The 72089-nt window shown below is 46.3% G+C and overlaps 1 protein-coding gene across 1 annotated transcript; it reads left to right on the top strand.

Moving 5' to 3' along the window:
- The first annotated feature begins 28161 nt into the window (after positions 1–28161).
- LOC122388694 lies at positions 28162–47911 on the top strand. Its single transcript, XM_043379993.1, has 8 exons — positions 28162–28185; positions 39421–39549; positions 39882–40025; positions 40776–40863; positions 41615–41806; positions 43372–43494; positions 44750–44852; positions 47087–47911. The coding sequence occupies exons 3-8, from the start codon at positions 39937–39939 to the stop codon at positions 47431–47433; spliced, it is 942 nt and encodes a 313-aa protein (XP_043235928.1). The 5' UTR covers positions 28162–28185; positions 39421–39549; positions 39882–39936; the 3' UTR covers positions 47434–47911.
- The last annotated feature ends 24178 nt before the right edge of the window (positions 47912–72089 follow it).

Below are 72089 nucleotides of genomic sequence, written 5' to 3'. Positions count from 1 at the left end.
GAGTCGGAGTTAGTAAGATTTTGGTGACTCTGGGTTCAACTCCGATTCTACTGTCCTGGCCTCAGACCCATTCTAATCTTGCTCCACCCCATCATTCAGATCGCAAATTCTAAGATCGATGGAGATCCTATATCGATAAAAACACGCATCGATCTAATGCGAAAAGGCTCCAGACCGGTCACACGTGGAAGAGATTATACCATGGAGCAGTATGTTTTTCCCTGGCGGCGTTTCAAGCTAACAGGCCGGTTACCTTAGTGTTCGTGCAAGTATCTCTATGTAGGAGACGAGAATTGTTGACTTCACGTGTGAAACGTCAGAAATTAGTGAAAAGCCTGTGTGAATACCACCGTCACTTATTTTCCTTCTCAGTAGCAGTAACCTTGGCAGTAACAGCGGGAGGTCTGGAAGAGGGTCAAAGCGTCCAACCCTTCCGGCGCCCGTGCCTTCGCTATCGCTTTTAGGAACACGCGCGCGGCCGCTATTGTGCGCCCGTCAAACCCAGCCCGCCCTTTGACAGCGGGCGGGTCATCAGCGGTCCGCCCGCGTCCCTTCCTGTGACGTCACTGCGGTCCTGGAATGCAAGCGAAGCGTAGCCCAGCGGTGCATTGTTGTCATTGTTGTGGGTACATAGGCATTAAAAACAATCAGCTCTGCTAGCATCATGTCTCTCTCGTCCAATGGTGTAGAATGGTGTGTAATTTGACCTCCAAAGATGAACATTTTTTAAGGTCGAGCTCATGACCTGACCGGTAAAACTCATGTGGCATCCCAATCGATTGCCTATTGTAAAACTGAACGCATTGCAGCTGTTTTTACTGTTCTTCCACGTCTCTTGCGCATGTCAGTTGTCCAAAAGTGCTTTTTTCGACTGCTTAACCCTCGACGGACGCCGCCACAAGGGGGGTATGCAACCATCCACTAAGGTTTTTCGCGAATAGCTCGCGTAAAAAGCGGCCGATCGCGACGAAACTTTCAGTCCCTCGCATTGATCAATTTTACACCTACCCTGAAAATTTCATGACCTTGACCCAAATGACCTTTGACCTATGACCTATCTTTCCGAGACCATGTTTGGCCGGAATCGCGATTCGGCGTATGCCGGCTCACATTAGCCGCGCGTTTGCAAGCTTTTTGTGGTTTCGAACGTTCAAACATGTGATTTGATGTTGCTCCTATGCATTTGGGTGGATGTCAAGGTCACCTGAAGGTCAGGTCAGGCCATCGACTTTTGATGACCTCGGTCCACTTTTTCGAGTTTTACATGTTTCTAGGCTAGTTTTTGGAGCTGAATTCGAATTTAGCAACCATTTGAACCAGGGCTGCGGAGTCGGAGTTGGAGTCGGAGCTGGAGTCGGTCGGAGTCGACAGTTCTGCCCGGAGTCGGAGTCGGAGTCGGAGTCGCCAAAATCTTACCGACTCTGACTCCGGAGTCGGAGTTAACGCTGCATGGTTCATCAACGGCATGCACTGCACCTGTTAGATTGCCGATGCTGCACTCGAATTTAGATTTTGTCGAAAAAAGGTCATGTTGCTGTTTTGAACGAACGTTTTCAGCGAAAAAAGCAAGACTGTGAACTCCCCGGAATCTGCTTGTTATTTTTATTGCATTTTTCCATCTGAAAAGCCTTGGAACGCACATAGGATCGTTTCAGGCAAGATAAAAACATATCCCCGTTATCAACTTCAATATCCTGATAAGGGTTTTAATAGAAGCGTCCGGAGCTTGAGTCGGAGCCGATTTTTGAAGCCGGAGTCTGAATCAGAGTCGGAGTCACCCTAAAATCCATCGACTCCGCACCCTGATTTGAACATTTACGAAGTAGTGTTGGTGCCTCCGTAACATGTTACAAAGCTGTCAGAGGCGGTTGACACGTATTACGAATACCCGTCACGACCCCTACTGGTTGACCTGACCTGACCTGACCCGACCTGGTCTAAATACTCAATGACATCATCTGTGATCAAAACTAACACGATATTCGTGATCGGGACGCTGGGAAAACCCCATAGCAGCCACATTTAACGGCTTTCTAATAGGTCCCGATTTTCCCGACTTCTGGGTCATTGACCTGACCTAGAAGGTCAATCGATGACCTAGGACCTTAACCCTCCCCGGCCGAGGGGGCGGCTGTGCCGCCCCCCTCTCATAGTTTTTTTTCGCGATAGCTCCAAACACGCTGGCGATAGAGAGCTGAAACTTGGCATACCTGACCTTTGATTCAAGCCGGATCTTTTGACACCAACCGCATTTTTTGATCAGGTCAGGTCACCGACCTATGACGTCATAAGTGAACCTCTGCACGGTCTTCAGATGTCGCAACTTCGCAACGCCCTCACTGCCAGAGGAGATGTCACAGGGAAATGAAATTTGCAGGATCTAGTATCCATTATGAGTCTCACTACTTGTATATCTCGGATTTTTTTTTTTTCTGAAGGTCATATAGTCAGGTCATTTTCGTGACCTCACCATTATAAGTCAATGGCGAAAAATAAGAACTGCTATTCTGGCGCCGGGAACGATCTACAACTATCTCAAGCACACAGAATCGTGATTTAACCCTCGCCGGACCTATTGGTTTTCTACATACGCGCCGGCCGAGGGGGGGGGGGGGCGGGTACGACCCCCCCCCCCCCTCGCCGTTTCGCCCCTGGTGGAGCTAGCGCGTCGCGGAAAAAACGAGCGTGTGCGCCGTTACGAGACGCAGAGATTGGTACCCGATTTTAAGGTCCTAGGTCATCCGGTGACCTCTGAGGTCAGGTCAAGTGCCCCAAGGTACGGTTCAGTTTTTGGTGAATAACTTCGCAAAAAACGGCCGCAGAGCGCCGATTTTGGCAGCATCGTGTTCGTCTCGCTCAGGCGCGTCGAATGATATACTTTTTGTCCGGGTCAGGTCAACTTGGGGTGTTGACCTCAGGTCAAGGTCAGGTCAGCACCCCCAGGTCACGAAGTTGGTCGAAAGAGGTCATGTTGCATATCATTCGATTCGGCAGGTTTTCCTGAGTCCATTGGTGGCTTTCCCGACTCGCTAGCTCAATTTGATCAATAGTTATTGACGAAAAACTAATATGACCTTGATGACGTCATACATGACGTCACGCAAGGTCAACATTGCAAAAGTGACGCATCTAACCTTGCAAGGAGTGCATCAAATCACGATTCTGTGTGCTTGAGATAGTTGGAGATCGTTCCCGGCGCCAGAATAGCAGTTTGAATTTTTCCCCATTGACTTATAATGGTGAGGTCACGAAAATGACCTGACCTCATATGACCTTTAGGAAAAATCCGAGATATACAAGTTGTGGGACTCATAATGGATACTAGATCCTGCAAGTTTCATTTCCCTGTGACATCTCCTCTGGCAGTGAGGGCGTTGCGAAGTTGCGACATCTGAAGACCGTGCAGAGGTTCTCTTATGACGTCATAGGTCAGTGACCTGACCTGACCCGAAAATGCGGTTGGTGTCAAAAGATCCGGCTTGGATCAAAGGTCAGGTATGCCAAGTTTCAGCTCTCTATCGCCAGCGTGTTCGGAGCTATCGCGAAAAAAACCCTATGGGGGGGCGGCACCCGCCCCCCTCGGCCGGCGAGGGTTAATGCACTCCTTGCAAGGTTAGATGCGTCACTTTTGCAATGTTGACCTTGCGTGACGTCATTTATGACGTCATCAAGGTCATATTAGTTTTCCGTCAATAACTCTTGATCAAATTGAGCTAGCGAGTCGGGAAAGCCACCAATGGACTCAGGAAGACCTGCCATATCGAACAATATGCGACATGACCTCTTTCAACCAACTTCGTGACCTGGGGGTGCTGACCTGACCTGGACCTGAGGTCAACACCCTAAGTTGACCTGACCCGAACAAAAAGGATATCATTCGACGCGCCTGAGCAAGGCGAACACGATGCTGCCAAAATCGCGGCTCTGCGGCCGTTTTTGCGAAGTTATTCACCAAAAACTGAACCGTGCCTTGGGGCACTTGACCTGACCTCAGAGGTCACCGGTTGACCTAGGACCTTACAATCGGATACTAATCTCTGCTTCTCGTAACTGCGCACACACTCGTTTTTTCCGCGACGCGCTAGCTTCACCAGGGGCAAAACGGCGAGGGGGTGTCGTACCCGCCTCCCCCCCCCTTCGGCCGGCGCGTATGTAGAAAACCAATACGTCCGGCGAGGGTTAAAATTGGGTATCATCGGCTTCCTCTCGTGACGGGCAACACGCTCGTTTTTTTTTTCGCGAAGCTCTTGCTCTCAGAGGAGTGCAAGATAGGAATATTCATGCACTGTAGAGTGTAGACCCATTGCATTGGCTAAAACCTCTACTAGAAAGGTTAAGGTCTGTCAAAGTGCTACTTCAACAAAACAGCTTTCACGTGACACGTGCCAGTTGCCACGACGATCACCTATGTTTACGGAGCGAGCGAAGCGAGCGGAGTCTTACGCAGAATAACGGAAATTTCTGAGTATGAGCGGGCCCGGGCCGCGAGTTACCTAAGTGTGGAACTACAAGTCGATTCTAGGGCTCTGATTGGTGACTTTGGTCGGGGGATGACGCTTATAGCATGACGTCACTCGCGTACTTGGCCGGACCAACGGCGCAGCGCAGGCGCGCCGAGCCAACCCAGAGGCTCTCAAACTCAATTGTACAGATCCTGCGCATTGAATGGCGAAACTTCGGCGAGTTCGCTTGAGTTTGGAAGCCCCTGCCAGAGGACTGGAGACGGCCGGATTATTTGCTGGACAGTGGGCAGCGCAGATGGCGATTGACGGTGCCAAAAAGATGATAGGGGAAAAGGAGTTGAGACTTTAGCAGTGAATTATAAGCCTGTTGCATAGCTGAGTGGTAAATTGTAAAATACTTAGGGTTTGAAGAGATGCAGTGTAGATTAGCCGACTCAGGGACTTTCTGCCGAGTTATGTAAGGCGGAAGGGTCGCAACTCGCAAGTCGTTGCCTGATTAAAATGTAAAGCGTATCTAATGTTTAGTTGATAATACAGCGAGGTTGGGCATCTGCTCAATCCATTTCTTCTCTGCAATAGTGCATTCGCCACTGTAATTCATTGTAAGAGGCACTGGGCTGCGCCGCCTGTTAATTATTCCGAAACCACCAGTGAATTCATTTGCTGTCGTCACAGTCACTCACAACAATACGAATCGTTCAGTCGTGCGCTGGGGGTCCGCCAAATTTAATTGTGCTGCAGAATGCAGACTGGACCGCCGAGAATATAACACTTCCGTCTCCCTGGGCGAGCGGCGCATTGGAGCCGAAGGAAACTGCTTCAGCTTTTTTTTGTGGGGAGGATACCCATGTTTGAAAATTATGTTATGGAATGGTGTGATAAGGAAAAGGACGGTTTCTTGAATTGAGGGCTGTGGAGAAGAGGCAGATTTTCTCATTTGCTACCCAATGCAACGCGAAAAGACGCAAATGTTGCACATTGGGCTTAATAAGTCTAATAAAAGATAAGGGACTTCGTGAATCATGCCTAATTGACCGCGACCAAGTTATTTGCCAATGCAGGTAGGCACTAGGTAGGTAGATACTCATTTGTGAACAGAACGTTCAACCACCCCTCGCCAGAAATTCAATCAGCAGTTGCTTATTAAAACGTTTGAGTGCACCTGACCACCACCTGACAACCTTTAAAAATGACGTCCTCCCTTTCAATGGTTCGTGCGAAGACAAAGCCAGAATCAGCCAAGCAATATCGGAATCCATTGCGCAGTGTGTCGGATGTGCCCCCAGTTTTCAATCCACATAGCATAGTACACACTGCTAAATGCAGGTACGCTCACCTACACATTAGGTATTCGAAGGACTTAATAGCTCATACACATGGAAGAAACACATGAAATGTGATTTATAGCTGCAGCAGAAGTTTGGCGTCCGATGCCTCTTCGCCAAGTTAAGACCATGCCAATCTCGGCCAGTCTGCCGCTGCGCCGGCACTGGCCGTGGTGTGACGTCATCCGGCCGGCTCGGCGCTGGGTAGTTCCACACTTAGGTAACTCGCGCCCGGGCCGGCCGGCCGGCCGTGGTCACGATTCTGCGACGCTTATATCTCAGCAACCACTTGACCGATTTACATGCGGTAATTTTTGTAGGGTAGCTTCATTCCTTCTACCAAGTATTGTATTGTATACCAAGTATTGGCCTATTCCCGATGCATGTGGATGACCCCTTATGCACGTGCCACGTGCAAAACGAAGAGGTGTCACTTTTGTAATTGTTGCAATATCTCGGTAACTACTTGGCCGATTGCGCTGAAAGTTGGCATGTAGGTAGGCACCCACTAGGCAATGCATATCCATGTGCCGGAGTTGGGGTGCTGCTGCACGTGCGCACGTGCAGGGGTCGATTCCAGATCTCGAGAACGGCTGGACCGATGGCGCTCAAATTTGGTACATGGCTAGGGACCGGTTAGTAGGGTGCCGTGCACATTGCACAAGTCAGCTGGAGGTACCCCCTCGAAATTTCGCACGTGCAAGGCTCACCCTCTCGCTCGCTCCGTTAGTCGCCCCAAAAGGCGTTATACTGGTATATGTAGATGTATTAAGAGCAATTAATTACGGGGTAGAAGAAATAGGCTTCCCAACAAAAAGGGCGGCAGGTCGATCAGCCCAACCACTGCAACGGTTTCTGAGGCATGAAATATATGCCTCTCAAAAGCGTTACAGGCTGGGCCGGGCCGTTAGGTATATGTAAATGCTAATATCTTTCCGTTATCTTAACCCTCGCCCGTATGGGGGGTGAACGGACCCCCCTCGGTTTTTCGCAAATAACTCGCGTAAAAAGCGGCCGATCGCGACGAATCTTTCAGTACTCTCGCGTTAATCAATGTTACACCTCCCCTCAAATTTTCATGACCCTGACCTTAATGACCTTTGACCTGTGACCTACTTTTCGAGACCATGTTTGGCCGGAATCGCGATTCGGCGTATGTCGGATCGCATTAGCCGCGCGTTTGCAGTCTTTTCGTGGTTTTAGGCGTTCAAACATGGGACATGATGTTGCTCCCATGCATTAGGGTGGGTGTCAATGTCACCGGAAGGTCAGGTCAGGTCATTGACCTTTGATGACCTCGGTTCACTTTTTCGAGTTTTACATGTTTCTAGGCTAGTTTTGGATGGAGCTGAATTCGAATTTAATAGCAACCATATGAACATTTACGAAGTAGTTTTGGCACCTTCGTAAGATGGTACGAAGCTGTCAGAGGCGGTTGCCACCTACCTACTACGAATACCCTTACTGGTTGACCTGACCTGACCTGACCCGACCTGGCCTAAATGCATGAAGACATCATCTGTGATCAAAACTAACATGATATTCGTAATCAGCACCCCGAAAACCCTCGTAGCAGCCACGCTTTACGACTTTCTAACAGGTCCCGATTTTCCCGACTTTTGTGTCATTAACCTGACCTGGAAGGTCAACCGATGACCTAGGACCCTAAAATTGGGATCATCGGCTTCCTGTCGTCACGGGCAGCACGCTCGTTTTTTTTTTCGCGAAGCTCTAGCACGATCAGGGGCGAAACGCGAGGGGGGTCGGGGGGTCGTGTGCCGTCGAAGGACGCAAAATGGCCTGTGCTGGCAAGGGTTAAAAAGATTTCGCTTCGCTTGCGCGGTTCGTTCGCTCGTATATTTCTCCTTCGTTTCAACCCTCGCCCGTATTCGTGTTTGCCAGCGTCTAACGTATATGGGGGGGGGGGGTCCGTTGGACTCTCCTTGCCGTTTGGCCTGTGATGGAGCTCGAGCTTCGCAGAAAAAAAAAACGAGCGCGTTGCCCGCGACGAAAGTAAGCCGATGATACCCAATTTCATGGTCTTATTTATGTCACTGGTTGACCTTCCAGGTCAGGTCAATGACCCAAAAATCGGAAAAATCGGGACTTGCTGGAAGTTCGTAAAGTGAGGTTGAAAAAGGGATTTTGCGGGGTGCTGAACACGTAGTTCATGTTAGCTTTGATCAAATACCTTTGATGTCTTAATGTATTTAGGCCAGGTCGGGTCAGGTCAGGTCAGGTCAACCAGTAGGTTACCTGCCGGCTATCCATAGCAGGTGTTGACCACTATTGACAGCTTCGTAGCATACAAGGGCACCAAAACTAGGTACTTCATAAATCTCCAAATGGGAATTCGAAATCAACTCCAGAAACTACCCTAGAAACATGCAAAACTCGAAATAGTGAAGCAAGGTCATCAAAGGTCAATGACCTTGACCTGACCTTCACGAGACCTTGAAACCCACACCAAAAAAGATTGGAAATTGCGCGGATAATGTGAGCCTCAGCCGACATACGCCAATTACGATTCCGGTCGAACATGGTCTCGAGAATCAGACCACAGGTCAAAGGTTATTGAGGTCAGGGCCATTAAATTTTAAGAGTATGTGTAAAATTGATTATCTCGAGGGTACTGAAAGTTTCGTCGCGATCGGCCACTTTTTGCGCGAATTATTCGCGAAAAAACGGGAGGGGGTCCGTTCGACCCCGCTATATGTAAGTGCGAGTGTTTAGTCACTAAAAAGCTGTCTTTAAAGTAAAAAAGGTTATTCCTCGAGCTGAGAGGCCAAAGCTGTACATTTGGAGTAGGTACTTAAACACATCATGTAGGTATGTGCTTACATGCATGCATACATTCTCGAATTAAACATCAATAATACCCACTAAACTTAAAGGCATATTGCTCTTTGGAACGTCGCTTTCGGTATGGGGATATCATGGGTCTGAGCCAGCTGACACGGGTGACACCCCCTCAGTGGGGTTCTGGCTAGGTCTGCGTTGGATCACCCACCACCACAATGGGCGGTTCCTCAAAACCAGCGTAATTGATCGGTGTGAGGCGGCGACGTGAGGCACGCGAGTGCGGGACCGTCCCCATGCCGTGGTGTTCCGGGTCAGGGGAGCAGCCCCCTCCCCGCGCGGCGGGCGGTCGCCCATTCATCCGCGACCCCAGCGCCATGACTGAGGGGTTGACAGAGGGCAAACATCACGTATTTAAACTGGGCAAACAGACGGTGTTCTACGCTAGGGACATCTCGCGGCTGTGATTCACGATACTGCTTCGCCAAACTGCCTTTAGATGGTGGGTTAGTCGGTGTCCGTCTGCTGCTGTGCGCCGAGAATTAGCCCTATAAATTACGATGAATTACACCTTCTAGTGTGACGATACCGGCACATTATCATATAGGTCGCGTTTAGATGCAAATGAAGTAACGACTGCGTTGAAAAAATATGTCATTTCATCGAACGCTGAAATGCTCGAAGTGCTCGCTAAAAAATGAACTCGCTAACTGAGCCCTAAAGGTCGGCTGCCGTGTTGTATTGCATTTAAGCCAAAAACGCGGGCTGGGTGTAAGTTGTCGAGAAACAATTTTTGGCCTGAAGTGTTCTCTAAAGTATTATCTACATAGATCCAGGGAACATATTTGCTATCTATAATGGCTTAGGAGATATCGAATCGTAAGTCCTCCGGTGTACCCTGTTTTGCGGCGGCCCACGTGTTAAAAGCTGCTGAACATTTTTACTTTGACCAAAAAACGCGGGCACAGTTTTGTCAGTACGAAAATGACTCTTGTCCTATCGCATTCCACGTGGGCTAAAAATTCAGAAACCAGGGAACATATTTGCTACGACCAGTACTTTTCACGATTCAGACCGAAACGTGAAAAAATAGCCCCAAAACCCTATGGCGGGCACCTCTCCGCGGCGCCCGGCCGCGGGTCGCTAGTTCCCGAAACGACACACCATGCAGTACCTTTTCTTACATCAATTTGACACGTTCCCTGAAAATTTGAGCGAAATCCGTCGGAAAATTTTTTGAGAAATTGACGTATTAGTGACGTCATGTTCGCCATTTTCGCATCAAAAACGGCAAAAGTTCAAACGCCGCTAACATCTTCATTTTTAAAGGAATCAAGACGTAACAAAAAAGGTTATACGTAATTTTACTTTGTCTATCAAATGGCTATCTCGGTTTTTGGAAAATTTTGGATTTTGGCCTAATTTTTTTTTCAAAAAACTGATTTTTTTGGGAAAATCATCATAAAATCCAAAATTTTGAGTCTATCGAAAAAACCGGAATATATGTTAGAGAAGTGGTCTATGTGCACCTACATACCAAATTTTAGAAGAATCGGTTCAAAAATGTGGGAGTTATTCAAAATTTTATGACGTCACGACACACAAATTTTTTGAAAAATGACTTTTTTGGAAGTTCTAGACCTCGTACGGAAACAAAAATAGCACCATTCGATTCGCCGTGAAAAACTGCATCAGATAGACACCTTTTTAGGCCTTAACAACCAACTTCAAAATTTGACCTCACTTGACCTGACCTTGACCTGACCTCGACCTGAAATTTATCCAGAGGTGGTCCATATCACTTATTGATTGTGCCTATTGAAATCTATGAGTAAAATGACCCATAAAACATGTGTCGCACATGCCCTTTTCTATATTTTGTTTTTTGGTGACCTGACCTGACCTGACCTGACCTTGACCTTGACCTCTGAATGATATTGTATGCAACGAATATTGTCTTGGTAGCCTAAGAACACGTTTTGGGCGATCAGTCTCAGTCCATGACTCCATTCTTCGGCAACTACGGTGCAAGGCCGATACTGTAGAAACTTGCAATTTGTACCCTTGACCTGACCTTGACATTGACCTCAAACTTTAAATTAAGTACATGTTTTTAGTAGTTCGTGATGAGAGCTTTCGATTGGCGTTTGAATTTTCCAAATCGGACCATTAGTTCGGGAGATAACAGGGGGGGGGGGGGGTAAAATTTACCCCCCCAGCCCCGCGCGTTCGGCTGGAGACCCCAGCCCCGCGCGGGTTATGAAGCAGTGGTAAAGCAAGACACAGCAGGGACGTATCCAAGGGGGGGGCGACGGGGGCGGTCGCCCCCCCCCCCTGGGCCCTGCCGGGCCCCAAAAGCGGGCCCGGCAGGGCCCGCTAGGCAGCAAGAAAGCGGGCCCGAAGGGCCCGCTTTGGGGCCTAGTCAGGAACAATTTGGGGTCGGCTGGGCCAAAAAGCGGAAGGGCATGTTCAGAAGGATTTGTTCGAATTTTTTGGTTCGCGGATGGGCCCCTGGGGCCCTGCCGGGCCACAAACAGGTCCGTAACTGGGCCCTTCGGCCCACTTTTGGGCAGAGCGAGGGCAATTTGGAGCCCGGCAGGGCCCCAAAAGCGGAAAGACCCGTTCAGAAGGATATGCTCGAGCCTTCGAGCTTGAGGAAGGGCCCCTATGGCCCTGCCGGACTCCAAACGGGTCCCTTATCGGGCCCAAAGGTATCGCTTTTGAGCTAATTGGCCCCGGAGAAGTTATGGTTAGCGGATCCGAAAAAATCCTCTTCCGTGCCCAGTCACAGGGCCTGTCTGTGCCCTAGATGTGGAAGGGCCCGCTGAGAAGATCTTGCCCAGGCTTTCGGGTCCAAAAAGGGCCCATAGGGTCTTGCCGGTGCTCATATGGGTCCCTAGCCGGGCCCCACAAGCGGACCGGGCCAAGCCAATGACAACCGGGGGCCCGGGAGGTCTACAAAAGCGGAAGGGCCCGCTCAGAAAGCCTTGAAGCAGGCTTTTGAGCTTAAGTATTGGTCCCTCGGCCTCGACAACGTATCAAGAAAGCGAGCCCAGATATACACTTCCGTGCCCAGTCTCAGAAACAGCTTGTCCTGGCCGGGCCCCAGAAACGGAAGGGCCCGCTGAGAAGGCCCTGCCCAGGCCATGGGGCCCGAGGAACAGGCAACAGCCGATGATGGGACCCTTTCGACTGACCTCATGGGGCTGCTCCTGTTTACAGTTCTCCGAACAAAATGAGCTCCATAGTTGCGCCACGGATGGCGTTTGGGACAGGCGGTGGGGGAGGCGTTTGAACACCCTCTCTCTCTAACTCGGCTCCTGGGCCACGTAGCGACACGTAAGCGTACGTGGCATTCGGAAGAGCGTAAAAAATCATGCCGAAAGTAACTCGGTCATTTTCTAGGTCAGGTCAAAGGTCAGGTCACCATAAGTCAGCAAAGGTCACATTTTGCCTATTTCAACATTGTTTGACAACTCCGGCGCATAACCCGGGTACAAACAGAGCTGCAGCGCCACAAAAAAACGCATTCAATAGTTCTTGTAACGTTCTTTCCGTAAACTGTTCTCAGAATTGACCTGCGATTAACCCGCGCACCGACGGGGGTCCGCGCCAACTTAGAACCGACGGGGGGGGGGGGGGCGGATGACCGCCCGCCCCCTGAGATCTCAAGAACGAAGCAAGATAGCGACAAGCGGTAAACGGCATGGGGTACGCACGGACAAGGTCTACAATTTTTGATTAGGTCATTTCCAGATCAGGTCAAAGATGACGTCACAGGGGTAAAAAGTCAAAATGGCGGCGCTAGATATGAAGAGTTTTTCTCGAATAACTTTCGAATTAGCCAAGCTAGGAACAAACTAAGGGCACCATCGTGATCCTCTCGTCAATCCGCATCGAATCATACTCCGTTATCTACTGTAGCTCTGACACGACGTGACAAAGTTGCAAAAAAGTGATTTGAGGTTGGGTCATTCGAAGTAACCTGGTGATCTGACCTTAAAAGTTAGGAGGTTCAAACTTGCACACCATGTGTAAAATTAATGAGAAAATAGTCATGCCAAATTTCGCGGCGCTACGCGCCGCGGTTTTCCCGCATAACCTCAAGGGGGGGGCGGATAACAGCCCCCCCCGTCGGTGCTCGGGTTAACGGTTTAGCCTCTTGAGAGAAAAAACTTTTAAAATAGTCGTTTTTATGAAACACTTTTTTTCTTTAACAATTTTCGACTCAGGAAAAGGCACGACATTTCTTTTGTCAGCATCGTGTTACTCTCGTCGAGACGCGTCGAATGAACTACATATAATTTGACCTTATCAGGTCATTTAGAAAATTTGAACTAAATTCAAGGTGGCCTGACCTGAAAGGTCATGTTGCACATCCGTCAAACCGTATCGTCGATAAGGCCTGAACACATCTAAGGTGTTTTCAACGCTCTAGCGTGTCTCTAACAAATGCTATTGTCAAAAGCTGTGGAGACGTTTCGTGACCTGAGATGACCCCATAGACATAAGGAGGGGTCACGGGTACAAATTTCCGATTTAGGTTGTCATTTTTTATGTAACCAGGTGATTGAGGGTGCCTAGGATGACGTTTGCCTAAAAGAGGCACCTTTCGATTTTCTCCCATTTATAAAACCTAATGGAGAGGGCGCAAAAATTGACTTGACCTTATGTCACCACCGGTATGCAAATTTCGAGATAATCATTTTATACATACTGTTACTCTTATCAATCGCTAAAAGTTTCAAGCCGATCGTTCAGTCGGTGTTGCTATGGAGAGCATTCTAACCTTTTCTGAGGTGAGGTCACTTGACGTGGTCTGGTGACCTGACCTTGAGCGACCTGGGTGTAAAATTTTCATATCTGTAGATAAGATTCATCCCTCTTTTTTATATCCACGCAAAACCGCAAGGAGGAGGTGTTCAAACAGCCCCCCCCGGCCGGGCGCGGGTTAACGAACTTCAACGGAAGTGAACTGCAAAAACGAACTTCAACGGAAGCTAACTGCAAACATGTTATCAAGGTCGAGAAACGCAAGACAATGCATTTTCATTTACAATGCCAAATTCTATCGTAAATTTGCTGTTTTTTCGACATTCTCGAATTTTTACACGCCAGGATAGGCAGTCGCTGTGGGGCCCCTTTTGGCTGACCTCCGGGCCCTTCTCGGCTGTCGCCCCCCCCTGAGCGAAATCCTGGATACGTGCCTGACAGTACTAGACATATCCGGCGCGCTACAAGTTTTCTTTTACTAACAATAATACGGAATATCGATACTTACGAAGCTGTTCAACAATTACATAACTTAAATTTGAATGCTCTCATGTTAAAACTACCTCAACTTTCCATAACTTCAATAACAAAATAACAACTCCAAGCCCCACGACACCAAGAGACACGTTTACATAGGGTTTGTTGCAAGCTTATATCTCCGTCCGTGATGCTGCAAAAGATGCCAATGGTGCTTAACAATTTACAAAATGATCCCTCTAAATATTTGAAGACCACTGCATCGAATTTATCGCCAAATTAACGAGCTAGAGCCTCGTCAAATATGCTATGTAAACCGGGCTAATGTCACTTCATACGGCGCGGATCTGTGTTCAAATGCGCATGCGCTAAGTGGGCGACCATCTTGAATCAAGCAGCAGAACTATATAAAATAAATAGTTTATGTTTTTTGATTAAACTATGCGTATTTTAGTAGGCGTGGAAAACAGTTTTTAGGAAAGGAATAGAAAGGAAAAATTAGGGAAAATTATCTAACAGTAAAATGCTAATATTACAATCTGCATTTAAGCCCAGCACTACTACATAGGTAGTTACAGCGTATACTGACGCAGCTGCGACATAAAAGTGTATTCTGTGTAGCATGCATGTGGCAAGTACCTACTGCGAGCAGTCTGGCAAATCTCTAATCAGAGTTTAGCATCGAATGCAAAAACTGTTAGCGGTCCATAGAACTAAAGGGCGAAGAACACCAAACAGCAAAAGATTGTTTGTTGAGCTATGAAAGCAATAGTTTTTGGGTGATGGTGCAGGTGAAATGGGGGTGTTTGAAAGTTTTCTTTTTAATAGTAGGCTATGTGTCTAGTTTTCGTCATTGTATCTTTACTTTTGTGAAACTGGAAGCCACGGCAGTACCTATCTGACAGATCCATCAATGCTCATAAGCAAAGGTATTCTTTATGTTGATAGGTAAACGCTGATTCTGCTGGGAAATGTGAAGCGGTTTTGACAATGGATTAGACCAAGCAATTTATGGCCCTTTGTCCAAATGATCAACTAAGGTTACCAAATTCTAATGTGAACATGCATTGTGCATGTATAAATATGTTTTGTTTGCTCACAAATGTCCTGATGAAACAGGTCATTGAAAATGTAAAGATTAACCCGGCACCGCCTGGGCTATTTCCGTACCCACATCAGCCTGGGGGGGGGGGGTCGGATCCGACCCCCCCTGTTATCTCGAGAACCAATGGTCGTATCGAGCCCCGCGAGGCGGCGTTAGAAAGGTCTCTACGAGACCTTCCCAAAGCACTCTTAAGATTTTAAGATTGAGGTCAACTTTCGGGTCAAGGTCAGGTCAAAGGTCAAATTCAGGGGTTTTGCATGATTAGGCTTACGGACAGCGGAATCGATAGCTGCTGCTCGAAACTCACCACAAATGACCTCAAAGACCTAGTGAAAGCACCATGTGCGTATAGGGGTCATACTAAGTACGGGTCAAGGTCAGGTCAGGTCACGAAAGGTCACGGTTTTCACTTTCTGCTACATGGGCGTGCGACACATGTTTTATGGCTTATTTTTCACGCCAAATCCGATGGTAATGATTATATGTGACCCCAAGTCACTGTGCTGGTGATAAGTGTGCATTGAAAGCATAAAAATCGTTTATACTAAACGAGGGCTGAGAAAAAAGGTCAATTTTTCAACTTTTTATTTTTGACATACAAATGCACTTTTCTAGACGAGCTTTGTCCCAGGAATCTAGTGGTGCCATTTGTTTTCACATGCGATGTTCAGAAGTGCCTCTAATTCGCTAAAATGCTTATGACGTCACCATGCCCTATCCATGTTGGAGCTATTTTTTACAATTTGGGGGTCAAAAATCAAGATAGAAAGTTGAAATTTGGGACATCTAATGTTCTAATAGAGCTCTATAACATGTATTCCGGTTTTTTGGAAATTCTCAAAATTTTGGATTTTATTAGCTGCTTTCCAAAAAATATAGTTTTTTGAATTTTTAGGGGTAAAAAACGCATTTTATGGAAAATCCGAGATAGCCATTTTAAAGAACTCGTTGAGCTGCGTTTTTTCGTGTCCTTAATTTGCAATTTGCTCAAAACGTCGATTTTTGGCGATTTTTTAAACATTTACCATTTTTTGACTGAAAACGCCATGTAGTTACATCACTAAAATCGATATATCTCAGAAATTTTTGAAAATTTTTCCTTAAAAATTGCACAGGAGACGTCAAATTGATGGGGGAGAAGGTATGCGAAGTTTCAAGTTGATAGCGCAAGCGGTTCATGAGTTATTTAAGAAAAACGGAGCGGGGGGGTCGGATCCGACCCCCCCCAGGCGGTCGCGGGTTAACATAATATCTAAAACCATGTGTGTTAAGCAATGTGCACCCGCTACTGTTAACTTGATAGCAGTGCTTTCATGCACTGGAAATAAATTTCACTTGCATTTCTCCATGTTCATGCATCAACGTGTATGTATAATTTGTGTTTTCAGTTTGACTTAAAACCTCCAACAAAATTATTGTGGTTTTTTAATCATGCGCATTTATAATACTGACAAAATACCTAAAAATTTTGCAGTGCATTTTTTTTATAAATTTAGTCCGAATCGTTGAATGGGTGGATTTGAGGAATCAGAGCCCGCACTAAGCCTAGCTTGTTGTGCTGACCCTGACCCCACCACCCGATCGCGCAATTCCAGTTGTATGGCAGAATTTTGTCCGAACGTTTAACGTGCCCTCACGACTGGACACGGTCCCCTCCGCTCACTCACGTTACCTGGCTTCTGTGCGGCCCCTGCCACAGACACGCACGCCATTACACGTAGGAGCTAAATGTGGCCGCCCGCACCGGGGCTTGAACCGGGCTCTCACTACCGGCTAAGCGTCGAATTCCGGCGCTTTAACCCGCGCGGGGCTGGGGGGGGGTAAATTTTACCCCCCCCTCGCGAATTTTTGCAATATCTCAAAAACGGCGGCGCGCAGCGCCGCCAAACTTTCAGTACCTTTTTTTACATCAATTTGACATGTTCCCTGAAAATTTGAGCGAAATTCGTCGGAAATTTTTTGAGAAATTGACGTTTTAGTAACGTCTGTTCGCCATTTTCGCCTCAAAAACGGCAAAAGTTCAAACGCCGCTAACATCTTCATTTTTAAAGGAATCAAGACGTAACAAAAAAGGATATACGTAATTCTACCTTGTCTATCAAATGATTATCTCGGTTTTTTGAAAATTTTGGATTTTGGCCCAATTTTTTTTTTTCAAAAAACTGACTTTTTTGGGAAAATAGCTATAAAATCCAAAATTTTGAGTGTATCGAAAAAACCGGAATATATGTCAGAGAAGTGGTCTATGTGCACCTACATACCAAGTTTTAGAAGAATCGGTTCAAAAATGTGGGAGTTATTCAAAATTGTATGACGTCACGACACACAAAAATTTTGAAAAATGACTTTTTTGGAAGTTCTAGACCTCGTACGGAAACAAAAATAGCACCATTCGATTTGCCGTGAAAAACTGCATCAGATAGACACCTTTTAGGCCTTAACAACCAACTTCAAAATTTGACCTCACTTGACCTGACCTTGACCTGACCTCGACCTGAAATTCATCCAGAGGAGGTCCATATCACTTATTGAGTGTGCCTATTGAATTCTGTAAGTAAAATGACCCAAAAAACATGTGTCGCACATGCCCTTTTCTATATTTTGTTTTTGGTGACCTGACCTGACCTGACCTGACCTTGACCCTGACCTCTGAATGATATTGCATGCAACGAATATTGTCTTGGTAGCCTAAGAACACGTTTTGGGCGATCAGTCTCAGTCCATGACTCCATTCTTCGGCAACTACCTTGCAAGGCCGATACTGTAGGAACTTGCAATTTGTACCCTTGACCTGACCTTGACCTTGACCTCAAACTTAAAATTAAGTACATGTTTTTAGTTGTTCGTGATGAGATCTTTCGATTGGCGTTTGAATTTTCCAAATCGGACCATTAGTTCGGGAGATAACAGGGGGGTAAAATTTACCCCCCCCCCAGCCCCGCGCGTTCGGCTGGAGACCCCAGCCCTGCGCGGGTTAATCCACTCGGCCACGGAGGGGACGAAGACACGCATTGTGCGTGTCTGTGATGCAAATGCCACATATATTTCTACATAATATAGTAGTACATATAGGCATAGATTCAGCAATTCCCAGCACATTGTGATTGAATCATTTTGTCGATTCAATCAACTTGAATAGATGAGTTGCCGACTCAATCACTTTAAGTTGCCATGTGTTACCGATTCAATCACAACTCGTATGGCGACAAGAGGTGATTCAACCGACTCAATCACAGTGAGTCGGCATTTACAAGCGATTCATGAGAATCGATTCAATCAGAGTTGAATCGCTTACAAGTCTGGACTCATAAGTGGTCATAAATGGAGGTCCATGTGCCGCACATGTGCGCGGCAGCATGGACACGCCGGCCCGTATATCGGGCGGCCCGGCTGGACAATGGGAGACGAGCGGGCAGTGGAGAGCAGGGCGGGAGAGAGAGAGAGGACGGGTCGGTGTGCGCGTTGAGATGTCTGAAGGGTGAAGAAATACAGTCTACGATAGACGCAAAGTTTGAATGCCACATAGAGGTAACATTATAATTGAACATTAAAGAAGTAAATAAAACATTCTTTTCTGAGCGTTACTTGATCAATATTTCAATCAGATCTCACCTTCTGCGCAAATCCGATCATATCACCCTATATCTTCACATCTTGCTTTGCGTGCTGGGCAGCTACCTTGCTCTTTAACCTGCGACCGCCTGGGGGGGGGGGTCGGATCCGACCCCCCCCCCCCTCCGTTTTTCTTGAATAACTCATGAACCGCTTACGCTATCAACTTGAAACTTGGCATACCTTCTCCCCTATCAATTTGACGTCTCCTGTGTGTTTTTAAGAAAATTTTACCAAAAATTTTTGAGATATATCGATTTTAGTGATGTAACTACATGGCGTTTTCAGTCAAAAAGTGGTAAATGTTTAAAAAAATCGCCAAAAATCAGGGTTTGAAGCAAATTGCAAATTAAGGACATGAATAGACGCAGCTCAACGAGTTCTTTAAAATGGTTATCTCGGATTTTCCATAAAATGCCTTTGTCACCCCTAAAAATTCAAAAAAACTATGTTTTTTGAAAAACAACTAATTAAATCCAAAATTTTGAGAATTTCCAAAAAACCGGAATATGTGTTATAGAGCTCTATTAGAACATTAGATGTCCCAAATTTCAACTTTCTATCTTGATTTTTGACCCCCAAAATGTAAAAAATAGCTCCAACATGCATAGGGCATGGTGACGTCATAAGCATTTTCGTGAATTAGGGGCACTTCTGAACATCACATGTGAAAACAAATGGCACCACTAGATTCCTGGGACAAAACTCGTCTAGAAAAGTGCATTTTTATGTCAAAAATAAAAAGTTGAAAATTGACCTTTTTTCTTAGCCGTTTAGTTATGTATGGTATAAACGATTTTTTAGGCTTTCAATGCACATTTTTCACCAGCTGGGGTCACATATAACCATTACCATCGGATTCGGCGTGAAAAATAAGCCATAAAACATGTGTCGCACGCCCATGTAGCAGAAAGTGAAAACCGTGACCTTTCGTGACCTGACCTGACCTTGACCCGTACTTAGTATGACCCCTATACGCACATGGTACCTTCACTAGGCCTTTGAGGTCATTTTTGGTGAGTTTCGAGCAGCAGCTATCGATTCCGCTGTCCGTAAGCCTAATCATGCAAAACCCCAGAATTTGACCTTTGACCTGACCTTGACCCGAAAGTTGACCTCAATCTTAAAATCTTAAGAGTGCTTTGGGAAGGTTTCGTAGAGACCTTTCGAACGCCGCCTCGCGGGGCTCGGTGCGACCATTGGTTCTCGAGATAACAGGGGGGGTCGGATCCGACCCCCCCCCCCAGGCTGTCGTGGGTACGGAAATAGCCCAGGCGGTGCCGGGTTAACTGGGTACCTACTGCACGCCGCTATACGGACAGTTGTCATTAAAGCACTTGAAATTGGGTCTGGAACATCCCACTTCCCTAAACTAGAGGCCAAATGAAAGATACACTTGCCGAAATGATGCAAAAACACCCAGAAACACACTTATCAAAACCCATCCAACTACTTCTTCTTCTTCTTGGTTTAGGGCGCATAGCCTCGTTGGGCTCAGAGCGCATCCAACTACCCACGCGAAACGACAACTAGAATCGTCTCTAATGCGCCAGAAACAACGCATCAACCAAACACAAAAACACAAATGATGCTTTTGTATATTTTTGTAAATGTTTTTTACTATTAGGTACTTACAAAAGAAGGGTAATAAGTGCTTTGAAGCTCAAATTCTATTCAGATATGTATAATTCAAAGAAAGAATACACTAGAAACTGACAAAAAATATTGTATAACGTCATCAAAAAGAATTAAAGACGTTGAAGGATACTGCTTCATGAAAGAGTGCTTTTTAGAGCTGTCAAGGGCAAAATGAGTGGATTCTTTTCGTATTTTTCGAATATACGATTCTTTTATACGATTCTTTTCGTATATTTCGCTCATTGAACAATTCCCCTTTTAAGACAATTTGTTTTGTTTCGTAAATATGTCGCTGCAATATTTCACAAATAATAAAATTCCTTTTTGCAATATTTATAAGAAATAAAGCGCATAAAAAAGCGTAGCAGATACCTTTAGCTACACGACTCAGAGTATGAAGAATTAATGATTGCTACACTGGAAACTGCTACAAAGAGCGGCCAGATTCGTCATAAAATGGAGCACAAAGCTGACGTTTAGAACTTGTGTTGGCTTTACAGATGTTTTGTTCATATTCGCCGACGAGATCACTGACCGGTGGTACCTCTATTTCGAAAATGTGCGAATTTTGATGTTTTTATTGTATTTTTCTTTATGATCTACGGAAGATAGAAATGCTGATTTTGCTACAATTGATGGAACAATAAACCGATATCTGCTACCTGCTGCAGGGTATGAAAGTATGAGGGATTTCCCAGCCCTGGCAGTTCGTTTCTTTTATTCTCTTTGCATTGGCAGGGAAAACGTCCTTGATCACGTTGTGATGTCTTGCACCACTTTCAGGTAATGTGGGAATTAATGCGTGCTAATTCTGAAAAAGGGCCACTGTGCATTGTCTGCACTCTGCTGTGTCCATAAAACCGTGCGATTCCATAGCTTTTTTTCATGTATCGACATGTATTACAGTCGGATGATCCTGTCTGTATGTGTGTCTGTGTTTTCCAGACTGTCCTGATCTCACGGCCGGCAGCCTGGAGCCCCTCACCAGGTGCCCTGGGCTGCGGTATCTCACCCTGTCCGGCGGCGTCCCTGACACCGTGAGCCTGGAGCCCCTCACCAGGTGCCTTAAGCTGTTCAGTCTCACCCTGTCCGGCGGCGTCCCTGACACCGTGAGCCTGGAGCCCCTCACCAGGTGCCCTGAGCTGCGGGTTCTCACCCTGTCCGGCGGCGTCCCTGACGCCGTGAGTCTGGAGCCCCTCACCAGGTGCCATGAGCTGCGATGCCTATCAGCCACCGCCGCCGACCTCCCGCGACTGAGGGGGCAGCTGCCAGAGGGCCTCAAGCGCCTCAATGTCAGAGGTGAGATACCACGGATCATACATGTAATGCCGGTATAATGGACAATGCATATAGATAAACAAATGGACAGGGAGACGGCAAATGGACGAACCGATCGAATTTAGCCAACATCTTACAGCCTTGTTTGTGTTATATGGTATTGTTAGAGTGATGCAATGCATGCATTTGCATATAGTGTGAGCATCAAGTGCATAAGCGTAGGAACCATGGGTGCAGTGGGTGCAGCTGCACCCACAATAATTCCCCAGTGGGTGCAGACAATGTATGTAATCTGCACCCACAATAATCTGGAACAAAAAAACCTTTCTCAGCAATACTAATTTCCATGCAGCACGACAAATTCAGGATATTTTGCCCACTATCCATCTTTCGAAGCATTTTCTACTGTGATGGTCTTCAAAACTTACATTTGTGCTAAATAATAAAGAAGAAATGGAGAACGTGATTGAACAGTGAACAAATACCTACCGAAGACCCACTGTCAAAAAGTTTTAACCCGATGTCTACGAAAATGGCTACAAAAATGGCCGCTTTAACTTTTTGCGGTAGTATTATTGAGAGTATCAATGCCTCAAAATGCGGTTATCTGTACCTTTTCGACATGGTACACCCTCAAAGCTCGTAACGAGCCTTCGCTCGGTTGTTGCTCCCTACCCCCCCCCCCCCCGCTTCACCGGCCATGGCTGGATTTCTGCACCCATGCACCCACAATGTTCCAGCGGTTCCTACGCCCATGATCAAGTGCATGCATGAACTATAATTGTAGCAATTATTGTAATTTGAAATGGTTAGATTGCAACCACTGCGAACCATATTTTTATGTAGTCTACCAACCTGATCCGCTACTATACCATGACTGGCTGCCCAGTGCCCAAGCCAATGTGCCTTGCAAAAATCGTAATACTTATGTTGCTCATATTTGAATATTTACATATGTATGCTGTTGGTAAAAACATCGTTGTGCAGCCGCTCGGCTGTGTCAGTGTCACATTGGTATAAATGTCGACTGACCTGACACACTGATGGATTGTTTTAGAATCACAACTGGCTTATTTGACATTGGCACAATGTCCGTTGACATTTTGAAGGTTACTAAAGGTCAAGGTAAGGTCAGTGACCTCGGTTGACCTGTAATGACTTCTTGCACTTGTATGCCTTTTCGGGGGTATTTTGATGCCCTGAATTTGAATTTGCTATCCATTTCAGGCATCGTCGGTTGTTTCTTGTTGTTCATTTTGGGTCAGGGTCAGGTCAGTGACGTCACACGCCTGACGTGACCCAATGCACAAATGACCTTGCAGACTTCCGATGCTCCCAACGCATCATTTTTAGAGTTATGATATCGAAATACTCGTACACACCAAACGATAGAGAATTGATCAAGGATCACGATAGTGAAGGTTTCAAGTCGATATATCTTACCGCTTTGCCGCAATCGGCGCGGAAATCTGAAAAAGGTAGATTGTTCCGAACATTTGACCTTTGACCGGCCATAAGTAGGTCAAATGTTGACCTAGGACCAAAAAATATACCACCAATCGCGAGATCTCGTTGAGAGCAATCCGTTGGTCTTTTCCGCTAAGCTCTACGACGCTCCGTTTTCAAACGTCAGGGGGGTCGCACCAACCCCCCCCCCCTGCATGGGCGAAGGTGGCAAAACACCGTTTACGGGCGAGGGTTATAACATGTTATAATAAGCCACTGCCCTGATTTTTTTTTCGAGCGCAACAGTTTCCAGCGCATAAAATGGTAAACGCCGAGGTCGTACACATTGACGACATTGACCAATGCACGGTATGGAATGACACCCAAAGGCCAGTCATCAGAGATCTGCTTTGGACATTCGGAGGCTTGTGTGGGGCCAGTGTAAAAACTGGATGTTCACACTTCAGTATCCGCTTTATTTCAGTTTTTACTATTAAAAAAGCAAAAATTAATGTTGGAAACTTTTGAGGGTTAGGACACTGATCATTAGTGGGGCCCCCCTCTGTCCAAAGGCTGACTGGCCGTTTTCACGACGGAATAGCAGGCATCTATTTGATCCCCATTTGATCCTTTGGTTCCTCAGGAATTTTAGTAGTTCTTTTTAGTAGGTTCCCCAGCTTTCGAATAAATAGTGCGTTAGTTTGCTAGTTTTCTATTAAATATCACATCGATTTACTTTATCTAAGGATTTATCACTAGTATCAACATAAAGCGTAAGCACAATTATAAAATTATGAAATGATTAAATACTAGTACAATAGTTAAAAAAAGATACTGAGTTGCCCGGCTACAAAGAATATATTCATTTATGGCGCACGACAGACATATAGAAAGCAGCGCCCTGTTTTATTGCAGGCTGCTAGCCGCTTCCATTGGGTTTTGCAGGCCGACGTCATTGTTCGTTACACGTATGATGTCACGCGACTTGTGGCCTGTCACGGCTCTTTAATAATCTCCACTAAATGAATGCAACAATGGCCTTTTAAGTTGATCTCTGTGGCCATCTGTCTATGGAGCAACCAATATGAAAGTTGGGTGAATTTACCGGGGTTACATGACTATGAGCAAGCAAATGTGTATCAGGAATGGATTTAGGTGGAGAATTGCGCTGGACCATGAGTGCTCGAACGCTCCCAATTCCACGCCGGTTTGGCTTTGGAGCCGAGACAGACGATGCGGGTCAAGGTCACCGCTGGGGTAACGGTGGATTGGCTGCGCCCGAGCACCCGTAACGCGGCACAATTCTCCATCTATGGATTTTCCTATTCGCTCAGCATTGTGATAGGCGTTCGTAATAGCATTTACTCTGCTCATGTTCCTATCCCCGGTTATTTAAAAGAAGTTTTTGTGGGGGAATATCACGGCTTTAGGTACTCGGTGGCCCTATTCACGACTTTCAAAGAATGCTCCGATAACTAAACACCGCACAGACCTACTGCATTAGTGAATCTGACAGAAGGTCTGTGGAATTACATCCCCCCTCACCACACCCCTAAAAACTCATCCAGTGTCCAAAACCACTTTTATCGACTCGCCAAAAAAAAAACACACACACACATACACACACAAAGCATGGGGCATGTCAGCTCTCAGTTCATTTATCATTGTCTTTACCATGGTTCAATTGCATTGCGCGATTTAAAGCACGTGAGTGCCTATATAGTACATATGTAGAAAATAATATCTACAGCAAAACATCCAAAATTACAAAGGCTACAATGCTTAAAAAGTAGGTTCATCAAGGAAGCCCATTTTTACTTGCGTTGTGTTGCCAACCATGCGATTCCAACGCGGGCTATTCGCAACGTCTGTTAACCCTCGCCGGCCGAGGGGGGGGGCGGGTGCCGCCCCCCCTTAGGGTTTTTTCGCGATAGCTCCGAACACGCTGGCGATAGAGAGCTGAAACTTGGCATACCTGACCTTTGATCCAAGCCGGATCTTTTGACACCAACCGCATTTTTGGGTCAGGTCAGGTCACTGACCTATGACGTCATAAGTGAACCTCTGCACGGTCTTCAGATGTCGCAACTTCGCAACGCCCTCACTGCCAGAGGAGATGTCACAGGGAAATGAAACTTGCAGGATCTAGTATCCATTATGAGTCCCACAACTTGTATATCTCGGATTTTTCCTAAAGGTCATATGAGGTCAGGTCATTTTCGTGACCTCACCATTATAAGTCAATGGGGAAAAATTCAAACTGCTATTCTGGCGCCGGGAACGATCTCCAACTATCTCAAGCACACAGAATCGTGATTTGATGCACTCCTTGCAAGGTTAGATGCGTCACTTTTGCAATGTTGACCTTGCGTGACGTCATTTATGACGTCATCAAGGTCATATTAGTTTTTCGTCAATAACTCTTGATCAAATTGAGCTAGCGAGTCGGGAAAGCCACCAATGGACTCAGGAAGACCTGCCGAATCGAATGATATGCGACATGACCCCTTTCGACCAACTTCGTGACCTGGGGGTGCTGACCTGACCTTGACCTGAGGTCAACACCCCAAATTGACCTGACCCGGACAAAAAGTATATCATTCGACGCGCCTGAGCGAGACGAACACGATGCTGCCAAAATCGGCGCTCTGCGGCCGTTTTTTGCGAAGTTATTCACCAAAAACTGAACCGTACCTTGGGGCACTTGACCTGACCTCAGAGGTCACTGGTTGACCTAGGACCTTAAAATCGGGTACCAATCTCTGCGTCTCGTAACGGCGCACACGCTCGTTTTTTCCGCGACGCGCTAGCTCCACCAGGGGCGAAACGGCGAGGGGGGGGTCGTACCCGCCCCCCCCCCTCGGCCGGCGCGTATGTAGAAAACCAATAGGTCCGGCGAGGGTTAAGGCACGTTAACAACTGACAAGCCGCCACCGCTGCCACTTATTCATATATGGTTGATATCGCAGCTTGGGCGTCAGCAGCGCGGCCCACAACGCGTCGGCGCCAGCGCACGCAGCTGTTGGCACTCGGCAGCCGGTGTTGCGACTTAACGGCCGGCCGGCCCCATGAAGGAGAAGCTCTTGGTGAAGCTTTGTGATCGCCTCATAGCCGCCTTGGATGTCATCTTTCTTGGCAGATCCATCCGTTCAGATGGTACGGTGCAGTCTGGATAAAGGACGAAGTCCAACGCCGCTAACCCCGCGACCGCCACCCCACAACGTGGCCGCAGACCGAACGGGCGTGAGGGCCGTAAGGGCCACCCCGCCATCCGGTAGGTGGCTGAGCAGCCGCGATAGGCGTTATCACAAGTGTATTCGCGGCCATTGGGGCGACGTAAGAAAAGAAGAAAACAACTGGCCCCAAGAACTTTAAATTATCAGTTAGCATGCACATTTTCCTTGATATGTAGAGAATTTACCATTAATTGTTAGAGAAAATTGCATTTAAAATCTTCCATTTATACTTTTTTCATCGTTTGCACAGTATATTCTTTTACTTAGCTAGAAACACTAATTAGAAATAGTTCCCGCATCATCAAGAACAATAGGGAAGGCTTGAAGTGAATACAATAATCTAAACGGTTTTGTAATCCATGTGAAGACACTTCTAAAATTGCCTGTAGAAATATTAAAGGCAAAAGTTCAACTTTTTCACAAGACGGATGGCTATAAACCTATTCAACGTGTGACAACTCAGCCGGTATTTCGTCGCCTACAGCCAAGCTTTCCCTAGTGACCGATAGAGGCGCTGCTATCGATGTCCGCCCGTGCCGTCTAACGCGCCTGGGCGGCGGCCGCGCTGAGATGAAGTCCCAAACCGCCATGTCGCCATCACCGCCATCACCATTGCTGCAGCTGTTCCCAACCGCCTCAATCGCCGCCGTTTTGCCAGCAGTCGCGCCGCGGAATGGCAGAAGCTCCAGAGTAGCCTCCAGCGCCCCTCTCCGCACGTGTGCAGGTGCACTGCGGCCGCCGGGTCCGACGTCCAGGCAGAACATGATATTTCCATGCTGCTCCGACGGTGGGCTGGTCTTGTTTGGGCGTTCCTCCACTGTGACGTCGGTCACGCCTGCCCCGGCCAGGGCGCAGAGGCCGACGTGTCACCATCCGGTTGCGGTCCTCAGTCGGGTCGCAACGTGTACCTCTTCCGCAGCGTGGAGCGCGCTCCCGCTGGGCAGCGATACAGCCAAAAGTAGCATGCGGGCGGCCAGCGCTGCGCCGGACAGCGGCCCATGCCGGGGGTATGCCGGTCTCGGCCATTAGCGGGGTCGTCGGGGCCGAGGCTGTACATACAGCTGGTGACCGCGTGAGCCGCCAATCGAAGCTCACGGCTTATAAGCTCGACGCGGGCATCACACGCCGTCCCGATGGGAGCTCCACGACGCCGCCGCGAACTCCAGCGCGGCTCGCAGCGCGAAGATCAGTACGGACGGCCGGGGCAAACGGCGTGCGGGAGTCGCAGGCGACGTTCTGCGGACAGAAAGGGTTGGGCATAAGCTGGTCGGCAGGACACTCTTGAGCCGAGCCTTCGATGTAATTACAGATGATCCAGAAGCATGCACACAAATTCATGACACAGTATTCTCATTTATGTATTTGCTACATATGATATGATATACCAGCTCATGATCAGTGACGCATTCTGGGCAATATGTTCTAAAGTGAAGTAACTGAAGTTACAGCTTAAAAGCTTAAAAAACAGCTTAAACAGCTTTTATGGAAACTGCTCTAGCTAGCTTAAAGTTCCACAACGTTTCCGGAGCACCGTACCCAAACTCAGTTCATGTTACAAGAAAAAACAGTAATAATGCCTCCTAATTTTGAATGAAATATAGGTATGAGTAATTTGATTTGGAAAGCAACAGATTTCCGCACATCATTTTAGCAAAATTACTATTTTCTTCAGCCATCAGGTTACACAAAACTATAGTAAACTTTATGATCTAGTTTACACAAAACCAAAGCCCCGATTTTAACAAATGTATATTAAATTTAAACAATTTTAGAAAAATGTATCGTGGAGAAAATGAAAAGTGTAGATTTGTAAAGCCGGGATATTTCACGGATTAGGCACTTAAAGAAATATCTTCACCTTTCTTTGAGCCACCAGCCTTCACCCAAGTTTTACACGAATGTAGTGAAGCAGACAATGTGGCAACTCAAAATTGTGATGGTTTGAGATAATTATGACGGTAAAAGAAAAAGCAACACAAGGTCCTTACCCTCTTTTTTTTCACATGCACTGAAAACAAGTCGACTCGCCGTTGGTGGGTGAATCCGTGCCATAGGAGTGGTGCCACACGTGTTCACTCTTTGTAACCGGGTTGATACTTGCGGGTTGGGAAAGTATCAGGTAAAACACTCGACTATTATTCATACTACCCGCTTTTTGCAATGAAAGACCCTTCGAATGCGTTGTTGTAATCAGCGACAAGCGGGTTAAGAAATGACTCGCGATCGGAGAGTGAACAGTACACGCATTGGGCGTCACCATTACCCGCCGACACGGGATACACTCACATATTTGCAGGAAGTATCCGCCTGGCCCGTTATCTGTACCCGCCGCCGAACATCCGCGGGACTAAAAGTCCCGGATGTTCCCGGATGTTAGGGTACTCTTGGATGCCGGGTACAGTACCCTGACGTGGAAGATTTGCGGCCGAGTAACGCCAACGGTCGGGCACAACGGTCGCCATATTACCGCGCGCGGTGCCTTGGGAGTGTTGGGTCCGCTGCGTCTGCTGACGCTACAGTGCTCGGCTTTTATCTGAAGACGGTGAGTAATCATGCATTGTGATGGGACCAATATGATTATGATGAAATATTTATTTGTGTGGGTGGGATGCATTTTATCAGCTATCTAATACTGAGCTTATGTTAGTTACTTGCAGTTACTTGCACATGTTTGGTAGGTACGTACCTACCTACATTTTATGCTTGTGCTACTTGCTGGCAACCATTCATTTTTTGTGCAAGGTATTTCAGTGTTACCACAACTTGTCACCCATTTAAGATATTTTGCACCTGGTTGAGGGGGACATGGAAGTGCAAGTGATACATGCTATTCAAATCCAAAGTCTTCAGTGTTGGAATTTGACCATTTTCTGCTGAATAATTTTGCTCTCCAACCAAATATTCGCCTTTCAATAAATTATTCACAATGAATGATTAAGTTTTTTTGTGATTTACCTTCTCCTTGATTTCAATGTAAGTTTTTGTACACAATCTTAGCATAAAGAAATCACAGTTAATATTTTTCCTAGATGGATAAGGCCATTTTTGAAAAGCATGCTCTGCACGTCTTTTATCAACAATTTGAAAAATAAAGAAGCAGAGGCGTAGGAACATCACAAAAGTTGGGGGGGGGGGGCGAACAGTTTCAGCGAAACTTTGGGTCTTATTTTAAGGTGAACCCAAGTTCAACCCACCCACCCAACACGCACACCAACTTTCTCTGCATTTTTGGACTCATCTCAACCTGAGGAATCAATCACTGCATTTGGTTTTGAAGAAATGTAAATTTTAGGAAATTTTTGGGCTAAATGTTAGGGGCCATTGCTGCTCTGCCCTCCCTGTTCCTATGCCTATGTAAGGGAGTAATGATTTGTGTTCACGAAAGTAGCCCAATGGTCTTGGCCGGTGGCCCTGTTCAGTAAGATGCATAATAATAGCGGCTAAGTGAATATCAAGTAAAACTGAAATAGCATAATGTTTCAAACGGGTATGCTTGGGGCAACATATAGTGATATTCAACGAACCCCGACTGGACTGGGCTCAGTTTATAGACTCGACTCGACTGGGCTGGGCTGTGAGTTGGCGGACAGTGACAAACGCTTCTCACTGTCTCAGTGTACACTACCTCGGATAAAAAGATCAATTTTTTTTAGTAGTCAACGCCAAAGCTAGCAGATGACTGTCCACTAGGTAGCTATTCGTGAAGTTCCCATCTTCTTCTTTGTGGGTTAAGGCGCATAGCCATCAGGCGTGAAGTTCCCAGAGTATATAGAGCTCCAACGTTCCTACGCCTTTGCATTAATTTGCAATAAATATTCGTCTGTCTTTGAACCTGGCATGAAAGTTCAAATATTCACTCAAAGACACAGTAGTCTTTGAACCCGGCATGGAAGTTGAAAGATTCACTCACAGACACAGTAGGAACTTATAACTCACGCACCTAAAATTGAAATGAATGCAACTGAAATAAGCAGATTTTCTGTGAAAATGTTTGTTACTCACAACCAGACTTGTGCCTGGGCCAAAAATCAGGATCCAAGATCCACTGGTCACTGGATCCCACACAAAATCAGAATTTTAGGATCCAAGATCCCCCTGGGGCCTGGATCCCATGCAAAGTCAGAATTTAAGGATCCAAGATCCCCTGGATTCCACACAAAAACTAGAATTTTAGGATCCAAGATCCCCTGGATCCCATGCAAAATCAGAATTTCAGGATCCAAGATATCCTGGATCCCACGCAAAATGGGAAATTTTAAGATCCAAGATCCCCTGGATCCCATGCAAAATCAGAATACCTGGATCTTGCGCGAAACAAAATTTAGGATCCAAGATCCTCTGGATCCCACGCAAAGTCAGAACCTTAAGATCCAAGATCCCCTGGATCCCACGCAACATCAAGACTTCAGAAAAACCAAAATACCTTGCATTTTGCACAAAATCAAGCCTTGAAGGTGATAAAATCAATCATAGATGAATGATGATGACTAGCATGAATCTGTCCTGCTCCACTTTTTTATTACCAAACTGATAACTGTCTGGTTGTGGTGGACCCTGTCCATTGTCATTACATGACAGCTAAAAAATTGATGGTGACTTAGGCTCATTTCTTATTTCATCTGTTTCCTTGTGGAATGTTTTGGTAAGTATATGTCTATGTTGGTATGTCAAAACTTAAGGAACCAAAATTCCTTGGATTTTGCACAAAAACTAGCCTTAGAGGTGATGAAGTCAATCATTGATGTAAAGAAGCATGACTATTTATTCTGGTCTCCCTTTTTATCATTGAACTGATAACTGTTTGGATGTGGTGGGCCTTGTCAATTGTTATTACATGACAGGTCAGAAATTATTATGGCAGTTCCTTATTACCATCTGTTTACTTGTGGCATGTTTTGTTAAGTATCTGTCTATGCTGATACGATTCAAGTTAAATCTAGCATAATCAGGTTGTGCAGCAGGCTCCAAAAGCCTGTGGGCATAAAGTTAAACTCACATTGTTAATATTATGCCTCAACAAAATCAGAAGCTATTTTAAGGAAAGGAACATGATTTGACAATCACCAAAATGCCAGACTCGCAGCACCTGCCTCTGCCTGTCCTATGAAGGATTGGAATGGATGGTCTTCCTTGGTCCTAATGAGGCTAAACAATATGTTGCTTTTCATATATAGGGTGTTCCTTCCTTTTTCCCTCACCTGGCACGCTTCCAGACAAAACCTGCAATGAAGTTTGCTAGTCATTACACAACAAAAAGCTTCTAGATCTATTGTTGTTGAATACTAAATGATTTTAATCTCTGAAAGCAAAACTGGAGCCAATAATTCAATCGCTGCATGCTAAATTCAGCTGATGTATATAACCTTCAATCAGCAGCTGTGATGTTGGCACTGTAAACAAAAGTCACTCCTCGAAAATGGCATGGACGCAAAGAAAATATTTGCTTTATAATACTTTGCCATAAACTTATAAGACTAAAATCAAGGACGTCATTGGAGTACCGTGTACTGATTGGTATGCCTGTTGGATTACCCATCTCTTCGGACTACCACACCTTGCGTTAGACCCCTTGTACCTGTGACGTCATATTAATACCCACCTCGACTTTGTGATAATACATAGCCTATGCTATAGATGGCCTTGACATTTTACAATCGGAGGTTGGTGCACGGCGGTGGTGACCGTCTCTCAATATACCCTGGTGGTGACCTTGCCTATGTTTACTTTCGGGTGGCAATTTTCCCTGCACTTTATACTTTCCAGTACCTTCCTGTTGATGCGCCGCGTACGCCCCTAATGTCAGCCCTGTGACTCTATTGCCTTGCTGGTATTCTATTGCCTTGCTGTGACTAAAATTTGGTAAGTAAATTTGGTAATAAGATCATGAACGGAGGAATTTATTGACCCGTGGAATCAGTATATTTCGCCAATCGCCGATGGTTTATGCCAGTCTCAAACAGAGCACGGGGTGATAAGTTATCACCCCGTGCTAGTTATCACTGATAACTAGTAATCGACGATTAAAATTAATCTACAGTTTAACATTAATCTACAGTTTAACGATCGACGAAATTATGCATTGCCTTGATAAAGAAATACCTTCGTCCATGATCACAGGACTTCTCATGGTCACAGGGCTGCCATGTGAGAGGCATACATTAACTTTTTTGGGGTTTTGGGCAGAATGCTATTTTTTCGAGAAAATATTTTGTTGGAAAATTGAAACATTATGCTTAGCATGAAAGTTCTTCATCAGTCTTTCGTCAGTCAACACTTCATAGAATCACAGAGGTTAGTTCAGCTATGACTTGTGAGTAAACTATGGCCTTTGAGAACTCTAGATCTGAGGACTTGTCATCTGAGTGAGTTCTTAATTGTTAATTGTTCAAGTGTAATGTCATATGCTCATATGGTAGATCAAAAGTTGAATCTGAGGCCCAAGCCTAATGATAAAAACCAGAGTAAATTTTAGGTTCATTGAGCATAATAGCCAAATGACATAATGAACAATGATCCTAGTAAAATGTAGCATCCATGATCATCAGAACAACAAGATGAACAGTCCTTGCTTATGATATTTCCTACATTGTGGCTTCTCTTATTGCTATTTGCAAAGCAAAATAGATCTTAAATCATTCATGATCATTCAGTCATAACATATTCAGTAGGTAGCCAGTGCCAGGCTATTGGTTATCAATCCCACAACCAACCTCATGAGTTAGAACTCAGTCACTCACTCTCAATAATACTATCTCAATATTTGGATGGTACTGCTGACACTTCATTCAGTATACTCACTACTAAGTGCTTGGCAGTAAGTAGTTAACACTGAAGTAACAACATGTACCATCAAGGTACATGTGAGGGTGTATGCACATAATCTAACATCCAATTGCAACTTAGAATATAGCATCCAATGCCAAATATCACCTAAACCTTCAACTGAGGAGCACACACAGAAATTTTGAGCGGAAAAACGGTGTAATTGAAAGTACCAAAAGGAACATTTTTTTGGTGTAAAATTACTCTGTTTTCTGGGTAAAAGAACACTTATATGTGTGTTTTGCTAGCTTCGGAGTGCTTCACTATTGTGTAGGAGAACCGCTTTCAGTGTAACTTTACCGCGGATCTCGCGTTACATTTACGCACAAATATGTGTTTTTGGTAAAAAGTACCAAAAGGAACACTCGCGTGGTAATCGTACACAAATTCATGACGATAAATTTACACAAATATGACGGTTATTATAACGATTTTTTCTGGTAAAGCTAATGTTGGGCCCGCAAAATTTGTAACGCAAGCGACACGCGGCGGGACGTTGTCGCCAGCCGCGAGCCTAGCTAAATGCAACGAAACATTGTGATGCTCAATGCCTACCCCATGCTGCAAACACGTTTGTTTGTTTGTCGTTTATTGTTAAGAATCGACATCACATCTGACGGAAATAAAAGTTAGATTAGCGTATATACCTTATCATGTATATAAGCTGATATTTCACAACGCATAGGCGCCGCTACAGGTCGCAGCCACCGCCCGTCTCCCGTCAACTGCCCGTAATTAATTAATAAATAAAAAATATATCATCTGTACGCACTACTTCACTGTGCCAAAATTATCGTTCATTTAATTAGCCATCGGCTCTCTGTTGCCTATCTGGCAAAATATTAGCATACCTATACCTAATTAACCCTAGAAAAGCATGAAAGTGCATCCATTATTTTCATAACACGACAGCAGCTCAGTTGAAAAAGTACAAGCCCACCTTAGCACTCCGACAAAGCTGGATAATTTCCAGCAGCTCCTCCAATGTCGCTCCGCTTCAGATTTCAGACTCGCTCTTGATTGCAGTTATCGGACGATGACCACAATGCAGTATTTCACTTATTATTCACTTAGTCACTCATTACTCAGCTTATTATCGAACTAGATAAACACCACAGCACTGTTTTATCTCACTGATCGCACAAGAATGGGCAAACCCACTCTGCGCACTGCAGCCACAACACTCCCCCGCCGGCCCCCGCGGTCCCCGGCGCACAACTGACAGATTGCGAAAATGGCGCCGCCGCCGTCAGCATATAGCTCAAAATTTCGCTAAATTTACACGGGTTGACGTAAACGAACGGTGCTCTGGATGTGTACCGCAATTACCAGTGCGACACAACACTCATTCGCGTATGGATACACTTGCTTTGCATGGAAACATATCAGTTAGGTATTTGAACATCTGTTATGCTGTTACATTATCCTGTTTTGCGTAAAGATGCTTGTGTGGTGTAATAAAACTGCCGATGTTTGTTAGTTAACCAATAAACGTCGTATAAAAACAAACTTATTCTTGATGCCTTTACTTATTATGGCGTTGTGCGACGGATACCTTGCTTATTTATCACGAAAATACTTAAACTAAAGATATTTTACTCAGTGAAGCAGAACTTTGAAGCTAATTGAACTATTTACGAGTATATTGAACTTGACATCGCTCAATATTTCTGTGTGTGAGTCATAATGCAAACCCTCCAAACAAATTAAGGTTGATTCAGGACCCAAGATCCACAAGATCCCTCGATAAATTGAAAATGCAGGATCCAAGATCCCCAGGATCCCTCGCCAAATTGAAAATGCAGGATCCAAGATCCCCAGGATCCCTCGACAAATTGAAAATTCAGGATTCAGGATCCCTCGACAAAATCTGAAGTGCAGACTGCAGGATCTAGAATCTCCAGGATCCCTTGACAAATCTGAAGTGCTGGATCCAAGATCCCCAGGATCCCTCAACAAAATCTGAAATGCTGGATCCAAGATCCCCAGGATCCCTCGACAAAATCTGAAATTCTGGATCCAGGAACCACCAAGATCCCAAATCTTGGATCCAGCGGATCCTGGATCTCGGATCTTTTTGGGATCTTGGCACAAGTCTGCTCACAACTTCAAACATAAATTTTTCACAAACCAAGCTATAAATGAAGCGGGGAATAATTTATATCACTAGATTTTTGGTTGTTTGTAGCAACAACTATTCACTTTGTAATACATCAAAATTTGAGGAATATTTGGACAGTTCAAGGACTGTCCAAATGTTGACAATGACAGAATGCTCAAGGACAATGAACAATCAGGGCTCTAGGTCTGTGGTATGTTAAATATCAGGTTCCTCCAATGGCGGTCAAGTCGCGCCTAGAATGTCGAGCGAGTCAGCGGACACAACTTCGGCAGGTAAAGCGTTCCAGCTGTTCATGGTACTGGCGCTGAAGCTGTTTCGCCGTGGGGTCACCGCCCTGGGTTTGAGTGGTGACTGGTACCATTTTCACTAAATTCTATAAATGACATCACTGGTGCGTTTGCCCACATGACTGTAGGCAGAAGACCCCGTAGTTCATATTTTATTGAATATTATTTGGGGTTGTGCCCTTATGATCGAAAGGATCATAACGAACGAAATTCATTTCCTTCGTTTAATGATCCTTTCCTTGGTGTTGCTAATTCTGTATGCTTGGTTAGGCGAATTTACAATTGGCTCAGAATGTTTTTGCACTTATTGGTTTCAGATGAATGTGAAGCTATCATGTTCTTTGTGTCACCACACTGACACAGACTTGAGAGAGTTTTGCCTGCATTTGCGACGACATGGATCAGACCCTTATTTTCACGTGGATTGCCCGATGTGTCGCAAGAAGTTCACCACTGTTCGGTATTGGAAAGATCATGTTTTGTCTAGAAAGTGTTCTCCGGTTGAAGCTGCTGGTTGTGCTTCAAATGCTCCAGAGACATCTTCGTCTCAAAATCAACAAGAAACTGGTGTCGAGATTGATTCTGACTCTGGTGACAAGGTTGAAGACGACCCTGGTGCTCACGATGTGAGAAAACAACTGTTAGGACTCATAATCAAACTCCGCGCCCAAAATGTGACCGAAAATAGCTGCCATGCTGTGCTGGAGTTCATTGAGGACTTTTCGAAAGAAGTCATCCAAGAGTGTCTGAGCTTATGTGGGGAGGCACCATGCTGCCATCTTGAAGAATATTATCATAAACTCAAGACTCTGAATGAGCTGAGCAAGTTACAGGGTAGCGACCACCTAGAACGCACAGCTGTCAAGGAGTTTGAAACGGTTGATCCTGTATCTGTGACATTGGGCACAGACGAACATGGGAAAGATGAAACGCTCCAATACTTGCCAGTTACACCTCAGCTTAAACAACTCTGCGAGCAAGTGAATGCTTGCGAAGATGCAACTGCATCACCAGATGGGATACTTGGTGGCCTTCAGGATGGATACGTCCATAACAATAATAACAGCGAAGGTCGTTTGCTTCTTTCAGTCTACTATGACAGTTTTCAAGTAGGCAACCCCTTGGGCAGCAGAGCAAAGAACCAGAAAGTGGGCGTTGTTTATTTTTCAGTGAACAGTCTTAAGAACAGCGCACTTCGCAACAAAATCATCCTTTCGGTAGTCTTTCGAGAGGCACTGCTGGCAACACATTCATGGGCAACACTGCTCGACCCACTCATCACCGAACTTAAAGAGCTTGAATCAAGCGGTTTTGTGGCAAACATTCGTGGTGGCTCGCATTTTACTGCACACGTTGCAGTGTTGATCGGTGACAATCTGGGCGTACACAGTGTGGCGGGCTTTTCACAGTGCTTCAGTGGGGGTGCAATGATTTGCCGACACTGTCATGGAACGGCAGATGAGATACGAACAAAGACGAAGCTGGAAGAGTTTGACCTCCGTTCCAAAGAAGATTATGACTCCAAAGTGAAGCTTTTGCTTGAAGAAGGTTTCGGTGAATCACTCTCGAAAGCGTACGGCATCCGAAGCACGTGTCCGTTCAGCTCATTGACGGGCTTTCACCCGATGACGTCGATACCCCCTGATGTGATGCATGATCTTCTAGAGGGCGTTGTGCCGTCCACCATTGCTCTGGTGTGCGGTGGTTTGAGCTCTCGCGGTGATTTGTCTCTGAACGATGTGAACAGAGCTATCAGGTCATTCCCATACAGTCAGGTGGACACAAATCATCCCGCCCCGTTACGCCGTGATGGAAAGGGTATAACTGTGAAGCAGCAGGCGAGTGAGGCTTGGTGTCTTCTGAGGCTTTTGCCATTGATTCTCCTGAGTGCAGGTGTTCTCTCATCGGCTGTGTCTGGGAGCAAGATGTACTCCCTGCTCGTGCAGTTAATCAAAATCATGCTCCTACTCACTGTCTTCACGGTGTCACTGCAAGACTTGGATATCCTGCAAGGGATGGTGGAAAAGTTTTTGACAGACCTTCTCGCATGCTTTCCGGAGTTCAAACTGACGCCGAAGCATCATTTCCTCTTACACTATGCCGATCAAACGAGGAGACATGGCCCATTGAGGTATCTATGGAGCATGAGATACGAAGCCAAACATCAAACCTTGAAGCGGTCTGTGGCAAACTCGCGCAATCGTAAAAATATATGCAAGAGCATCGCAACTCGTTATCAGCTGAAGAGTGTCGCAGATGCAATGGAACTACGCGGTCGTATGAGCGGCGGGCAACCTTTCAGGGGAGAGGTTCCGGAAGCGGCTGCTGCATTGACGAGAGGGGCACAGCTTTTCAAAAAGGCGCTAATAAACGGCGAGAAGTACTGCGCGGGTGAAGCTCTGCTGCTGCACACTGGTGTCGCTGTGATTATCTGCATTTGCAAACATCCAAGCAGCGTTGAGTCGGACAAACAATTCCTGGTGCAGCACCAGGTGGCCATTTATGACACATCCTTGGGAGCTTTTATCATTTCTGGAACAGATCAATATGATGTATTCGACTGTGCGAGTCTCGTTGATCCCCAGCCCCTCGGCACGTACTGGATCAATGACCACCACTATGCCGTTCCTCGGAGGCTGATACCCGGCTACGGGATGCTGTAGAACGATAGGTAAGTGTGATGAACATTTATATCTTTACATTGGGAGCATCCACTTTCAGTGATTATGCTTGCATTTTGCAACGTGCACTTGCGCGGGATACGACCGCAAAATGCGGTAAATCAGGGATGCAAAGTCAAAGTCATAGCTCAAATCCGCTGTTTTTGCCAAAATATGAGTTAGAGAACGAGCGTGTTGTAAACGAGCGTGTGTAACGTGCTCCTTCTGTGCCGAAGCTAGACGGCTTCAAAGTCTAGCCTGTGGTTTCGGCTTCCCACGTTTCAGGTCTGAATGTCACTGGCCTCGGTTTTTGCTTCCAAATTATAATTTTGGAAGCCATTGGTTTCGGCTTCGGTTTTGGCTTCCTATTACCGTCCTGGCTTCGGCACGGCTTCCAGCCCAACCCTGGCCGCGACAGACTTTGTGGCTAAATGTGTAATTCGAATATTTACAGGACCACGATCGCCATGCTGACCTACGTGGTGCAGCAACACGACATCAACCGACTTGTGACTGTGAAGAATAAGGGTGATGTTTTGGCGGCCGCAAAAGAGGCGTTTTCTCTGTCTGGCAGTTATTGCTTAGAGCTTTACCACAAGGAGTCCGAATTGTATGTTCGCATCGATAACCCAGTAGACGACCTACCATGTGGCGGACGGATTCGCCTTGTCCCCGTCCAAGTCTCCAGCCCACCAGTGTCATTCATCCAAAGATGTCTCAGCACGGCCGACACCATCCCCGTCCTGACGATGACAGCTTCTCCTGGCGCCTTGGGAACTCCCTCCTGTTCCAAGGATTCAGCAGTGATCGAGTAAGTCCTTTGTACGACCCTACTAACATATTCATTTTCCTTTTTGATTTACCTTTGTCTTTCATTACCATCCGGAAATGTTAATTATCACTAGAGTTGCAAAGTTGAAGCCCGCAGGCCTGGCGCGGGGCATGGACTTAGGCCCGGCGGGGCAGAGTGGGTCTCGCATGAAGTGTTTGCCGGGCTGTGTCGGGCTCCCTGCCCATGTGGTCACACTGTTAGACGCCGGGTGGCAGGGCCTTGGTGGTGCACAGGCCTGACTGTCACCGTTACGGGTCGTGGTCGGGTCACACCAAGGTCTGAGCGGGGGCGGAGCCGGTGCGGGGCTTTGGTATGGGGACTTTGTGTATCTCTAATTATCACACACATTTTGGCGACAGGCTGAAATTCTCTTCTGAGAGTTTTTTCGTTGTCTGTTATATTGTTTAATTAATGACTATATTATTTAATTAATGGTATCATTACATTACAAACACCATACCGTCCCCGGTGTGCCACTGCTACAAAGTCGGTATACTTCCATAGCCATGAATTGAAGATTCAACATTGCTATTCGTTTCTTTCAGTGACCTTTTGGTGCCATGCTCTTCCTCTGTGAGTTCTGCCGTCGGCGAAACGGCACAGGACCCGCTTGCTCTCACCGACGGCGGGACCAGTGACAACGAGTCCAGCAAGGACGCCGGGACCAGTGCGAGGTATATATGTGCTAATCATCTGGTATGTGCTGTAACATGGAAACAACAATTGGGAAGCCGACTTCTTTCAATATTGTTCATACTCATGCTCTAAGAGACTAAGAGTACAATTTGAAAACAAGAAGACAGGTGCATTACTCTTTTGATTTGTATCGTTTGTAATGCAATATTAATTCGTGTTCTTGGGTTGCAACACTATAAATATCCAATCCAATAAACATGGTGACAGATTTCCTGTATAAAGTGATACCCCCCCCCCCCTATTCACCCGCCAGCCTTCACCCACCATTTGCTGTGGCTTGCCATTGGTATATGACGTAATTGTTTCTTAGCCGGCAGGTGTTCGTCCTGGACACGAAAGCGCTTCCACCATCCGTCCGCGAGACTATGGAAAACGGCGGTGACCACAGCAAAGGAGAGCGAAGAGACATAATGGCTGCTGTGTATGAACAGTACACGAAGACGTGTCGCAGCAGGTATGAAAACGATAATCTGTGAAGCCCAACATAGTTTTTAACAGTAAACTCGTACCTCAGTCATTGGATGGACTGCCGGAATGGGGCAACCGTCCCGCTGCTTCCCAACAAACAAACAAAAGAGCAACGAAGCATCCTGGCAGCTAGTCTCCTTGGCATTTCATGAACCTGCTATTGTATTGGAAAAGCCTAGAAAAGTTATTTACGAAAGTTGTACGTGGGGCTACAAGCAGTGATATACCCATCGTAAATGCCTTTTTACTTAATATCCCAGGGATGTTGCATGTTTTCTGCGACCCCTAAATGTATTTCAATGAGCCTAAAAATGTGCATGCACATTGCACATTATGCTACCATGTGGAAATCGTGCATCCCTTATGAGCTAGACATTTCAATTTGGGGGGAACATAGGACCACTAATGGTGAGCCATTGTAGAAGGTTAAGGGGATGTGCCTAATTGTTTCGATGCAGAAGAGTGTGAAAGAGGCACGAAGTCTGATACATTTGCTTCATCGCAAGCGACTTTCATGAAGTTGTTTACTTGCTTAGACCAGCTTGAGCCCAACACTTTCCGCGGCCAGACATCGCTTCAGGCACGCCGTGCCTGAAATTTTTCACAACGCGGTGCCTGTACTTACTCTCATTTTGCATCTCTATTCTAAACTGTACGTTTTATGAGACATGACGCTGAATTCACTGTGCCATTCATTGTGTCGGAATGCATTCGCTGATATGATTTTCTGTAACAGGTACCTGAACAACGTAGACGCTATCGCAGCTGACGTCGCAGAACAATTCCCTGGGTTCGGGAAAGGACTGCGGCTGTCGGACCGGCTGGTGAGTTCTGGAAATCATGTGATAAAATGTCTTTCTCTCATCGTCAACTCAGTGTTATCACTGTTCACCATAGTCAACGTCCCCACCAATCTCCAATGTTACACGCTCCTGTCGCCGATTCCATTGTCCAGTGCGCGAACTGAGCAAATATATTAGCCACCGACATGTAATGATCTACTGATTCTTTTATTTCCGTTGTTTGTTCTGTTCATTTGCTTGCTGTATAATGAACGAGTACAAGCCGAAGTCAATTGACAAAAGATGTTGAGATCCCCTTAAAATATCAAGCCAGGCCTGCCCCCTCCCCCCACCACTATCAACCCAGTAGATCTGTAAGCCCAGCAATAAACTCAAATATCATCTATGGAATATGACACCAAGTCTGGCTTGGTGCCGGGCCAAGCATGTAGGTACTGAGTAAGCTCGCTTTCAGACCTGTCATAACACATACAGCAGCTGTCATACCGTGACTGACACTGGCAGACCCTGGCCACTGCAGTCGAATTTCGCATATGTGCTTTGAACTCGAGAAACGTATTTGAATATTCTTTTCAGTATTTGAATTCCCGATAGGTCATTTCTGTAGCTGATATTGATAGTGATACATATATGTACATAATTGTAGTCACGGCTTTGTGCCTGCGTTTTTTTTTTTTTTGTCTGTGATTGATCGTCGCAACAGCGTTAATGGCTGGCAACTTTTTGTAGGTATATTTACTAACAAAATATTGGTATGGTGTGCATGTTACAGAAACTTGTGAAGGAGTCACTGATTAATAAGTTCAAGAATAAGAGGAAAGCATGCGACGACCTCGAGGTTCAGCAGCGCAAGAAGACACCGAAGAAGCTTCCCAACTTCCTCCCAGACATCTCCCGTGTGGACGGGATGAAGGTGCACGAGTGCGTACTCGACATGAAGAAGGGCACTCTCAACGAAAGCCAGGTACGTGTAAAGCCTTAACCCCATTTCCTGGCATACAGCCAACAAGGAATTGCTTTGTAATTGCTTTGTTGTTTGGTCCCTGATTATTCATCATTGGTCATCCTGTGATCGGCGCCACCTTCGGAATATCGGGGATGCCCCCCCCCCCCCCACCAGGTCATTCGACTCCTATACATCGTTTATTAGAAGCGGAAAAAGTCTTGGAAGCGTCGTCAACAATCATTTCGCAAATATTTCTGTCATTTTTGGTGCTCAGACCTGAGTTAATTTCTGTAGTGGTGACGACCGAATCTTCCATCAGCGTTTTGCAGCATATCCAAATGTTTGATGTTTGATGTAAATAGCAAAACGAAATTAACTCAAATATGTATAGTTTCCGAGGAGACTGTCATTATCATATTTATGCTACTTTTAATTTACATTATGCTCCTCGCTGCCGCTCTAAACAACCTACAAATACCTACAAATTGGAACTCGATAGATTCAACCGTTTCTGCATTACGGGGTAAGAATCCTGAAATTTACAGATGGGCCATGCATATTGCACGTGATGTCTAGCCACACATCAAAATTGAGCACAAACGGCCAAGCCATTTTGGAGATATAACACAAAACATGTTCATAACATCCTTCATTCTGCACGTGCCACGTGCTACATTCATCACGCATACTCGTATATGGTCCGGGGTTAGTCTCATTCAAGGCAGAAGGGATGAAGCTACCCACCAAGGAAGACCGCGCGTGAATCGGGCCTGCGGCTGCAGAGATATAAGTTCGTCAAAAGCGTAATGGGGCCGTGCCGTGTCGGGCCGCTCATACTCAGATTTTTCCAGTATTCCTCGAAGAACTCGCTCGCGCTTCGCGCTCGCTCGTAATGAGGTCGTCGAGAGGTTATACGCTAGTTATAAAAGCGTTGCACAAACGCCATTTAAGTGTTCACTCGACGTAAATACGATGTTGTCGAAACGTTGCGACGGCATTCAATTGCATACTCGGCTTACGTTCAAATGACGTTTTCTGGCGTCTGCATTTTTACGTTGTGACAACGTAAAATTGGCACGTTGTGACAACCCTTTTTCAACCCTCTTAGTACCTTGTAACAACGTAAAATTGTTACCTGGGCTGTTCACTGTGCATAATTATGTATAAAGTACGAATAGCAGACCCTGGCCACTGCACTCGAATTTCATATATGTGCTTTGGACTCGTGAAACGTATTTGAATCTTCTTTTCAGTATTTAAATGCTCGATAGGTCATTTCTGTAGCTGATATTGATACATATACATAATTGTGGTCACGTCTTTGTGCCTGCGTTTTTGTCTGTGATTGATCGTCGCAACAACGATAATGGCTGGCAACTGTTTGTGTGTCCATGTCAAGTGCCTTGTCTTGCGGCCTCCAATAATGTAAAATATCTATGCAATATATGGATGAAAGTAAAATAGCGCTAAGTACTGCTTTTTAAAACGCTCAAGAGAATAAAAAGCGGTGTTTCCTTGTTCAAGTGAAATTAAAATGTATTCAGTAGTAAGGCAAGTTATCGACAAGGCGTGATTCTCCGCAGGTGCAGGAAGCGATGAAGATAACTCTCCCAGACCGGCGTCGGATGCTGGCCGGTGTCAAACGCGCAAGAAAAAGCATCGCAGGAGTGAAAGCCAAGTATCCACTGCTTTTTAACGAAAATGAGGTATGTGTAATTCGAATGGCTGACTGCCCACGCTCGGCTAGCGGGGGGGGGGGGGGGGTGAATCTGGCCCTTCAATCATCTCGATTGCTCATAAGCGGATATTGACATGTGACTTACAGAACCTCCTTCTGCACCAGTTCGACGTTACCCCTGAATGTTTGAATGAGATTGGCCCTGAAAATTTCTGAAAATGGCATTTTGATAACATCATCCTATCCAGCGGGGAGTTCAAAGTGTGAAAGACACTTTGAACATATTGTATCTTACCTAATAATTGCAAGACAATGCAGAGCATTGTGAATTTCTGTCGACGAAACCTCACGATTGAGCATAAATGGGCATAAGTCACGTTTTTGTTCGCACCTGCTTGCCCTTTTTAGCATGCCATTTTCTGCACAATCGTGCACATACACATTAACCCTATTACTGGGGGGGGGGGGATCGGCCCCCGCCGGTAGTTTTTCAAATCTGACAGAAAACGTCTGGAGCCAGCTTCCTGAAATTTGATGACTTTTTATTGAGCACCGTGTGCCAATTTTTTTGCCCTTCGTATAGCCCATTGTCGTCCCCAGGGCCAATTTCTCCTGGACACTTTTCGGCCGTCTTGACGATTTCGATATACTGGGACCGCTTCTGATTTTCGAATATTATAAAAACCGGAGTATATATCATAGCCCTATTCATCAAGTAGCTGCTCCTAAAACATTATCTTAATTGGATAAAAAACAACATCATAGAGTTTTTAGTGACAACGTGAAAATCGTGAAATATTAGGGGAGAAAGCCACTGTAAACCCAAATTTTTGACTTTTAAATTGTTTTATAGCACATCAAATAATTCACGATGAGGGCAATTGAATGGCGTTTGTCCCATCGAAATCGGCCGGTTAGTCAGAGACCTTAAGGGGGCCGAATCGCCCCCCCCCCCCCCACACACACACACCAGTAAACGAACTCCAGGTTCAGAAAGCCCACCAGTAATAGGGTTTAGTTGGCCTGGTGTTTAATTTCCAGTAATGTATTGGCTATGTCTGTGAAGCTTGTCCTAGTCATTGTTATATAGTTCCTCTCTGTTCGTCAGTCTCGTTCTGTCCTGTCCTGTTTTATATTCGTTATCCGTCCATTCTCAAATCGCGTGGAATGTTTTCGGTAGTTTTGTTTATGTAACCTTTCTGTCAGTGCTCCTCACCCCAATCAACATCATATTCTGTTAGTAATTAAAATAATTATCACCATTGTTCATCACTGTTCCGCAGATATGGGAAGAGTATGCGCGACTGAAGTCGGACGCTCGGGGCGGCAAGGCCGTCCAGGCTGATGCACTACGGGAGCTCAAAAAAGTTCTTCGCAACGTACCCGGTAAGGGACAGTAACAGTCGGGGAACAATTTGCCCGATAGATTTGTAATTTGCATGCATCTTTTTTCCTCGCCTCACGTCCAATTCGACAGGTCGCATTAATTCATAGCTTCCCCTTTCACAAAGGGTTAAAAGATGGAAATTAAGACACCAAGCTGCATCAAAGGAGTTGTTTTTAATCAAAAGTTAACTCTTTCAAGTTTGACCTTTTTAACTCGTTAACGCTTTTTAACTTTTTTTCGTCTGATCTTGAGGAAAATTTCCTAAATAGATGTCATCGATTCGTCATCGAATTCTACAAAATTGTAGGATAGCATGTGACGCAGGCCTTTACACACTTAACATGACCCGTTTTGACCTGAGCTTGGCATTTGATTGTGCCTATCACACCTTTCCCTGTCATTTGTCAATGTATTATGCTAGTTTGGGTTACATTGGTGCTGCCGATAGACTGGTTTCTACGGCTAAGGAGACGCCAGTGTTCATCTCGCATCATGCTCTTTGACATGACCTAAGACCTTTCAAGAAAATTGTTATTGTGCTATAAACTCGTCTCGTTGATAGCTTTCCTTTGCCGCCTGCCTCCCCCCTTGCACCTATTGCTTCGGGAGTCTGTTATCGGCCGTGGGCGTTTAACGCCCCCTCCCGTCGCAACAACAACCCTAGTAACTGCCAGGTTAACCCGCGCCCCGTTGGGATCTGGCGACCCTCCCCCGTTGGGGGAGGGGGAGGGCATTTTGGCCCCCGAAGATATCTCGAGAACCACGCGACGTAGCGACAAGCGACAAACGGCGTTGGGTAGACCTGGTGGTGAACTCTCAAAAGCATATAAATTTTAAATCGAGGTCACGGGTCAGGTCAAACCGAGGTGAAACGTGAAATATCGCATTTTTGCTATGTTTTACTATGACGCCTGCTGAAATGAAGCTTTCCAGATGCTTCTTTTTATCAGGGAAGCCCTTAGACAGACACACGACCTCACTGAAGGGCCTAAGGGGTGGTGCACATCAAAGGTCAGGTCAAGGTCAGGTCACACAAGGTCAACTTTCAAACATGAAAAACATGGTCATGCGACACATGTTTTTAGGTCAACTTTCAGACAGGAATCCACCTGTAATGGTCTAGAAAGTGTATCTGAGACTTGGAAGCGAAAACTCAGTAGGAGAAGTCAAGGTCTAATGAGTTCAAGGTCACGCAAGGTCAAATGTGTAACATGACTACGCATAGTTGTGCGATACATGTTTTTAGGTTATTTTTCCAAGCGTAAGTCACTAAAACACTCTTTAACACTCTTATTTGTACCATGGATACTCTAAGAAGTCATTTAAATGCCAAATTTGAAGTTTGGATGGGTCTGCACTATTGATCAACCAGGCGGTCAACACCTAAGAGCTATAAGTTCGTAACCAAAAGTGATATCGGCCTGAAATTTTCAGTGTACATGCACTAGATAGGGTTCTAACACATATGTTCCGTTTTTTTTTTGAAAATTTTGAAATATAAAAAATATTCATTATTTTAAAAAAACATCATTTTTTGAAATATTTTTTTTAGAAAACTAAAATTTTGAAAATCCGAGATGGCAGTTTTGTAGGCCCGTCTTTTCTTTACAAAATCATGCAAATAACTTAAAGATTGATTAATAACTCTGACTTTGGTGAGCGTGTAAAGATGACACTATTTTTGACATGACCTCAGTTTGACCTCAATAACTCTTGACCTAAGGTGATCTATGACCTGAAATTTTGATGAAGGTGTCAAATTGATGTCCGGAAAGGTACCCAAAATTTGGCGGAGCTTCGCGCTGCCGCTTTCTTGCTATTTGCGAAAAAACACCGGGGGGCAAAATGCCCCTCCCCCAACGGGACGCGGGTTAAATAATGAATTGCTTTCCATTTCCCTTCCCCCAATGACTTCAGTTTCCTCCAATCCAATCAGTTTTCACTGCGGTATCGAAACAAGTGCTGGGGCGAAAAATACCCTCTTCGTGAGACTCGGTACATTGAAATGACTCAGATTTTGCGGTTACTTCATGGTCAGGAAAGGAGACATCTATAGTGTTTGGTTGGTTCAGTGCAAAATCTAGTGAGTTATACTTAGTGCAAACAATACATGACAGCTGTTCCCGTGATTGAGTAGCGATGTAACATACGAGTAAGAGTTGATGCTGTGATCTGTGCCTAGGTGTTGGCATAGATGAGAATAACATTGCGCATTGTTCTGTTCTCTGCATAGGCCACGACGCCGAAGGTCTGGTGGCCTCCCTGAAGGAACTGGAAACAGTTTTTGTAGAAGAGGAAGGACATCATACATACCCCGTGATCGTGCGGCGGGGTGGTAGTGCTGCCCTCTTCGTGGAGGGGGTGCACTGCGCCGCCCTCAGTGGGAGCGAGGAGCTCCAGCTCCTCACGTGGGCGGTATCGTTTTCCGTGTTCTGCCAGCCGCTCTACTACCTTGGCATCAAGAACACGGCCACTTTCCTGGCGGTATACGTAGTACATTCCGACGTTAAGAAGGATGTTCCGACGGCGCTCCAGGCCGTGCTCACTAAACTTCTCCCAGCCGGCGAGCTGCAGCACTGAGCGAGAGAGAGAGAGGTCCTGGTTTCCGACTCATTCGCCGGTTTTTCATTGACTGCGGTCGAACTGGACGAGGGCGTGGTCCTGTCACGCCCCACTGCCACATCGCCTGCCCATTATTCGCCCTTCATGGGAGCCACGGACGTTGCTTTGATGGCGGTGTATATGTGACAGGGCCCACTGCCACATCGCCTGCCCCTTATTCGCCCTTCATGGGAGCCTAGACACGGACGTTGCTTTGATGGTGGTGTATATGTGACAGGGGACTTTGTTTAAGTGTTTAAGAGGGTTACGTTTTTGCAGCGCTAAAACTAGAAAAAAAAACTGGATCCCTGAAGTAAGGGAACGAATGGTACGAGAAGGCGTCAATGATTGTGCACTGTGACTGTGCAGTGAATAGAAAAATAGAAAGCGCATGCTTCTGTTATGTGTTATATTTCGTGTTGTATTTCGGGGAAATATATCCGTACTGACCGGGTAAGAACCGCGTGTATACCGAGTACAGACTGCGCACGGGGGTAAAGTATCCGACAAGAGGGGGTAAAAGTACCCTCGGCAGGGGTGGTTTAAATATATTGGCGAGTAAGGTTATTCGCCAGTAACGGGTTATACGCCGGCAACGGGTTGAAATTCTACCACCCAGGGAAGAGTAAACATTGGCTGCGTGGGTAACAGAGCGAAGAGTAATCACTTCTCTGCGGGTACACGTAAAGAGTTAACCCGACGGTGGGGGGTCAGCTTGCTGGGGTATATCCGTCAGAACAGGATAGGGTGATCCGCGAGGGAAGTGTAAAAATTACCCTCTGGTGCATAGTCAAATATGGTTGCGAGTAGGGGTACCCGTAATAAACGGGTTTTACCCGCCGACGGAGAGTAGAATTGTTTTGAGTGTGGGTTCAGATGAGGCTTCAACTGTTGCCGACCTGAGGAGCTATAGGGACTTGAGCTTTCCAAAACTCAATTTCTAAGGGCACTGAGCAGTGTTTGGCTTTCACACGAATGCGATAGTAAGTTATATGAAGTTGACAAAGCAAGCAAAGCAAAGCATGATGCCCCGCGCGTCCGCCCGCGACCACGCCCCGCGTCCGACTCCCGACCGCCGCGTGACCCGAGGCGCCCGGCGGTCACGTGACCTACCGGCCGGGACTGCAAACGGCCTTCACCACCATTCTTGTATGACGTCATATCCTACTGAGGTGCTGATTGGTCGGAATTAGAAACCTGAAGGTAATTATCTGCCGTAGTTATTTTTGTTTCATTGTTTTGCGTGTTTTCTTATATGAAATGTAATTAAAAAATTTGCCATATTTTAATCACCATTAAAACATAACTGAATAGATATAAAAGAGAACTCGATATATACTTTCCTTGTTTTTAAGAATTCCGGAATTAGATACCCGAGGGAGCAAAGAGGGAGCAAGTTGCCACGCTGATTTGATACCTCATAGTCGAAAGGTGGGCTACTAGAACCGAAAATTGCTGTGTTTGTAAATAAATAAGTGATTTGAGGGCAAAGAATGCCCGGATTTAAACTTCTAAAATTATTTTGATCATAAAATATTTCAGTTTGAGGGATGTTAAGGCCTCAAAGAACTGTAGGTACTTTTCAGGAATCAAATAGGTTCCTCTGCGAAAGCTCCGTCGTGAAAACGGCTACTATAGAATAAAGAGCATCAAACACGAACAGTAGCGGCGGAACACCTTCAATTAAGGGGGGGGGGGTCACTGCCGACTTTTGGTCCCATTCTTTCCATGCAACGCCCATAGGGCTAACGTTAAAATGCCAAAATCAAAGGGGGGCACGGTGCCCTTCCCGTTCCGCCGCCTAATGAACACGAAAGCAAAATCTGAGGTATTTTGGAAAAATGAGCATGCCCCGCAGCGTCCGATAATTACCACCTTCCAGTGGGTCAAGCCAACGGGGCCCAAGTCTATAATGGCACTTAACGATAGCACTAATCTTGTCTCACTTTTTGTTGAAGTCTGTTCCGATGGTTTCGGCCACAGACTGGCTGCACTGAGGTCGTTTGGTATGTGCAACTGTAATTAAAGCCACCTGAGGCACCCTGACACCAGGCTGAAGCTGGGTAAATGCTTCGTCTTTGCAGAAAGGGGAGAGTGAAGAAAGATGCCCAGGGTTTTGCTATGTCATATATTATTCGAAAATGACGATGGGAAAGCAAAAACTTGGAGTCTCAACGGAAGCCGACATCATTTTTCTCCAAAAATATCACACTTTTGTGCCTGAAATATGATAACTTTTTTTGCTATTAAGCATTTTCCTGAAGAAGTGAAAGGGGGCATCTTACCCCACAGGGTGGGAAAGACGCCCCCTGGCGTTGGGGAAGATGCCCCCCTGCACTATAAGTGACATAAATGGCCACGTGGATCGCCTGAACGAATCAGTAGTCCCTTCGAGCCTGCAGTAGACACCAAACGTCATCATAAGGGCCCTCAAAAGTAGTCGTAAGGGGCTTCAGAGGTCATCGTTAGGGCCATCATAGTCCAGCGCGGCCAAACAAGCCTCCGTGGTGGCGTTCGGAGACCGCTGTGGGGCTCTTATAGGTCTTCATGATGCTTGAGGGCCCTCGAGCCCATCGTGGGGACCTCAGATGCCAGCGCGGCCCGTGGAGCCAGCGTGGGAGCCCTCAAAGGATGTCGTGAGGGGCCCTGGAGCCAATAATGGGGCCCACAGAGGCCGTCGTGAGGGCTCTCAGAGTCAGATGCCGCCCAAAAAGTCGCTGTGTGGGCCGAGAGACCGGCATGGGGAGCAACCGACCGTACTGGACTCTCAATAGTCCGAAATCGACTTTTGTCTACATCACAAGTATGTAATAAATTATTTGACGGGCTGCTTGAAGGACAGCCTACGGATTTAGGGGGGCGTCTTTCCCCATCAGGACAGGGGGCATCTTACCCCAAGGTACCGAAGTAACATTAAATCAGTACAATTTGTTAGCCATAAAACTACACCCTGAAACAAACTGTTTGGGACACAGTACACGCATGCTAATGTATCACGACTATAGCAAGGGACGCAAAAATTATCTACCTTCTTTGATATTTACAATGTTTTGACACCAAAATATTTTTTGAAAGCAGCAAATAAAAAACATGCAATCATCAGCCAGTCGTTGCCCAACTGAGCTTCGCAAATTGTTGTGCAGTTAACAAGGGAGGCTTCCGCTTTACGCTAAGAACATTAATTTCCAGGTTCGATTCTTTGTTTCGCCGCTAGAGGGGGTGGGGCGTCTTTCCCACCCTGGGCATCTTACCCCACTCTCCAGTCTCCCCTATCACTGCAGCCGCTGATTCTCGAGTGCCTGAACCGGTAGATGTCGTGGCAAAATTTGGTGTGATAATTTGGACCTTACCACAGTCAGCGCACCCTAAAGCCCTAATAAAGAAAAGCCCCACCCAGAGCTTCTGGATTCTCGTTCCAGTCCACCGTTCCTTCACCCCAGCCCACCGCCGCGCTCCCTCACCTCAGCCCTCCGTTCCCAGCTTGACGAGCGTTTGGGCCTTAGTTAAGCCTTGCTATGGGTTAACTGTATAAACCCATCGAGACAGCCCGTGTCGGTGAGCTTAGTTGGCTAACTACTGCCTTGGGGAGGGTTTCTGGCGGATCGCTGTCCCAATAGGTTTAGATGCGATACGACCGACTGTCTCTGAATGTTTGAGCGGTCTCCTCCCGCTGTGAGCTAGTTTCAGTTGATGTCTGTCTCAGAAATAGGCTTTTTAAAAGAAGATTAAACAGAAATGGAACATAAAATGAACAGAGGAAATGGTAACGAGTTACCTCATTGAAGAATAGCGCTCGCCTACTTCAAAAGGTTTGGAAGTGGAACCGTTCTTCAACATCTAATATGCGGTCGGGTTATGGCACAACTTTTCCCATTGGGGCTTTTTTCTAACCCGCGCGGGGCTGGGGGGGGGGTAAATTTTACCCCCCCTCGCGAATATTTGCAATATCTCAAAAACGGCGGCGCGCAGCGCCGCCAAAATTTCAGTACCTTTTCTTACATCAATTTGACACGTTCCCTGAAAATTTGAGCGAAATCCGTCGGAAAATTTTTGAGAAATTGACGTTTTAGTGACGTCATGTTCGCCATTTTCGCCTCAAAAACGGCAAAAGTTCAAACGCCGCTAACATCTTCATTTTTAAAGGAATCGAGACGTAACAAAAAAGGATATACGTAATTCTACTTTGTCTATCAAATGGCTATCTCGGTTTTTTAAAAATTTTGGATTTTGGCCCAACTTTTTTTTCAAAAAACTGACTTTTTTTAGAAAATAACTATAAAATCCAAAATTTTGAGTGTATCGAAAAAACCGGAATATATGTAAGAGAAGTGGTCTATGTGCACCAACATACCAAGTTTTAGAAGAATCGGTTCAAAAATGTGGGAGTTATTCAAAATTGTATGACGTCACGACACACAAAATTTTTGAAAAATGACTTTTTTGGAAGTTCTAGACCTCGTACGGAAACAAAAATAGCACCATTTGATTCGCCGTGAAAAACTGCATCAGATAGACACCTTTTTAGGCCTTAACAACCAACTTCAAAATTTGACCTCACTTGACCTGACCTTGACCTGACCTCGGCCTGTAATTCATCCAGAGGTGGTCCATATCACTTATTGATTGTGCCTATTGAAATCTATGAGTAAAATGACCCATAAAACATGTGTCGCACATGCCCTTTTCTATCTTTTGTTTTTGGTGACCTGACCTGACCTGACCTGACCTTGACCTTGACCTCTGAATGATATTTTATGCAACGAATATTGTCTTGGTAGCCTAAGAACACGTTTTGGGCGATCAGTCTCAGTCCATGACTCCATTCTTTGGCAACTACGGTGCAAGGCCGATACTGTAGGAACTTGCAATTTGTACCCTTGACCTGACCTTGACCTTGACCTCAAACTTAAAATTAAGTACATGTTTTTAGTTGTTCGTGATGACATCTTTCGATTGCCGTTTGAATTTTCCAAATCGGACCATTAGTTCGGGAGATAACAGGGGGGTAAAATTTACCCCCCCCCCCAGCCCCGCGCGTTCGGCTGGAGACCCCAGCCCCGCGCGGGCTAATACAGCAACACGAAAAGCCTTACATCGTCCACTGGCGGATCCAGGGAGCGAACATTTAAAGCAAAAATTTACTCCCCCTCCTCCTGGCCCCTGCATCGCCCGAAATAGACAAAACGTACCTTATGTTTCCTAATAATAACACTTATCAGGTTTTTTTTGTTATATACTGTTCAGCAGTAGATCCGTAAGTAATCGAAATCCGAGGAGTTTTTGGATTTTGGACACTTTTTTATGTCCCCTACAGCGTCGAAAACGCCTTTCTGGATCCGCCTATGACATCATCTCGACTGGGATCTTGCCCCCCCCCACGCCAAAATCGAATCCGCCGCCACTGGAGCTCGCTGACGACGAGTCTGAGCAGACTGACGGGACTGACTGGCCGCGGCCCTGGCGCGGCGGTTATACAGAGTATAGGTGGCGCCACGATCGAAGGCGGCCAGCACGGCAATGCAGGCATTGCTACAATTCGTGAGCAGTTGTTCCAATGAAGAATGATTACAGCGCAACCACTGGAAGTTGCATGTATAAAGTAGTTTCATAGACTACTGTATCACGCATATGCTTATCGCATATACTTATGATGTTCATATTTACATTCTACATATGACTGCAACTGCTGATGCTAAAAAAGTGTTGTGCGGCCGCTCGGCTGTGTCAGTGCTGGCTGTGTCAGTGTCTGACACTCTGGTGTCAGTCATTGGCGCGGGAACCGGGGGGGGGGGCTAGCGGGGGCTGAGCCCCCCAGCTTTTCGGTTGGGGGAGGGGGGCTCGTAATGTATTTGATCCCCCCAGCTGGAGGAATCGAAATCGGAAATCTACCAACATAGGGAAGAGCGGGGAGAGTTGTATCATGTCCAAGTTGTATCAGGGCGAATTGTGCCAAATTTATCCAATAGATAGCGCTCGTTGCACGACCAGCCGACGAGGTTTTCCGGGCGCCATCTTTCCCTGTTCTGTCGTGTGGCTGGGTGGACGCGTCTCGGGGTGAGAACCGATTTTATGTTTTTTTAATGTCATTCTAAAAAAAATGAGTTGCAAGAAAATGTGTGTTTTTGGCATTTAGATGTGCACGAATTTGAAAGATCTCCGTAGCGGTGGTGAGGGTAGGTTCTAAGGCTGCGTGAGTGAAAATGGATTTCTCCAGCTGTCCGCTGTTTTTGAGCACGAGGATGTTTTTTCCAAGATGGCGGCGAGGTACATGTTGTATCAGAGCCGGGTGGGGTATGTTGTAACATGTATGTATGTATGGGCATGTTGCTTTTGATCGCGAAAGCTAAGCCCTGTCTCGCGTTTGTAGGTAGCTAGTCAATACTCGTTCCATTTCGGCACAATGTGCTGGCTTCTTTGCTCTTAACGGGCCACTTTTGCATCTAGTCTGTTGATGTTTCGCTCGTTTCGATGTTTCGTTCGGATTGCATTGACCTAAGTTTGGTCTAATAAAAGTGAAGCCTTTGATTGAGCATATACATTGTATTAACCCCATTTAATGTTGTTATGTTCAAAACCAGTAGCAAGCACACTCCCTGAAACGTGAAATACCTAGTGATACAAATTACCCCACCATGTGATACAACTCACCCAAGCCATGGAGCAAGTTGTATCAAAAACATTGCTCTATTCGGCAGACCGTAGAAGAATTACTGGTAGAGGTAGCGGAAAAGTTACTTTGCACAAAAAAGCAGAAGAATCGTGGAAGGAGATAGTATGGAAATAATGAGTTTATCACGGATAGTTACGAGGTTATGGGTCTCGGAGTAAAAACTGATACAACCCACCCCACTCTCCCCTAATTTCATAGATTCATACATAGGCGCGGGAACTGGGGGAGGGGGCAGTGGGGGAAGCTTGCCCCCACAACTCTGCGGCCGTGGGGGCGGTGCCCCACAATGTTTCATGAGGCCAGGAACCGTTGGGCAGCTTGTCCTCCCCAAATTAGGGGTTGTGGGTCGCAAAGGAAGAAAGCATGTAAGTGAAAAATCCACCTATTTCACTGGCTCGGCAACTCATTTGGCAGATTAAAACCTTTACTCCAGGTTGCCAAAACAGTAGTTTCTTCTCTCAGCTGAGACGGAATGCCTCACTTTTTGAAAATATTTTTGTGTTTTTTTTTGTTGTTGTTGAAAAGGCCAAGGTCTGAAAAATAAGTGGCCTAAAACGGGTGAGAAAACTAGATTTGTGGGTACCCTAGGTTGATTTCTATTATGGTTCAGCCCCCCCTCCCCCCCAGTCTGGAAGAAGTTCCCGCGCCACTGGTGTCATTAGTGCAGCGGGGAGCTGGCGGCAGCTCTGTCCGACTGCAGTCAGCTGACACAGTTCTGTCCGACAGGGCCGGAGGTGACGGAGCCGAGGTGGCCGGTATGGGACGAGGATGATGGTCTGTCAGTGTCGCTCCAGGGGGTGGCTGCCGACACTATCAGTCACCTGGCTGACCTGGGACGGACGGTCGGACGACTGGAGATATACGGTGAGCAGCGGCAGCACGGACAGGCCGCTGATATACGAGCTCAGCTAATGGCGGACACCGAATTGAGGTGTGCCGTTGTCGGACCTCATGGAGACAGGTGCGATACATATTACATAGCCAATGTGCTTTGTGAAATAATGAAGCCAATTGAGCTAAAAAAAAAATCGAGGAGGTTTGTGAATCACTGAGGGGAGGAAATCAATGACATGTTCGCTCAGACTTAGTTGAACATACGTATGATTGTAATACAATGTTCAATGCAGTTCATTGCGTTGGCTGAACTGATTGCACATCATATAGTACAACTGTTATACCATTGTCTACTGTATCCATAAATGATAAAACCATGTGAATTCATAACTGTTTCCTTTTTTGTTTTCCCTATATTGACATGTATTTTTGCTTTGGTTTTCCCCATTTAACCCGCGCACCGACGGGGGGCGGATATCCGCCCCCCCCCCCCTGAGGTTTTTCGCGAATAGCGGGAAAACCGCGGCGCGTAGCGCCGCGAAATTTAGTATGACTATAACCTCATCAATTTTACACATGGTGTGCAAGTTTGAACCTCCTACCTTTTAAGGTCAGGTCACCAGGTCACTTTGAATGACCCAACCTCAAGTCACTTTTTTGCAACTTTGTCACCGTGCCAGAGCTACAGTAGATGTCGGAGGTCTTTGAAAGTCGCAGGATATTATTACGTCATTAGTAGCTACAATTTGTATATCTCGGAATTTTGATATCGGTGACCTAAGGTCAGGTCAATTTCGCGACCTCCCCATTATAAGTCAATGGGGGAAAAATCAACTCCCTGTTTTTACCACTAAAACGGGTCGGAATGGCCCCATATACCATACATGACTTCATATACGATCAACCTTCACTACCTTGAGGTCTGTTTTGCTGTTGGGCAGCTGTGAGGTCATGTGACGTCATCAAAGGTCACCAAAGGTTTTTGGCCAATAACTCCGTACAGGAACAAGATACAGACGCATGGATGGTCTCATTGTGTTCAGCTCGTCAAGACGCATCGAATGATATACATGATGACCTCGAGGTCACGTGACCTGAGGTCAACCTTTGACCTTGACCTTTCGAGGTCAACTTATATATCATTCGATGCGGATTGACGAGAGGATCACGATGATGCCCTTAGTTTGTTCCTATCTTGACTAATTCGAAAGTTATTCGAGAAAAACTCTCTCCATATCTAGCGCCGCCATTTTGACTTTTTCGACCCCTGTGACGTCATCTTTGACCTGACCTGAAAATGACCATTGTAAAAATTGTAGATCTTGGCCGTGCGTATCCGATGCCGTTTCCCGCTTGTCGCTATCTTGCTTCGTTCTCGAGATCTCAGGGGGGGGGGCGGTCATCCGCCCCCCCCCCCCGTCGGTACGAAGTTGGCGCAGACCCCCGTCGGTGCGCGGGTTAACGCCACATTTGGCGGCTCTAAACCAGAAAATTCAAAAATTTTAATTTACGTCATTAAAAATTGATGACGTAATTTTTTCAAAGCTATTTGATGTAATAAGTGCACTGACAAATTTAGAGCCTCATCGGAAGTGATGCCCTAAATTTTTTTGGGGCCATCATTATAATTTCTAACAATTTCTAACACTCTGACGAAACTCCATTTTAAAATCGGCGGCATCCTGCCACATGTCAAGTAAATCTTTGAAAACCTCTTTTAGCGCAACAAGATATGGCAGCATTGCCTTCATGCAAAGAACTTCCCTTGACTCGGCCGCAATTATTTGACTTACTTCGCAGGCTCCTCTGGATGTTACGAATATACTATCCTTTGAATAAAAAGTTTAAATGACGTCACATGTGACCATAGGCGCGGCAACCGGGGGGGGGGCAGTGGGGGCAGCTTGCCCCCCCCCCCAAACTCTGGGGCCGGGGGCGGTGCCCCCACAACTTTGAGGCGGAAAACCGCACTTTTTTGCAAATGTTTTCTTTTTTTGTTGAAAAAGCCAAGGGATGAAAAATAAGTGGTCTAAAACCGGTGAGAAAACTAGATTTAGGGGTACCCCAGGTTGATCTCTATTATGGTGTGCCTCCCCCCCCCAGTCTGAAAGTAGTTCCCGCGCCCCTGCATGTGACGTCATGTTGCATATCAGTGGATCGCGGAAAACCGCAGGGGATGTTCAACCCCCCCCCCCGTCCCCGAGCAGGACGCGGGAATGAAAAAGCGGACAGGATTCGGACGCGTCTGCCCCCGTGCCGCTACAAACCAAGGCCCTACAAAGTAATCGTGTCGCGGGGCTCCATCCAGGAGCTTGGTTGTCATGGAAACGACGATTTGAATAAAGTCCTTCATCGTCGTAAAGTTTTCTTTTGTGATGCCCTAAACGCAAAATTCAAAATCTCGTGGAGGTGTGGCCCTAAAAATTCGGCCCTAAAGTTGTGGGGCTAAATTAACCCGCGCACCGACGGGGGTCTGCGCCAACTTAGTACCGACGGGGGGGGGGGGGGCGGATGACCGCCCCCCCCTGAGATCTCGAGAACGAAGCAAGATAGCGACAAGCGGTAAACGGCATCGGATACGCACGGACAAGGTCTACAATTTTTACTAAGGTCATTTTCAGGTCAGGTCAAAGATGACGTCACAGGGGTCGAAAAAGTCAAAATGGCGGCGCTAGATATGGAGAGGGTTTTTCTCGAATAACTTTCGAAGTAGTCAAGATAGGATCAAACTAAGGGCATCATCGTGATCCTCTCGTCAATCCGCATCGAATGATATATATGTTGACCTCGAAAGGTCAAGGTCAAAGGTTGACCTCAGGTCACGTGACCTCGAGGTCATCATGTATATCATTCGATGCGTCTTGACGAGCTGAACACAATGAGACCATCTGCGCGGCTGTATCTTGTTCCTGTAAGGAGTTATTGGCAAAAAACCTTTGGTGACCTTTGATGACGTCACATGACCTTACAGCTGCCCAACAGCAAAACAGACCTCAAGGTAGTGAAGGTTGATCGTATGTGAAGTCATGTATGGTATATGGGGCCATTCCGACCCGTTTTAGTGGTAAAAACAGGGAGTTGATTTTTCCCCCATTGACTTATAATGGGGAGGTCGCGAAATTGACCTGACCTTAGGTCACCGACATCAAAATTCCGAGATAAACAAATTGTAGCTACTAATGACCTAATAACATCCTGCGACTTTCAAAGGCCTCCGACATCTACTGTAGCTCTGGCACGGTGACAAAGTTGCAAAAAAGTGACTTGAGGTTGGGTCATTTAAAGTGACCTGCTGACCTGACCTTAAAAGTTAGGAGGTTCAAACTTGCACACCTTGTGTAAAATTGATGAGAGAATAGTCATACAAAATTTCGCGGCGCTACGCGCCGCGGTTTTCCCGCTATCCGCGAAAAACCTCAGGGGGGGGGGGCGGATATCCGCCCCCCCCCGTCGGTGCGCGGGTTAAAACAGCTCGAGCGATGATGGTCTAAACTTCTAAAACGGGTATGTATGCCTGATCCTGTCTGTATGTGCGTCTGTGTGTTTTCCAGATTGTACTGATCACACGCCCTGCCTTGAGCTGCGGTGGCTGTCAGTCACCCCCGCCGACCTCCCGCTACTGAGGAGGCAGCTGCCGGTGGGCCTCGAGCGCCTCAATGTCAGAGGTGAGATACCACGGATCATGCATGTATTGCCGGTATAATGGACAATCTATATTATGAATTATAAGATGTCTGTACGTGTGTCATGCCTTATGTGTCTTATTGCGCCTGAAAGGCGCCGCGTAGCGACGTGAATTTTGGCATGCCGAATCGGTGGGTTGATGTCACCTCTGTATTAAAATTTGGGACGGATTGGCCCAGGGGTGCGCCGTCAGCACGCGCTCGCGTGCGCCATAGGGTTAACACAGGAAACGGTCAAATCGAAGATCGGGCGAAAACCGGCCTGCGGCGCCCACTTCCCGGCTGTATAAGTCGGCAACGGAGAGTCGCAGCGACACGGGGTTGTCACCACTGGATAGAGGAGAGATGGAACTAGCGTATCGATATGGTTTCATAGCATAGCTTGCGCCACGTGCAAGACAGCACCCCCAGTTGCGAAAAAATGACCGATTTCGTGCATTGTGACGGGAAAATCGATGCCGCTGGAAAACGGTTTGACGGAATGAAATCGGTGTTGTACCATTTTGCAGACAAATGTATGTGTAATCAGAGAATAGCAAACAAAAGCTGATGATACGTACCATTTCCTTAATAATATAAAATTAGTTTGAAAATTTGATTCGCGCGGAGCGCGATGTCCTTTACAACATCAAAACGTATTGAAAACGCTGACCAATCGCTATGAAACCTACATATTCGGAAAGAGCATTCTTTTCTGACCAATATCCACCCAAAATATTATCGAAAAGTCAATAAACTTTTGTGAAAATGACTCAAACATACGACCGTGTTTTGTTAACGTTACAGGTATTTTTCGATAAAATCCGATCGATGGCTTATGGCCGGCAAGTCATTCAACTTTTGGCAATAGCTATCAAAGCATGGGCTGCAATGCACCGCCCGCAAAGGGGAATTCCAAACACTGAAAATAAGCGCTCACCAGTAAACAGCACATTTTTGTACTAGGAATAACTCAGCTACTACTGGGCCGATTGCGCTGAAACTTGGACTGTGGGTGGAGGGGGCACTCATCTGGCGATGCATGGTCATGTGTGACAGGTAGGGTGGATCGATTGCACGTGCGCACGTGAGGGGTCCACCTATACATCTCAAGAACGGCTGGGCCGATTTCGCTCAAATTTTGTACACCGTTAGGAACAATTTAGAAGGGTGGCTGGCACAAGTCATCTAGAGTCTCAGTTAGCGCGTGCGCACGTGCAGCGGGCCGCTTTTATATCTCAAGAACGGCTGGGCCGATTGCGCTCAAATTTGGTACATTACTTTATGCCTTTCAAACAAATATCCAACTCCGACAAAATAAGACAAATAAAAATCATGAGTTCCCACACCCAAACTAATGCCCCATCAAATGCATCTATCAAAACGCACAGTTATAGCGCAAAACATGCCATCTACTATGGACGTCAAACCCCTTGAGACCCCACTTTTTTGCGATAATTTTTAAATGCGTCAACTCTCGTTGACAATATTCTGCCAATGTGTGTTTCAGAACCTGCCGAAACTTTTATTACTAAGGTATTTTGACGCCAAAGGATTATGAAAGGTACTTCTCATTCACTCGTAATGTTAAATTTTACGGAACGAATCTGCTGTTTGGGTAGAGGCTACGCGCTCATGGGGTGGAGCAACGTAATGACGTCAGCGCTAAGCTCCGCCCTACCCCTCCGGCGCTCCTTGCCCGGCGACCGGTCACTCGCGACTCTCGCTCCGTTCAGGCTTGATGGTGGGCGGTAGCTGGTAGCGGTAGCGGGCGCTGGTAGATGACATTAAGAGCAGATGGCGCTGGTGGCGGGGCTCGAGTGCGGCCGAGCGCAAGCCTCTGCCCGGGCCTGAATTGACCTTAGCATTACGAGTGAATGAGAAGTACCTTTCATAATCGCACTGAAAACTTTTTTACCATTTCCTGAAGGGTAAATCCGCCATAGCATGGTAGCTTGACACACAGACGTTTTTTACCACCTTCCAGATGGTAAATTTTACTCTTTCATGAAGAGTAAACTCGCCAGGGAGGGGTAACATGACACACAGACGTTTTTTACCATCTTCTGAATGGTAAACTCTTTTGATTTACTCTTGTCTAGAGTGTAACATTTTTTGGGTTACACTCTTTGAAAGGGTAAATCTTAAACGGAACCCTTTTCTAGGGAGTAACGCATCATCTACTCTGTGCTTTACCCTCCTACAGAGAGCATATTCTTCTGGCCTACCCTTTGTCCCGTGGTAATGTTTACTCTTTCCTTTAGTGTAAACCCCCCAGAGGATGGTAACAGACTCACAGACGCTTGCTTCAGAAGCTTCACGAAGCTTCTGTTAACCGGAGCTCACCAACTAAAAAAACATGCTTCAAGAGCAACAATGTATATTTGGCTTCCGTACAAACAATACGAGGGGCACACCAGCCATGAACATTGTGAGACTCTTCACTTATGCATACGAATTTATACGAAGCGTTCAGCAATGCACAAGCGGTAAATAAACACCACGATACAACTTGAATGCACTTTGAATGTGAATACAAGACATTCAGCGCCCTCATATTGGATAAGGCACAGCGCACAATATTTGAAGAGAGCGACGGCGTTCCTGGGTGGTAGCCCGTCTGCGTGAGATAATGAGACTGGATCACTACAGTGCAAGGCTTTTTCAAAGTCACCAACAAAATGCATAAACTTGTAGCATCACAACAAAATTAATGTACGTACTCACAACCTAGGCCACGTGGCCGAGCACGGGGTCCTGTTAACCAGGTCAAATTAGCACCACTCAACGGCATGCAATGCTCTAGCACATCGGTACTTACAATAAAATGTCCAGAGAGGCTCTATAGGCGATGAACAACACGCAAGCACAATCACCAACGGCCACGCCGCGCGGCACCGACACTGCTCACATCCGCTCTCGGAGACCAACGGCCGAAAACTGACAGATGCGCGCGGCCTTCAAACCGCAAACGGCCGATCTCGTTTCTGATTGGCTGAGTGATTCTATTTCAAATATCATCTTCACGAGGGTAAACAAGATCCACGCATGAAACGACTATCTGTACACGAGCCACGATACCCAGAAGGAAAGAGTTTTCGTGATGTTCTGGATCGCGAGAGTAATATGGATATTTGCATGGTAATAATACTCTTCGCTGGCGAATAAGTTCATATTAACCACGTACCGTTACCATGCACATAATGGTAGCAAAGAGTTACCCTTTCAATATACTCTTATCTTGCTGGTTTGATGAAAATGAACCCTCCAGGAGGTAGTAAAAAAGTTTTGAGTGCGTTTGGCGTCAAAATACCTTAGTAATAAAAGTTTCGGCAGATTCTGAAACACACATTGCCAGAATATTGTCAACGAGAGTTGACGCATTTGAAAATTATCGCAAAAAAAAGTGGGGTCTCAAGGGGTTTGACGTCCATAGTAGTCTATATTATGATTTATAAGTTGTCTGTGCGTGCGTAATCCGTCATGACTTATGTGTCTTATTGCGCCTGAAAGGCGCCGCGTATCGGCGTGAAATTTGGCATGCCAAATCTGTGGGCGTGGGCGGCCTTTGTATTAAAATTTGGGCGTGATCGGACCAGGGGTGCGCCGTCAGCACGCGCTCGCGTGCGCCATAGGGTTAACACGGGAAACGGTCAAATCGAAGATCGGGCGAAAACCGGCCTGCGGCGCCCACTTCCCGGGCCCAAAACTTGGCGACAGATTGCCGTAGCGAGGTGGGGTTGCCACCACTGGATAGAGGAGAGATGGACCTAGCGTATTGACATGGTTTCATAGTATAGCACGCGCCACGTGCAAGACAGGACCGCCGGTTGTGAAAAAATGACCGATTTCATGCATTGTGGGAAGAAAACCGATGCCGCTGGAAAACGGCTTGACGGAATGAAATCGGTGTTGTATCATTTTGCAGACAAATGTACGTGTAATCAGAGGAAAGCAATTAAAAAGTGATGATCCGTACCATTTCCTTAATAACGAAAAATTAATTTGAAAATTTGATTCGCGCGGAGCGCGATGTCCTTTACAACATCAAAACGTATTGAAAACGCTGATCAATCGCTATGAAACCTACATATTCGGAAAGAGCATTCTTTTCTGACCAATATCCACCCAAAATATTATCGAAAAGTCAATAAACTTTTGTGAAAATGATTCAAGCATGCGACCGTGTTTTGATAACGTTACGCGTATTTTCCGACGAAATCGGATCGGCGGCTTCGGCAGGCAGGCCCAGGCAGGCCATTGAACCTTTGACAACAAACGGTAGCGGAAGGCACCTCCCGCCAGGGGAATTCGCCAGTAAATAAAATAATTTTATTCTTGCAATAACTCAGCCGCTACCAGGCCGATTGTGCTGAATTTTTGGACTCTCAACGGGCACGTATCGAACGACACATTACCATATGTAGGGTGCTAAATGCTAATGCACGTGCACACCTGGAAAGGAGCAGTTTCCTATCTCAAGAACGGCTGGGCCAATTTCTCTCAAACTTGGTACACACTACAGAAACCGTAAAATCAATTAAATACCATACAGTTATCGCGCAAACATGGCCATCTAGTCTATATTATGATTTATAAGTTGTCCGTGCGTGCGTGCGTGCGTCCGTCATGCCTTATGTGTCTTATTGCGCCGGAACGGCGCCGCGTAGCGACGTGAAATTTGGCATGCCAAATCTGTGGGCGTGGGCGGCCTTTGTATTAAAATTTGGGGGTGATCGGACCAGGGGTGCGCCTTCGGCACGTGCAAAAGGGTGCTCCCATAGGCTTAACACGTGGCCGGCGAAAACCGCCAACGGGCGAAAATCGGGCCTGCAGCGCTCCTTTCCCGAGCTTATATCTCGGTAACCGTAAGTCGCAGCGACATGCGGTTTTCACTGATGGATACAGAAGAGATGGGCCTATCGTATGCAATAAGTTATTTTCTTAGGTATGTACCACGTGCAAAGAAATAGCCTCTAATCTCGAGAAAACGGGCATTTTTTACACACTTCAGGAAAAACGTTGGCATTTGAAAACGATGCATTGGAATGACACGGGATGCATTTCACGGACTACAAGAGGATCTGAACTGTTCAGAAAACATATATTTTGGCTCATTCACTCGCACATTTTTATAATTAAACGCTTACAAATTGCGAGTTTTACGTGAAACAGGCACGCTCACCTTTACAACATCATAATATATTGATAACGTAGACTTATGGCTATAAGTCCTTAATGTATTGAAAGAGCACTCTTTTCTGATCAATATCCACCCAAAATATTTTCAAAAAGTCGTCAAGGGCTCTAAGAAACAGAGCAATGATTATACCGTTTTCGACGCATTTTTTACCGGTTGAGCGGCGGCGGCCGGCCTTGAACGCGGCACCGGCGCAGTAATATTACCGTGTGATTTATATTTGTCTAATACTCGCATGCCATCCGCTGACGGCGCGGCCGAGTGGATAAGATGTCAGTCTCCTAATCCGAAGGCGGATGGTTCGCGGCCGGTCAGCGACAAAGTTTTTCGCCCGAATTCGTCCTAGGTAGCATTCGGCCAGCCGGCAACCGCCGAGAGGGCTGCAATGTTACATTTTAACGAGCTGGCGTACCGTTAGGCATCGACTCAGCAACAAAGCATTCTTACTCTCAGATCAATATACCGAAAGCTGGCCATCTAGGGTATGAGCACTAAGTAGTGTATGGGCAGAGTAGGTATGGGCAGGGTAGGGTATGGTTAGGTGACAGGTAGGATAGGGTAGAAGTTGGTATGGGCCGGGTAGGGTATGGGCAGGGTAGGGTAATGGCAGTGTTAGAGTATGGGCAGGGCAGTGTATGGGCAGGGCAGAGTATGGTTAGGTGATGGGTAGGATAGGATAGAAGTTGGGTATGGGCAGGATAGGGTATGGGCAGGTAGGGTATGGGTAAGGACCCAAATAATACCAATAAAACGATTTTTAACCCAGCATAATGCATCCGTAAAACCAATTTAATCAAAACATAAAGTTATAGCGCAAAATATGCCATCTAGTCTATATTATGATTTATAAGTTGTCCGTGCGACTGTCATGCCTAGACTGTGTTATAGCGCCGGAACGGCGCAACGTAGCGACGTCAAATTTGGCATGTCGAATCTGTGGGTTGATGTCACCTCTGTATTAAAATTTGGGACGGATTGGCCCAGGGGTGCGCCGTCAGCACGCGCTCGCGTGCGCCATAGGGTTAACACAGGAAACGGTCAAAACGAACATCGGACGAAAACTGGCCTGCGGCGCCTGCTTCCCGGCTGTATAAGTCGGCAACGGGTGGGCGCAGCGAGAAGCGGTTTTTACCACTGGATAGAGGAGAGATGGAACTAGCGTATTGATATGGTTTCATAGTATAGCACGCGTCACGTGCAAGGCAACACCCCCGGTTGTGAAAAAATGACCGATTTCGTGCATTGTGACGGGAAAATCGATGCCGCTGGAAAACGGCTTGACGGAATGAAATCGGTGTTGTATCATTTTGCAGACAAATGTACAGTAGGTCTACTAAAAAAGTCCCCCGCTCCAGAGGCGGCCGGCCGGCCGAACCCCCGGATTCCAGCCCCGACTCTATTGCGCAGGCCGCGGCAGTGACACGGGTCAGGTCGCGGCGCCCGGCGAGTGGGTCAGTTGGCGGCGGCCTGCCGTGGAGCGAGGACGCCGTGTGTGGGGCGCAGCGATGCCGCAGTGCAGAGGAGGGGAAGATAGTGACTCTGCACGATGCCGGGAATGATGCCTTTGTGATCTAAATTAAACACCTGCACTGCAGTGCATATCCTCCCTTGCCCCATTCCTATTATGTATCTCATAATCCTTCGATAATCCGTAATGACCATTCAACGCAAGCAAGCAAACAAAACAACCCGTTTAGCGGCGACATCATCTCGGATAAAAAGCGACAGTGATGATTAGAATTGAGTTAGCGCGAGGGCAAATCGAAGGGTATATATGTATCATATGCCGAGTATTTTATTCCCATCTAGCAAATTAGGATTGGGGATCTTGTCCAACAAGTCAGCGGCCGTTCTAGACAAAGATAAATACTTTGTTTTCGGTCGCATCATTATCTGCAATAATTCGAAGCGAGGTTTAACCCTCGCCGGCCGAGAAAAAGGGGTGGATGCCGCCACCATGTATTTTTTTTTTTTGTGGTAGCTCAAAGCACACTGATGATAGAAGGCTGACATTTCACATGCCTTACATTTGATTCAAGCCGGATCATTTGAAATCAACCACGTTTTCATGTCAGGTCACTTAACTATGACGTCTTAAGTAAACCTCTGCAGACTGAACGGTTGTCGGTTATAAAATGATGCAAATCCGTAATGCACTTAGTGTCATATAAGCATAATGGGAAAATATGGAAACTGTTAAAGGGACCCTCCCACCTTAACATTAGATTTGAGTTGAGATAGCCAAAATGGGGTCCCTGGCTCACAATTACCGGTTTCGGCACTCACAACATCGAGAAATGCCTTAAATCGGAAATATTGAATTTCAAAATTGCAGCATTTTGATTCAGAGGGGCTAATGCATAGGAATACCCCTCTGAATGTGTGACGTCATCGCAGATATCTAACGGTTTTTAAATGTTTGACTAAAACGTTTTGTAGCACGCGGTGGTATATGCTGCTTTGCGCGCAACAAATGCCGCACTTTCAAATAAAGTCGCTAGGAACAGCGGAGATCCCAAAAAGTAAACAAAAGTAAAAGTCCAATATCTTGAAAACCGGTGAATACTTTTCGATGAAATTTGGTAGATATTCGTTTTTGCTCTTTCTGAACCGAGCGACATCACTTTTATGCCAATTCATTAACTTTTTTGAAGGTGGGATGGTCCCTTTAACCCTCGCCCTGGCAGGGCATTTTTCATAACACGGCCTGGCAGGGGGGGGGGGTCGATGCGACCCCCCCCCCTCGCGATTGGCTCCTATGGCACCTAGAAACACCAAATTTGGTAGGTAGGTGGGCCCCCTGGAGTTCTCGCCCCTGTGCAAATTTGGTTGCTCTAGGTCAATATTTAGGGGGGTTTTGGGGGGTATAAATGTAAAAATTTCGCTAAAAACAGGTCAAAAGTTTTTCGCTTATAACTTTTGATCTAATTAAGATAGAGCAAAAAGAAAAGCACCAGTGAACTCAGCACGTCAAGGCGCGTCGAATGATATACTTTTTAGCTTGCTTAAGTGTACTTAAAGTTTTTCTTAAATTTTAAGTAAACTTAACTTAATAAATTAAGTTCTAGTTAACCAAATTGCATCATATCGCATATCATTCGATTCGGCTGATCACCAGGAACACAATGATACCATTTTTTAAGCTCTAGCGTCATTATGTGCCAAGTTATTGGCAAAAACGTCATTTGACCTCAGTTGACCTCATTTGACCTGACCCATGGATAAGTACACCGAGCAAAGAAGCACCAAGTGACCTGCTGCTAAGTACTGTGGTTTCAAAGGACAAAAGTGATAGAAAGAAGCGGATATCTCCATTATTTTCCGAATTTAGTATTTTCCCATAGGCTTAACATTACGACGTAATGACCTCTAACTGACCTCAGGTCAGTGACCTCAAAAAACCCGAACTATATGTTATACAACTCGGTGAACTTAGCACATCCTGAAAGTTTGAAGGAAATCAGTCCAAAACTGTGAGTTGGACAGGTGCAAAAAGAAAATTGAAATTTGACCATGACCTTGTACCGGTTTTTCTGACCTGGTGACCTGACCCAAGGTCACCCGGACCTGAAATTTTTAGGTCATATGTAAAAAGGTTGCCCCATAGGCTGTGCCAAATTTGGCGGCGCTGCGCGCCGCCGTTTTTACGCTATCTTCGAAAAACCTTAGGGGGGGGGGGGTCGCATCGACCCCCCCCCCCTGCCAGGGCGAGGGTTAATTTGGCGTCGGAAATGACCTAAAACTATACCTCAAGCACATGAAATCGTGACTTCATACATTCTTGGCAAGGTTTAATGCTTCACTTTTGCATTGCTCACCTTGCGTGACGGAGTGCTCGTCAATAGGCGTGCTTCGTCAATAACTCCCGATCAAAATGAGCTAGCCAGTCGGGACAGCCATCAATGGACTCTGCAAGACTTGCCGAATCAAATGATATGCAACATGTCCTCCTTTCAACAGCTTCGTGACCTGTGTTGCCCTAACATGACATTGACCTAAACATCCTAAATTGCTTCACCTAAGCAAAAAAGCATATAAATCGACGCGTCTGAGAACGGAAAACACGATTGTATCGAAATGACGATAATGCGACCATTTTTTTGCGAAGTTTTTCACCAAAAACCGATCCAATGCCGTGGGGCCCTTGACCTGCCCTAAGAGGTCACTGATATTTTAAAATGGGGTAGCAGTCGCTGCGTCACGTAACGACGCAAGCGCTCGTTTTTTTCCGCGAGGCTCTAGCAGTTAGCTCAATTATAGGAGCTAAACATGGGGTTGGGGAATCGCTCCCTTCTCACTCACTATTTGGCCGGGATAGTGTTTGCAATTATCGTTAAAATCTAACATTTTAAAATTTCAAATGACCCATTTTTTCCGCCCAAGTCTTTCAATTGAAGGTCATAACACCAGGTCAAGTGACGTCAAGTGAGCTTACCTCAAGGAAAGTTCCTGTGCTCATCATATCTAAATGCATCGACTAACCGATCGCTTTAGAACCTTCAGCGATTTCAATGGGCAACAGTATATGTATTTGAAACGTTTACTTTGCAAGTTTGACATTGCTGACAGAAAGGTCGGGTCAATTTTGAGATCGCTAAAGTCAATGGGAGAAAGTTGAACTGCGCTTTTTTGGACGGAACGCATAATTAACACTCTGAAGTCTGAAAACATGTGGTGCCTGATAAGATACAATACTGAATGAGAAAATTGTTTGTTTTGTTGGGAGCCATCTTTTTCGGTCTGAGAAGGCCCTTGCAGAGCTATGACATAACTATGCTCTGGTGTAGTAATTTGGTTGTGCGAGCCAGCGATAGTGATCTGCGGAAGCGTGACTGTTCCCGTGGGACGATTGCCCTGTCGGGGCGTTCCAGTCGTCTCCCCAACGGTCACCCAAAGAGGATTATGTGTCCTGGAATGGAACCGACATCAACTACAGGTTGGCTGGTGGGGTGACCTCCAGTCCAGAGAGGGAAGCATGAAGACTAGGGGCGATGCGGATTGGTTTTTCCTGAGGATAGCGAGGACGGAAGGAATCTAGCACCCTTGACCCTTCCTTATACTGAATGTATCTCAGGCTGTTAAATCTCCTAAGCGTTTTTTTTCTCGACATCGTCAAGGTGTCATTAATAAAAATATGAAATCCGGGAGGATAAATTAAATATAGAAATTGTGGCCAACAGAACATTATCAGTTGCGTTCAACATACTCGTAGGCATGATCACACACCCAGCTTACACATGAGCCATGTAATAAATATTTTTGATAGACATGCTTAAGTTATGAAATCATCTTAAGTGTTTGTAAAGTTCCACGACACGGATCTAATATCGTGCTATGCATCATGACCATTTCTGGTCAGGTCATGTCTTTGAACATCGGCCAAATTCTTCAAATGAACTTTAAAGGTCAACTTTTGATTCATTCGAAGCGTTTTGATAAGAGGAACACGAGGCTGGTAAAATTAATTTCATGCAAGTTTAGCTTAAAACTGTTTGTGGAAAAGCAATTGGTTTTCTCATAATACCGATGATGGCAGTTGCTGTTATTTACGTGCTTAGCCGTTGACCTTAATTAAATCTGACAATATTATTCAGACATAGCGGTAAACGAGCTGCTTGTTGTGTTAGGTTAGGCTCTTTCGGTCAATTTCAGAGTGGGAAGGATGATAGGAATTAGGGGGAGACAGGGGGCCTGGGCCGAAGTCCTGGGCCTCATGCTCCGCTGGGGCCGAGCCCATCACGTGGGTTGGATTGCCCTGACACATGGATACCCGTGGGCGGTGTTTCACGGCCCCGCGCTGCAGCACGCTGCGCTGCACTGCCATGCATTGTTGCGGTGGTTGATATGAATTCGGCTCCACGCTAGCGTTACGAGCTTCCGAGTCTGTTGATGCATCCATGGAAATTGGAAACTTAATGCACCGGTGCGCGCAACGCACCCCGTCCAAGCAAAATTTTATCATCGATGACCTCTGGTGACATGACCTTTTGCTCTGACCCGATCTAAAATTGGCTGAAGTATCTTTTCTTCTTTTTGCTACTTTTGACGCTACTTCGAATACCACTTAAATGCCCAAAGCTGAGTTATAAGAATGATGCTCAATCCCCATTTCCCCTCCAACAGGGCTTGAGAGTCTAGGCATTCCTGTGGGGCACGGGCTAACAATCTCATAATCATTGTGGCCATGAACATCTACTGCCATTCTTTAACACCGGTTTCGCTGCGCTGAGCGGTGGCCGTCCCGTTTGTTGGATTCTACAGCTGGCTGGCGGAAAGCGTTACCGGCCGCCCGTCCACCGCCCGGGAATACGATTCAACCCTCATTCGACTTTTTTGCGCTCGAATTCGACTTTGCGCAAAATAAAACGACAGCGCTTAAAAGCGACAGTTGCCGCAAATTGCACACTCAAACTGCGCTGAAATACGACATTTCTTTCATGTCGCAAAATCTTCAAAGTTATGCATTCTAGGAAGCTCGCTGCAATGAAAAGAGGTAAATTTAGCCCCCCGGAATATGTGATAGTATCAGGACACTGTTTGATTCCGCCACAAATGAGAAAAACGCGATGCAGAACGATGCGGTGAAACTGCGCTCATTCGCGACAAATCGTGGGTAAATTGCGCCTGTATTCAACAGTCCTGTTGGAGCCTGAGTGGTCGAGCACTTTCCGTTTTTCTGTTCTCATTCGTTTAATTCGTAACCAATCTTTAAAAAATGATGCTCATTTGAAAGAGATTTTCTCGCTCGTCATTTCTGATGCATAATGCATACATTTGGTACATCACACTCACAACCATATGTACTTGAATTTTCAGATGAAGGATTTTGCCGCGAAGACGGAGTGGGTGTCGTATACCTTACCTAGATGTTGAGCTGGAATTCGGTGAACAAGTTTTTTTTAAATAATGACCTGAAGGTGACCCAAACACTTTTAATTGATAGGTGTGTTTGCAAAACGCATTCCGACAGCTTTTTTTCTGCTTTTAACACTGTATTTTTCTCGAAATACCTGTTTGAATAATTTTCCCGAGTCGACTTCAGGCGCAATTATCAGACACTTAGCCTAAAAACGACACTACCGAGTCAGATAAAAGCGCACTGCGCCATTTTACGACACTCTGCAGTATGATCCGAGCGCATATGCGCCCTTTCCAGACACTTTTATGTTTGATTTGGGCGCATTGCACTTACACTTGACGGCACAATTTACTTGACAGAGGCGGCTTCAGCCACTGGTTTTGTGGATTTAATGCCTTTTATGCTATACTTTAGCATGTTTAGATGTTAACGATCAGTTTTGTTGTATTTACTCTATGCACATACTTACCTGTTGCTTGCGCGGGACCCCTCTTCATTAGGCCTGTTATGCGTAAAGTATTAGCGGAGGGGATTTCCTTCGCAATGGTGTATGTGCTGCCAAATGTGTCCGTGTGGCGCTCAGCTGGTCGGTGTTGGCCGAGATATGAATGCATAGGTGTATGCAAGGCGGACGGCTCCAGTGGCGGTCGCAGGGGGGGGGGGACATCAGGGCCATGCCCCCCCAAAAGGCAAATCAGGGGGGCATCATATCATTTGCCCCCCCCCCCCCCAACAACCGATGGGCCCCCATGGCCGTATGGGGCCCTGGCCCGTATTCGATTGTCACGAGGCTCGAGAAACCCACGCCAGCTATTAACAGCTCCTATACCAGTCTTTGAGGGTCCTACACTGACCTCTGAGAGCCCTTCAGTGGCGGTCAAGCGTCCACATTGACCGCTGAGGACCCACATTGACCTCTGAGGGCCCTCCACTGGCCTTTAAGGGCCCCTAAACCGGCCTCAGGGGCCCATCCGGCGTCTGATAGCCTCACGCCGGCCTCTGGTGGCCTCATTTCTGTCTCTCTAGTCCCAAGACTAGCCTTTAAGTGCCTCTGAGGGCCCCGCACTGGATTCTGAAGACCCGATGTCGGCCTCTAAGAGCCCGCATCGGCCTCTGGGGGCCCATTTTGGCCTTTGAGGGCCCTCCGCTGGTCTCTGGGGTCCAACGCCGGCCCATGCCGGCCTTTAAGGGCCCCACACTGACCTCTAAGGGCCCCATGCTGGCCTGTAAGGACCCACATTAGCCTCTGAGGGCCCCTGCACTGGATTCTGAAGACCCAATGCCGGCCTCTCAGGGCCCGCATCGGCGTCTGAGGGCCCATCTTGGCCTTTGAGGGCCCTCCACTGGCCTCTGGGGTCCAACGCCGGCCCATGCCGGTCTTTTAGGGCCCCACACTGACCTCTGAGGACC

This window comes from Amphibalanus amphitrite, unplaced genomic scaffold (genome assembly GCF_019059575.1).
Source record: "Amphibalanus amphitrite isolate SeventyFive unplaced genomic scaffold, NRLGWU_Aamphi_draft 000332F_arrow, whole genome shotgun sequence".
NCBI lineage: Eukaryota > Metazoa > Arthropoda > Thecostraca > Balanomorpha > Balanidae > Amphibalanus > Amphibalanus amphitrite.
The sequence above is the reverse complement of the archived record's forward strand: the minus strand, read 5'-3'. Positions and strand labels throughout refer to the sequence as shown.

Excerpts from the sequence above, each read along its gene's own strand:
- LOC122388694 (XM_043379993.1), top strand. The coding sequence starts at position 39,937 with ATGGAAAACGGCGGTGACCACAGCAAAGGAGAGCGAAGAGACATAATG. Across the intron at positions 40,864-41,614 it reads TGCGGCTGTCGGACCGGCTG|AAACTTGTGAAGGAGTCACT; the intron begins GTGAGTTCTGGA and ends TGCATGTTACAG. Across the intron at positions 43,495-44,749 it reads TGCTTTTTAACGAAAATGAG|ATATGGGAAGAGTATGCGCG; the intron begins GTATGTGTAATT and ends ACTGTTCCGCAG.